At 43.4% G+C, this 70,468-nt stretch overlaps 2 protein-coding genes and 1 pseudogene across 5 annotated transcripts in view; 2 read left to right on the top strand and 1 right to left on the bottom strand.

Annotated features, from left to right (window-relative positions):
• Positions 1-6,294: 6,294 nt before the first annotated feature.
• Positions 6,295-6,735, bottom strand: Gm46142 (annotated as a pseudogene).
• Positions 6,736-40,644: 33,909 nt separating this feature from the next.
• Positions 40,645-66,996, top strand: Zfp266 (zinc finger protein 266). Of its 2 annotated transcripts, none has more exons than NM_001135019.1 (9): positions 40,645-40,709; positions 40,945-41,044; positions 53,879-54,045; positions 55,182-55,336; positions 55,999-56,087; positions 56,886-57,012; positions 59,943-60,023; positions 61,111-61,190; positions 61,587-66,996. In NM_001135019.1, exons 4-9 carry the CDS (start codon positions 55,312-55,314, stop codon positions 62,997-62,999), a joined length of 1,815 nt encoding a protein of 604 aa, NP_001128491.1. In that variant the 5' UTR covers positions 40,645-40,709; positions 40,945-41,044; positions 53,879-54,045; positions 55,182-55,311; the 3' UTR covers positions 63,000-66,996. The 2 variants fall into 2 exon arrangements, with proteins under 2 accessions (NP_001128491.1, NP_001075954.1); NM_001082485.1 differs by having other exon boundaries at positions 40,645-40,720.
• Positions 66,997-69,317: 2,321 nt separating this feature from the next.
• The window catches only part of Zfp426 (zinc finger protein 426), a 24,198-nt gene continuing 23,047 nt past the window's right edge, over positions 69,318-70,468 (top strand). For 2 of the 3 annotated variants that reach the window (NM_001310742.1, NM_001110309.1), the window contains exons 1-2: positions 69,318-69,366; positions 69,613-69,678. The gene's annotated coding sequence lies outside the window, so the exon portion shown is untranslated. Of the gene's footprint in view, positions 69,679-70,468 lie in introns of all 3 variants that reach the window. The other variant, NM_146221.4, reaches the window with a different exon arrangement.

The following is a 70,468-nucleotide window of genomic DNA, read 5'->3' as shown; positions in this document are numbered from 1 at the left end:
AAACCTCATCTTGGCAAAAAACTTTACTGCATATGTACACATTGGGTGTCTACCCAAACTTATGTGTGGTGGCCAGAGGTAGCCAGCGCCACCCTGCAACAGTACATGTGGCTTCCCACATATTGGAAACCAAATTATGGTCTCTTAAAGGGCAAAAAGTGCTCTTAACCACTGAGCCATGTCTCTAGCCCCTTTCTTTCCTTTTCTTTCCTCTCTCTCTCTCTCTCTCTCTCTCTCTCTCTCTCTCTCTCCCTCTCTCTCTCCCTCCCTCCCTCCCCTCCCTCCCTCTCTCCCGTCCTTCCTTCCTTCCTTCCTTCCTTCCTTCCTTCCTTCCTTCCTTTCTTCCTTCCTTCCTTCCTTCCTTTCTTTAAGACATTTTAATTTATTTCATGTATGTGGGTATACTGTAGCTGTCTTCAGACACACCAGGAAAGGGCATCAGATCCCATTACAGATGGTTGTGAGCCACCATGTGGTTTCTGTAAATTGAACACAGGACCTCTGGAAGAGCAGTCAGTGCTCTTAATCACTGAGCCATCTCTCCAGCCCCTAAATATTTTCAAATGATAGAATTGATTTGGAGTTCTTTTCTTTTGCTTTCCTTTCTTTTCTTCTTGAGTCTTTGCTGCCCTGAATGGTCAGCCTCTAACTAACTCATAGTGATCAGTTTGCCTCTTCTTCCTGAGCGCTAAGATCACAAGTGTGAGCCACATGTCCCGGCAGATTTCTTTTTAATTAAGCCTGGCTGAACATAGCTGGGAATGATGGCACATGACCTTCATCCCAGTTCTCTAGATGCAGAGACAGGAGGGCCTCTAAGTTCAAGGCCATGGGGTCTGCAGAGTGAGTTCAAGGACAGCTGGGGTTACACGGGAACACCCTGTCTCAAAAACTAAACAAAGATAAAGAAAATCAATAGTTATAAACTTGGGAGATAACTGGCTTTGTGGTTAGTACTCACTGTGCATGTAGAGAATTCCAGTTTGGTTCCCATCACCCATGCTGGGTGGCTTAAACTAACTGTAAGTCCAGCAACAGGGGATTTGACCCCTCTGGCTCTGCAGGCACCTGCATTCACACACAGACACCCTCTTTCACATATAATTAAAAAAAAATAGGTGGCTAGAGTGATGGTTCATCAAGTAAAAGTGCTTTGCTTGCAGAGGCCCTGGATTTGGTTTGGGGTGCCCACAGCTCATAACCTTCCTTCCATAACTCCACTTCCAAGAGATCTGAGCCCTTTTCTGGTCTCCAAGGACACTGAACATGTGGAACACAGACATGCATGCAGGCAAAACCAAACCAAACCAAAACCCAAAACTAAACACAAAACAAACCCATACCCATAAAAGAACTTTTAAATTTATAATTAAATCTTTAAGCAAATTAGAAACTTAAATATTCTACCCTTGGGGCTTCCTCCACTATTGGGAATTCTTTCTTACTTTCCTCTTTTCTTTAATAAATGCATGTCAACTCTGCTAAAAAAAATCTTTTTAGGAGTTAAGTTGGGATGGTATACAGCTGTACCACCAATGCTTTCAAAGCTGAGATAGTAAGAATGTAAAGTTCAAGATCAGCCTGAACAACAGAGTGTTGCTCAAAAGACCCTCACTCACAAAGAACACAGAGACTGCCATCGCTGCAAACCACAAGATAATTCTTTATTCATTCAATGCGTTGGGGACCTCCCTCAGCACCCAGGCAAGAGGAGAGACTCCAAACGAACAAAAAACACACTTTTTATACCTTGTATGGAGCAGATTTAGGCAACAGGGCTAGCTGGCTTATTCTCATTGGTGTAGCAAATAACCCTTTCAGGCATTGGTTGGTTTGCATGGGATAACTACCTCTGGCCTAGTGACTCACTCTGCCTGCCCTTATGGTGGGTTATTATGATTGATCAGCAAAGCAGCAATACATTTTGAACTTATGGTTCAGCTATTAATGTCATGGGGAATTCTAGCAAGGTCAGGGCAGTTTGTGGTCTTTCTCAGAATTCAGTGTGGGGCTGGGTAGGAGAATTTTTCTGGGAACTGCTAATCTTGTTTTGGCAGCTGCAGGCTTAGTCTGGTCATTTTGACCAGTAAACTATATAGTTTGGAAAGTCCCTTCAGAGGGGTAAGGAGCTAGGTGGTCTTGAATTTATTTTGGTTTCTACAAGAGCAAGACCGTGTCTTGGAGCATGGGGAGGATAGACAATGAAGCTTAGTGTTAAGGTGCTGGTTTAGTATGCACAGAATCTCCAAAGTTGATTTTTTAAAAAGACAGTGCCACTTCCCTGGTTTCATTTCTGTTGATGTTAAAAACAGATTGACTAAAAACAACTCTGGGCAAGAACAGCTTTGCTTGGACTCCAATTCCAGATCATAGTCTATCCTTGAGGGAGGTGAGGGCAGGAATTCAAGGCAGGGATTTAAGGATAGGTCTGCTTGCTACAGAATTACCTTCCACCAAGGAACTCACTTGACAGCTAAAGAAATGCAGCAGAAAGCATGGAGGATACTGCTTACTGGCTGGCAGGTAATTTTTCTTTCTGTTTTGTTTTTTGAGACAGGTTTTCACTAGGTAGCCCTGGCTACCCTCCAACTCATGTTTGTAGACCAGGTTGGCCTCAAATTCAGATATCTGCCTGTCCTTGCCTCCTGAGTTCTTGGGTTACAGGTGTGAGATACTACACCTAGCTTTCAGCTACCTTTCTTATACAGTTCTGGGTGGCCTGTGTAGGGAATGGTGCCACCCATAGTGGGTTGGACTCTTCCACATCAATTAACAGGACAATTCCCTATAGATATGCCCATAAGCTAATCTGATATAGGTGATTCCTCACTTGAGATTCTTTACCTAGATAATTCTAGGTGTGTCACTTAAAGGTGTGAATCATAATTTTAGAGAGTTTACTATAAACTGATTTCATGAAACAAATAAAGCTGAATAAACACACATAACCACACCCAGAAGTGCTTTTGTATACACATCCATTCATTTTGGAGGTGTTTGGGATGGGATCCAGGGCCTCATGAGGATTAGACAATACTACTTGAATTACACCATCCAGCAGCAAGATAAGTGTAACCAGGGATGTGAAATATCAAAATACCCGTACAAAGAGCATACATCAAAATGATGGCATTCAAGAAGAAATATAACAGGAGGCTGGAGGAATTTCTCAGTGGCTAAGATCATTTGCTGCTCTTTCAGAGAACATAAGTTGTGTTCCTAGCAGCGTAACAACTAGATATAGGGGATTTGATGCTTCTGGCCTCCATGACGCCCACATTCATATGCCAATACATGATTTTGAAAATTTTAAAGGGGGTTGAAGAGATGGATCAGTAGTTAAAAGTACTTGCTGTTTTTGAAGAGAACCTAGGTTCAGTTCCCTGTAGCCTCATGGCAGCTAGGACTATCTGTAACTCCGGTTCCAGGGGCTCTGATTCTGTGGGCACCAGGCATGCATGTGATGCACAGATACTCAAACTGGCAAAGCACGTATACGTATAATGCAAAAACAAAAAAAATCTTTAAAAATAGTAAAATAAATATTTAAAAAGAAGAAGAGATAGAACATATGCTGGGTATGGGGATGCACCTCTTTAATCCCAGTATTTGGGAGGTGGAGGCAGAGAGACTTTGAGTTAGAGGCCTGCCTGGTCTACACACAGAGTTCCTGGCCAGACTGAGCTATTCAGGAAGACCTCGTCCTGAAGGAAAGACAGGGAAGTCTACGTGGACAAAAGGTGACTGGGGATGAACAGCTGAAGATACCCTGTTTTCACAGAAAGTAAACTCATGGGGCTGGAGAGATGGCTCAGTGGTTAAGAGCACTGACTGCTCTTCCAGAGGACCCGAGTTCAATTCCCAGCAACCACATGGTGGCTCACAACCATCTGTAATGGGATCAGAGCCCTCTTCTGGTGTGTCTGAAGACAGAGACAGTATACTCACAAAATTCAAATAATAAATCTTCTTTTAAAATTGAAAAAAAAAGTAAGTAAATTCATTCTTTAATACCAGCAGCAGCCTGTTTCTTTCATACTCACCTTGGAGGTCTCTTCTCTGCAGTGTTTCCGCGTCTTCTGATAGATTGGGTTGGGTTTGAGCAGTACACAGGAATGATGCACAACAGGATAGGCTCGTGGAAGCACAAGACACCTCCAGAGAAGGTTGCTCCTCATTACAGCCATGAAATCATTTAAGAAAGGCTGATGTGGTGGATTGAATGAAAATGGCCCCCGTAGGTTCATAGGGAGCTGCATTAGCAGGAGGTGTGGCCTTGTTGGAAAGTGTACCATGGGAGTGGGCTTTGAGGTTTCAGATGCTCAAGCCGGGTCCACTGTGTGTCTCTCTCTCCTTGCTGCCTAATGATACAAACGTAGAACTCTTTGGCTACTTCTCCAGTACCATGTGTGCCTGCATCCCGTGCTTCCTACAATGATGTCAATGGACTAACTCTCTCAACTGCAAGCCAGCCCCAGTGAAATGGCTTCCTTTATAGGAGTTGCTGTGGTTATGACATCTCTTCACAGCAATAGAACGTTGACTAAGCAGCTGAAAATGACCTTTCTCTGTCTCTAAAAGATCATCTTTGAATCCTGAAATCCAAATCAATGAAAATGTACACAATTATAGCTAACACTCTCACCTAGGAAACTGAGTTAAATCAAGACTGTCGTCCGTCCACCCTTCTCATCTCTTTTTCTTCCTCTTTCTCTCCAGCATCTTAGGCTGTGTATCTTAGGCTGACCTCAAAATCACTTGCACTCCTGATCCTCCTGCCTCTGAAGTGTTAGGATTACAGACATGCATCACCACACCTGGCACTTGAACCCCATTAAGAAATTTTTGCTAGATTTGTTTATTTAGTGTGTGTGTGTACACATGTGCTACAGTATGTTTGGAGGACAAAGAACAACTTGAAAGAGTTCTCTTTATCATGTGAGTCCCAGGGATTGACCCCAAGTCATTAGGCTTGGCTGCAAGTACCTTTACCGTCTGAGTCATTTTGCCAGCCCTTTTGGATCACATTTTAAGAACAACCACAGTATAGATTGTAATTCATCAGAGATGGAACTAGGCTTTTGTTATTTCTCCCTAAACTGAGAGCTGACTTCAGTGATGCTGAAATACAGTTGATACATAAAATTCCTCTTCTCCCTAAGAGACCATGAAGGATGATGGCAGTCTTACCTAGTGAGGTAAATTCTCCAGCATAACGTCTCTGTAGCAGCATCTCTAGGTTTGATCCTTATAACCCACTCCTTTTGGGAGAAGTCCACAGCCATGTTATCAAAGGTCACCAAGTCCTAAATCATACACATGCTAGCCTGAGTGTCACGTGACAATAATCATGTCTCCATAATGTTCCCTGGAGAATACTGAAACCAAAGCCTACACAGGGTTCTGATGGTTTTGCTGGCCATAGATCTTCATGACATTGGTGACACATAAGAGGATTTCACAACAACCAGACTGGGAACTCCTGTCATCTTAGTCTTCCCACACCACAGGGAAGAGGTCCTCGGATATCACACTACTCAGCAAGAGCTCCACCACGGGCTACACCCCACCTCTTTCTTTTATTTAAAATGTTCTTTTTTTTTTTAAAGATTTATTTATTTATATGAGTACACTGTAGCTGCCTTCAGACACACCAGAAGAGGTCATCAGATGGTTGTGAGCCACCATGTGGGTGCTGGGAATTGAACTCAGGACCTCTGGAAAAGCAGTCAGTGCTCTTAACTACTGAGCCATCTCTCCAGCCCCTTAAAATGTTCTTATTACATTTATTTATCCGTACGTATGTGTGCATGTGGGGACATGCGTACCGCTCTGAATATGTGGAGGTCAGAGAACAACTTGAGGGACTCAGTTATTTCCTTCTAATATACGGGTCTCAAGATCACACTCGGGCTGTCAGGTTTGTTCACAAGTGCCTTTACCTACTGAGCCTTTCCACTGCTGTCTTCTCTGTGTTTTGTATTTTGGGTTTGCTTGTTTATTTTTAAAATTTATTTATTTATTTAATGCATTTGAGAACATGGTTGCTGTCTTCAGAAACAGCAGAAGTGGGCATCAGTTCACATTACAGATAGTTGTGAGCCACCATGTGGTTTCTGTGAATTGACTCAGGACCTCTGAAAGAGCAGTCAGAGCTTTTAACCACTGAGCCATCTCTCCAGCCCACTTGTTTATTTGTTTATTTATTTATTTATTTTTCTGGTGCTGGTATTTTTATTTCTTTGTGTACATTAGGCCATGAATTCGTATGGAATGGGCTCCAACAGCTCAGGCTCTTTTCCGTTAGTCCTCACAAAGTGTGCTTCTCTGGGTGGCGCACAGCTGGCGCTTCAGCTGCACCCAGGTGCCCTTCTCTTTGGCTTCCTTTTTCTTCTGGTCGTTCTCCTTCACCCGCTTCAGGAAGCTGTCTCTGCTCTTTGAGTGCTTGATGTGCTCAATGCGCACATTGATCCTCTTGGCCAGAATTTTGCCCTTAACCTGCTTGTTGACAATGATGCCCACGGCATGCTGGGTGACATTGTAGACTCTTCTGGTTTTGCCGTGGTAGCACTTATGGGGCATTCCTTTTTGAACAGTGCCCATTCCCTTGATGTCTACAATATCACCCTTCTTGTAGATTCCCATGTATGTGGCCAAAGGAACAACGCCATGTTTCCTAAAAGGCCTAAAGAACATGTACCAGGTGCCTCTCCTCTTTCCCTTTGTGTTTGTCATTTTGGCGAGTTACTGGAAGATGGCTGCCCACTTGTTTATTTTTGATACAGGGTCTCTTCTTGTAGCCCTGGCCTTTGTCTTAGGAGCTAGAATTAAAGGTGTGTGCTAACCCACTCAGGTTTTTTTTTTTTAAATTATGAAACAGAATATTAGTAAGCCACAACCTTCTAAGTAGCTGAGATGACAAATCTACTCCACCAAACCTGGTTCATTTTCTTATTTAATTTATTTGAGTCAGGGTCTCATGTAGGAGCATCACAATCAGTAACTACTGAACCATTAGAGCAACATTCAAGGCCTGCCTCTCTAAGCTGAGAACCCGGCTGTCTGGGAAAACCCACTAAGTCCTGAACTTAGGTTCTATACACTTAGGGAGCTGGTTTGCTGGGCTGTGAGCTGGCTCAGTGGTGATAAAGGACTGGCTATTCAGTCATGATGACCTGAGTTTGAATTCTCAGAACCAATGTAAAAGTCAGAGGCAGCATGCTTTGGTAATTCCAGAGTTACTGCTGAGTTGAGAGAGGGAAATATGAGAATTCCTGCAAATTCCTAGGCCTTCTAGTTCAGCATACACAGATATGAACAATGAGACCCTGTCTCAAACAAGGTGGCCAGTGAGGAATGACGCACAGATCATCCTCTGACCTCCATATGCATGTCATACACAGACACAGACACACAGACACACACACACACACACACACACACATTCAGACTAACAAAAACGTAACCTTTATTTTTAAAACGTGTGTGCCTTGCCTGTAATTACGTCTATGCACCATGCGCATGCAGTGCCTGCAGACACCAGACCATGGTGTTAGGTCCCTGGAACTAGTGCTGGGTCCTCTGGAGGAGCAGCCAGTGCTCTTCACCACTGAGCCATCTCTCCAGCCCCATAGATTTCAAAAGAAAAACAGATGGGCCAGAGTAAGGCTCAGAGGGTAAAGGCATTTGCCTCTAGGCCTGATGGCTTGAGTTCAATCCCCTGCAAGCTGACTGCTAAACATACGTTGTGGCATGTGACACATGCACACAAAATAAATTAAAAATATAGTAAAATGTTTCTTAAAAGAGAAGTTATGCAGTTAAGTCCATGTGGAAGGAATATCTACTTGTGGAGGTGACTATGGACATTAGGTGAGAAAGTTTCTGTTTACCTAAGGACAGTGTGGCACACAGGCAGGCAGGCAATGTCCTGGAAGGTTCTGTCTTTTTTTCATCAAGGAACGCTGGCTTCCTAGAAAGAGCTCCTGGAAGTGAGAGAAGATAGAAAACCCAGAACTGCTTACAGTTTCTACATGCACATACTCAAGGGCAATTTTACCTTATTGTGAAATCCTCTGTGGCCTGAAGAGATGACTCAAGTTAACAGCACACACTGCTCCATCTTCCAGAGGACCTGAATTCAGTTCCCAGTACCCATATCTGTGGCTCACAACTGTCTGCAACTTTAGCTCCAGGGCATCCAATACCCTCTTCTGTTCTTCGAGGGCACACACTCATGTCATACCCATAATACAGACACACATATACACATAAATAAAATACATCTTTTCTTTTTGAGACAAGGTTTCACTGTGTAGCTCTGATTGGTGTGGGACTCCCTATGTGGGCCAGGCTGGCCTTAAACTCACATAGAGATCCACCTACCTCTGCTCCTGAGTGCTAAGATTACAGGTGTGAGCCACCACACTAGTTTTGCTTTGTTTGAGACAGAGTCTTGCTTTGTGGTCTTGGCTGGCTGGATAGTCACTATGGAGCCTAGGTTGGCCATGAACTCAGAGCAATCTTCCTGCCTCAGTCTCTCCAGTGCTGGGAACACAGATATGTGCATTACTCTGGGCTTCTCAATTGATCTTGCACCTTGAAAAGGAGTGCATTCTGCACAAGACCCACCATAACCCCTTGCTGTTGTCTCTGAAGTTAGAACAGATAAACCTAGGCAGACAGATACACAGTCAAGAGAAAACACTCTCAGCTAAACCACTCTTGCCAGGAGCCACCAAGGAGAAGCTAAAAACTACAAGGTGATCTTCCTGAGATGGTTCCGCCATGGATTAAAATCTATGATGAATTTGCTCCTTTAGGCAAGGCCAAGGAGAATGTCATTTTAGGAAATATTCCTGCTATTAAAATGCTTTTCCTGTTATTAAACATATATAACAATCACTAGGTGTTAGCCCACCCTCTTGAGCAGATCTCTGCATAACTACGAAGATGTTCTGTCTTGTACTGATGCTACATAGACAAATAGATGACTTATCTTAACGATGATCCAATAAGAATTCCTAAAATTATATTAGTAATTATTAAGCTCTTTTATGGTAGGACTGCTATTAAGTCCTCTCTGATAATCAAAACTGAATTGAGAGCTCCACCAGTCTTCAAGTGTCATAAATTAATTGCTTCTGAGACAGCAAGCAGACATCTTTAACTTAGAGTACATTCCAAGAGGTTGTATAATAATTAACTAAAGGTCATAAAACAATTTACTATAGGTACAAAGACAAAAGATAAAATATTGACTGGTTTTATCTATACCAAACTTCACTAATAACTTAGTCACAAAAGTTAAGTTTTTTAACTCTCTGTGATCCTGTAGAGTTGGTGACAGATGATGAATATTTAGCCAGATAATTACTCCTAATGGATATGCATGTAAACATTCTCTGTTGTAAACTTCTTATTCGATAAATGATTTGAATTTGTGTATAAACTTGGGATGAATGTCTTATCATGTGGTCATGTATTCTGAAAGATGTATAAGTGCTGAGGACAAAGAGCGGAGATGAGCTCTTTCTTAGAGAATTTTCCTAGGAAACATTTTAGAACTTAGAAATAAAGGCTAAAATCACCTTCCAACATGTCTCTTTTCCTTCCTGTGATTTCAGCTACAGGCTGAGAGTTAGAGCTACGCAGTTCCTGCTGAGATAGAACAAAGGCAGCTTTACTTAATCCCCCACTGCAGGTGTTAATCACCCAAGCCAGTGGCTTTTAGCCCTCAGAAAGAGCAAGAACGTTTTTTAGGCATTTTTTAGAAGTTATCAGAAAGCATTCAGTATACTAGAGAGCTAGAACGTCCAATCTTTAAAGCTACATCTGAGTCTGATTCTGTGATTTCCTTTGACCCATTCCAGGCTGGGAACACCCCCCCCCCCCCACACACACACACACACACACTCCCAATGTGGAAACATGTCTCAAAATAAAACCAGGAAACAAGTATGGGGCACATGCTAAAGTCATTAAACCTAGAACAATGGATAGCAACATTAGATGCTGCCAATTTTATGGGCATGGGACACTTATTGTCACACACCTGATTCTGACAGCTTAGTCAGGTGGCAAACGGATGATCTACAGTTAATAAAGTCAATACACAAGAGTTTTCTCCCTTGGGGTTGGAGAGATGGCTCGGCGATTAAGAGCGCTGACTATTCTTCCAGAGGTCCTGAGTTCAATTCCCAGTAACCACATGGTGGCTCACAGGTGGTTACCTGTAATGGAATCCAATGCCCTCTTCTGGTGTGTCTGAAGACAGCTACAGTGTACTCATACATACATAATTTTTTTTAAAAAAGGGAGTTTTCACCTCTGATATGATGGCTTATGTAGGTTCCACCCAGTGGGACCTAGAGTCACCTAGGAAAGGAGCCTCTGGACAAGCCTGTGAGTGATTTTCTTGATTGGGTTAATTAAGGTGGAAATAACAACACTAAATATAGGCAGAATCATTCCTTCTTTAAAAAGAAAAGATTTGTATTGTTCTGTGTATGTGTGCTTGCCACGTGTGTGCTGTTGCCTATGGGTGCCAGAAGAGAGCCTTGGAAGGCCTCAAGCTGGAGTCATAGGCAGCTGTGAACCACTATTTGGGGGTGGGGTCAAACCTAGGTCCTATGAGAGAGCAATGTAGTCATTTAACCACTGAGCTATCTCTTCAGTTTTGTACCATTACTTAAATTTGTTTCTGTATTGTATGTTTTGCCTGCATGTGTAGGTCTGTGCATCACTTCAATAGCTGGTGACTTCAGAGAATAGAAGACGGTGTGAATCCCTTGGAACTGGAATTATGACAGTTGTGAGCCATGTGGGTGCTGGGAATCAAACCTTGGTCCTCTAGAAGAACAACAGCCAGTGCTTTTAACCACTAAGCCATTTCTTTAGCTCCCAGTTCCTTTACATCCATAAAAAGGAGAAAGTTGCTGGATACTAGCATTTGTCCCTCTTAGTGTCCTAAATAAAACTGTTCTGTTTACTGGAGTGGGGGTATGCATGCCACTGTGTGCCTGTAGATGAAGGACCCTTGAACTGAGAACCACAACAAATGCTTTCTGCTTCCAGTTGCTTTTGTGAGGATATTTAATCACAGCAACAGGAAAAGTAGTAATTACACCAGCTTAATGGGTGTAATAAAGAAAATGTTGCCTAAATATTTGTGTGATTTGCATAGCCCTCTTTTTCCAACCTCTATGAAAGGCTCAGAAAATATCCTTTCATGAATTTGGTAAAAAACAGATTAGCTCCACCACCATATTTGGGAAGTTCTTTGGTGTGCTAGGGATGTGGTTCAGTAAGAAGGGTGTTTGTCTAGTATGCCCTGTTAGAATGTTTCATATCCAAGCTATGAGTGTAATACATACCAACATCGGGACACTTATTTTAAACAGAAGTTTAGCCACCTTCTCCAGTTTAAACAGGAATAGTCAGAACAGCAAAATCAAGTATGTAGCATTTGATTTCATGATATCATGAATGATTGCGAGATCACACTAACTGTTTCTGCTTACACAACTCCCTCTGTACTCCCAAAACACTTTATCTGTATTGATGAGATGGTTCCGAAGTTAAAGATACTTGGCACCAAACTTGGAAACTTGAGCTTAGATGCCCAGTACCCACATTAAAAAGCACAGTGTAGGTGAGATGTCTCAGTGGGTCAGGGAGCCTGCTCCCAAGCCTGATTACACAAGCTTTCCTCTGACTTCCACATGTAAACTGCGCCATACATACATACATACATACATACATACATACATACATACGACAAACAAAATAAGTAATAAACATTAAAAAGGAAAGAAAGAAAAAAGAAAGAAAGAAAGGAAAGGAAAGGAAGGAAGGAAGGAAGGAAGGAAGGAAGGAAGGAAGGAAGAAACAAAAGTCGAGGGCTGAAGAAATGGCTTAGTGGTTAAGAGCATTGACTGTTCTTCCAGAGGTCCTGAGTTCAATTCCCATCAACCACATGGTGGTTCACAACCATCTGTAATGGGATTGATGCCCTCTTCTGGTGTGTCTCATACAGTGTACTCCTATAAATAAAATAAATAAATCTTAAAAAATAAAAAGCTGGGCAAGCTGTGTGTGCTTGTAACCTTAACACTGGAAATGAGGTGGAGCAGGGACAGGTGCTCCTGAGAGTCCATTGGCTAGCCAGCTTAAATGAATAGGTGAGCTTGCAGCTCAGTAAGAGACTCTGTCAGAAGATAACATGGCAGACATCAATGGAAGATCCCCAGCATCCTACTCTGGGGGACCCCACATGGGTGTACAGAGGAACACAAGTACATATTCTTACACATCCAAATCCCTTTTCTTCTTTTATTTTTAAATAATTTAAAATACATTCCACTTTATGTATAGTGTGTGTGTGTGTGTGTGTGTGTGTGTGTGTGTGTGTGTGTATTTAAGAGTATGTGGTACCTCCGTGGACACGTGGAAGACAGAGGACAACTCTTCGACTCTAAGTCCTGGGGACTGAACTTAGGTCCTTGGGGCTTGGCAGGAGATATCTTAACCTGCTGCTCTTCCTTAGACTCTCACTATGTAACCCAGGCTGGCTTTGTACTTGGGATCCTCCTGTCTTGGCTTTCCAAGGGCTGAGATCACAACTTTGAGCAATCAGTTTTCCCACTAAAATTCCTCTCTTCTTACCTGTATCTCTTGTAGTGTAAAGGTAACCACAGGCTCTGAGCCAGAGAGTTGTTTTCTACTACCAAAGTTATTTGCATGGTTAAATGACTTGCTCCACTACTAAGAGCACCCCAAGTTGAGTTTTGTCACTAGGCTCTAAGAAGGTATTAAATTAACTGTATTATATTTCATCATAACTTAGGACATGCAGGAATGAATTTTGCAATTTTACTTTTTTCAACTATTTTTTTTAAAGACAGGTTCTCATGTAGTCCAGCAGGCATCAAACTCAATATGTAGCTGAGGCCGGCCTTCAACTCTTAATCCTCCTGCCTCTACCTCCCAAATGTCCAGATTAGAGCTGTGTGCTACTATGCCCAGTTTCTCCAAAACAGTTGAGTCATTTCCCTGACATAACCCTGATCTGAGTATAGGTGGCCTTGTTGTTTTGTGTATGTGTCTGTGTGTGCTTACATGGAGAGGCTAGAAGATGGTTTCAGTGTCTTCCTTAGTTACTCTACCTTTTAAAGACTTAGTTTTCTTGTTTTAAATTATGTGTCTGGGCACGAGTGCCTGGGGAGACCAGAGGATATTGGATTCCCTGAAGCTGGAGCTACAGGTGGTTGTGAGCCACCAACACAGGTGCTGGGAACTGAAGCCAGGCCCTCTGGAAGAGCGCTACCTGCAGCCGGGTGGTGGTGGCGCACACCTTTAATCTCAGCACTTGAGAGGCAGAGGCAGAGGCAGAGGCAGAGGCAGAGGCAGGTGGATTTCTGAATTCCGAGGCCAGCCTGGTCTACAAAGTGAGTTCCAGGACAGCCAGGGCTATACAGAGAAACCCTGTCTCGAAAACAAAACAAAACAAAACAAAACAAAACAAAACAAAACCAAACCAAACCAAACCAAACCAAACCAAACCAAACCAAACCAAACCAAAACCAAAAATGGCATCAGCAGCAGTGGGGAGCGCCCAGGGTGATACTGAGTGGAACGTGGGAGGAGTGGGGTACTCTTTCCAGTGGAGATGGGTGTCTACTGCCGTGCTTGGGAGAACCAATGGCTTACATGGAAATGTGAGGCTCTACCCTGTAAATACATGAAAGCATTTGGGCAGGGGCTGGTAAAACCAACAAAACAGAAAGTTACTTTTTGCTGTTGTTTTTTAATGAAGGTATAAGCTCAAACAGACTCCTTGTCAGAAAAAAAACAGCCACCTGGCCCAGTGAATAATTTCTGTAAAGCAGATTAGGAAATCGTATATCCTCAATCTGCCCTGTACTCCATGAGATGAAGGAAAGATGGAAAACTTACAAGACAGGTTAAGCCTTGAAGATGTGGAGCAGCACCGAGACCTAGAGGTTCATTTGTTAGACTGGAATTTTTGAGACAGTGTCATGTAGCCAAGGCTGTCCTCAAACGTGGTGTGTGACTAAGGCTGATCTTGAAACTCCTGATCCTTCTGCCTCACCTCCCAAGCGCTGGGATTCTTGTCATGTACCGCCATAACAATTACCCAGCACTAGGGATGGAACCCGGAGCTTTGTGCATGGGGCAAGCACTCTAATCAACTGAGCCCCTGTTCTAGCCCCTCGGCCGGAACTTTAAGTTGCTTGAAGAGTTTGTTGTATCAGCAAAACTATGTTGAATTTATGAGGACGTGAAAGTCTCATCGACATCTTTTGCATAAACCTAGAATTATATGCATTTGGAAAGTGAACATGCACTGGTATTCTCAGTCCAAAGGCAAAAAAAAAAAAAAAAAAAAAAAAAATGCCTAGCTAGGAGAGATGGCTCAGCAGGCAAAAGGGACTTGCCATCAAGCCTGGTTATCTGACTTCAATCCCTAGAACCTCCACGGGGAAAGGAGAAACTAACTTATCCTTTGACCTCCATACAAGTGCTTTAGTACATGCATGTCTACACACACACACACTAAATAAATGTAGAAACAAAAATATCTGACAGGACCTGGTCACACAACCACTATACTCTGGCCTCAGCAGAAATAAAAGATATGTTTTTTTGTTGGGGTACTAGGGTTCTAACATGGGGTCCTGTACATACTAAGCATGCATTCTACATGTAAGCTATGTCCCCAGCCTGACGTGACCTTGACAATTGTTTTAGCCTCTGTGAGTCAAGAGAACCTCAGCATTCCTTCTGAATGAGACAATTTTTAGACAAGGACCAACAGTTTGTGTTGTAACATTGCAAGGTGTCCAGGATCTTACTCTACAGCCTGGGCTAGCTTAGAATTTACTATGTATCATGGGCTCGTCTTAAATTTGAAACAACCCTCCACAGCCTCAGGGCTAAGATTAAGGCCTGAGCCACCACATCTAGCTTGGTTTTGTTTATGCAGTGCTAAGGATGCAGCCTGAGGCCTCACACATGCTAGGCTAGCACTCAACTGGGTCCAGCCTGGACCCTAGGTTTTATAGGAACACCCTAGCTATTTTGGTGGGGTTTTCATAAGCAACGTGTTATGAACCAAGTGGTCCCCCACACAGCCTGCCTTCGGCAACTTTGTGCGAGCCATGTCATCACCAGCAGCCAAATGGAATACATGTCCTCCTTTAAAGGTCCCTGACATCACTGCCTGCTTTGTTTCTCACTCTGTTTTTGTCTCCCTCTTTTTCTTCCTCACTTAATTAGAGGCAACCTTTGTACACCACCCTCCATTAGTGAGATCTGTTGTGTGGTGTGATCTCTGCAACATTCCTTGGCCCCAATCCACCAAGGTATTCTTCCTTCCACAGCAAAGCCCTAACACAAAGTATAATTAGCAGATGAGTATGGAGGATCACTGGCTCAGGGTCTGTGAGATACTCTATGCCCTAGACATTCTGGTGTGTAGCCAGCAATTATAGTTTTAAGGCTCATGGTAAAAGGCTGAGAGGCATGAGAGCTGGGGATTTGGCCCAGTTAGTAGAGTACTTGGCTAGCATGCAGTAGGCCCTGGCTTCCATCCCATTGCATAAAACCAGACTGGTGATACATGCCTATAATCCCGGCATTCAGGAGGTCAAGGCAGGAAGATCATGAGTACAAGGTCATCCTTGGCTACACAGTTTGAAATCAGGTTGGAATACATGTGTCACTGTTTCAAAAGAGGGTGCTGTTTCTTCCATCAAGAGTATATAAATAGATATGAACCCCAAACTCCAGGAAGCATGGGACTACTGAAGCCATTACCATGATGGAGTCTCTGGAGGTGGTAATGGGAGGACATGTTGTGTATGATTCCCATGTGTGGAGATGAGAGAATCATTTGAAGCCGTTGATTCCATCCTCCCATCATGTCCTAGGAGTTTAACTCAGGCTGAGCTGTCCCAGCAGCCCCGCACACGTAGGACTTTAGTGTTCAACACTTTAAAAGAGGATGCCATCGATGTATTATACTTGTCAAGATTCTGTCTGTAAGAAGACCAAGTTGAGGTAGTCACAGTGGTGTGGAAAAGGTATACTGTGGGCAACCTGCTGCTGAGAGGAAGTGGAGAGAGTCTACACTGAACATGCAAATCTTTAACAGAAGAATAATGGTGCCATGGTAATTATTGTGTGGGGTTTCACTTCACGAGAATATATACCTAGAAGTAGATTTGCTGGGTCATATGGTAAGTATACATTATGAACAGGGTTTTTTTGTGTGTGTGTGTAACAGTCCTGGCTGTCTTGAAACTATGTAGACCAGGGTGGCTTCAAACTCAGGATCTGCCTGCCTTGTGCCACCATCGCTGGGCGACTGTACCCCTTCTCATGCTGTGAGCCGGTCTTTCTTACCTTAAGTTGGTTCTTTCACTTTGTCAGAGCAAGGAGAAAATAACGAATATACCCAATATTTTGTAATCAGTGTGAATAACAAATCCTTAAGTGCTTCCCTCTCTTGCTGTTATGTTCAAACAACAAACTGGCCATTATCCATTTAAAATTACTTCTCTCCATTGATTCTTACCCCAAGGTGGCAGTATTATGCTGGTTTGATGGTCATTGTTTCCCTACTACTGAATGTGGACTGACTGCCCTCAGAATCACAATGCAGCAGGTATGGTGACGTTCGCCTTTAATATCAGCACTGGTTAAGGCTGAGAGAGGAGGATCATGAGCCTGGGCTACCAAGGATTCGGTTTAAAAAAAAAAAAAAAAAAAGAAAAAGAAGGGTTGCCCGACTCTCTGAAATTATCTTTCTACCCAGCGCTTGCCTAAAATCGGATCGCCAGACACCTGCAGCCACTTAAGAAGGGCCTCAACTAAACGTATGCTGTCAGGTTAATTTTTTTTCTTCTGGAAAAAAAAATCAGAAAGTTCTCTAGGGGATTTTGAAGAGGGGACGAGACAAACGAAGACAGACCAGAGCCAGGCATGGAGGCTACGCCTAGTAATCCCAGAACATCAGGGTTACTGCGCCAGGAGGATAGAAGTTCGAGACCACCCTTGCCTACATTGTGAGCTGTTGTCTCAAAATGTTTACAAAAGAAAAATACCGCAAAAGCCACCCCGGGGACGCTGTGTCCCGACAGGATACTTCCTGCCGACCCAGGAGCGCTGGCTTCTCCGGCTCCTCCTCCAGGCAAACCCTCCAAGCCACTAAAACCGCTCCAGCCACGAAAGACCAACTCAGGGCCTTCACCAATTTGTTCTTTGACAAAAGGGGATGGCGGCGGAAGAGAAGACTGCATTATGGTGTCACTTCCGGGGCAGCCTCAGGCGGGGCGCGAGAGCTCAGGCCCAGCGGCCGCCGGTACAAAGCGCTTCGCGACGAGGCTGCCAAGCACGCACCCGCCTAGAGCGCCGACTTTATTGTCTGGCTGGAACAGCGGGGGCGGGGCATCCTTCCTGGGGGCGGGGCATCCCTCCTGGGGGAGGGGCCTCTATCTCAGGGTTGGGACCTCGTACTCTGGGGCTGGGCTACCTATTCTTGGGGTCGAGCCGCTACCCAGGCTGCGGGACCAAGGTTCTCAGCTCAAGAGTGGGGTCGCTACTACTCGCACAGAGGCCGGGTCTGGGAACCCAACAGCCGGGGTTGAGTACCAGAATCCTACTCTGGAGCGGGTCTTCGACCCAGAGGGGAGCCCACACGTCCAAGTTCGGTCTGGAGGTGGGGCCCGGGTCGAGTGCGTGGTGTGCACAGCGGGATAGACCTGAAGAACAGGGTTTCACGTAGGGACTTGCCCCACCTGATGCTCAGAAAAGCCTGCGAGTCTGCCGTCTAGCTTTTCACTAAAGCAGTCCAACCTACGCAGACTGGTCAGGAGTCACGTAATGAGAATTGTGCTAAATGCACAGGGGCGCAGAAACTGAGATCAGACTGGCAAGCAGAACAGGACTGGCCTCTGCTGTAATCCTAGTATCCAGGGTGTGGCTCTTTTGTTGAGCCTCTGTGTACCACGTTTGAAGTCCTGGATTCTAACCACAGCACAGCAAGTGAGAACAAACAAAACAATAATACAACAACACAACTTTAAAAGCTCTGGGACTTCCTGTGATGGAGGAGGGGTGCCACTAAGAAATCTATTCCTTGCTTGCTGTATCCTTTTCCTTTTCTTCCTCCTCTTCCTCTCCTCCTGTTCCTACTCCTCCCCCTCTCCTTTTTTAAAGTTGGCGATGTGGATCAAACCCAGGGCCACCTTGGACCTGAGCGCCTGAGATCGATCCTTAGAAACTATGTAAAACCAAAAGCCCGGTGCACATTTGTAACCCCAATGCTGGGATAGAGAGGAAAGATCAGTCCCGGGGACTTACTGGCCAGCCACCCTAGCCAACTTGCTGAATTCCAGGGCAGGGAGAATTGTAAACACACCTCAACCGGTTGCAGTGTATGGTTTGTTTGTTTTGTTTTGTTTTTTGTTTTAACTCCTCTGGGGCTGGGCTCTGTTTGTTGCACAGTGGGAGTCTGAAATTGTAGTCCAGGCCCCCAGCTTTTTGGTTTTCTTGAGTGTAGGCATTTGGAGTCGGGAGCGTTGCAGGTATGGCTTGGGCAGAATCCCTTTCAAATTTATTTTTGAGACAGGATCTCTTTCTTAAATTTCTATTACAAATTCATTTAACGTATGCGGTGTGTGTGTATGTGTGTGTGTAAGGACATCTTGCAGGAATCAATTTGACCATATAGGCTCCAGGAACAGAACTCAGGTCCAACGGCTGGCAGCAGAGACATCTTGTGGGTGTTTTGTTTTTTTGAACTAATTTTGAAAAACAAAATTTTCAGTAATTTGAGCATGTGTATAGTCTAAAGAATAAAATTCAAGATCATCAATGAGGAATGGGAGCTGAGTATGGGAGATACATGCCTGTAATGTTAGCGCTCTGGAGGCAGAGGTGGCAGATTCAGGAGTTCAAGGCCATCCTCTACTACATAGCAGTTTGAGACCAAACTGGGCTTCATGAGACCCTGTGTCAGAGAGAGAGGGAGAGAGAGGTTCTTGTGGAAAAAGTCCAAATTTTCTTCCGCAGAAAAATAGGAAAAATTAAATTATGCTATCCTTGCTGAATGAAATAGCTTTGAAAGCAGTAGCGTGCAGATTGTGTACAAAGTTAGTTTAAAAATCCTGTCGGTTGAGCTGAGGTGTGGTCCAGGCTCAGAGCAAACTAAAGTCACTTGTTGGCTCGGGCACTTTCTCCCTTCCTTCTTCTCACTCCCCTCATCATCCCACCTCCTCTTTCCCTCCCTTTTTAACTCACCCTCCCAATCATTTTCTTTCCTGCGCTATATGGATCCAACCTTTGACCGCCTGCATCCTGGGGACGTGCCCTGGGATTAGTATGCCCCCCACCCCACCCATCACTAACGTCCTTGCTTGAGGTTCAAACAGTGAAGGATGCCCTCCTAGTACCCCTCAGTGTGTTAGAAAAACAGATGTATTTTTCCAGCTGTAAAGATGCCTTAGTGAGTAAGAGCATTTCCTGCTCTTGCAAACAACCCAGGTTTGATTCACAGCACCCACATAGTGGCTCAAAGCCATCCGTAACCCCAGTTCCAGAAGATGGCCTTCAGTGGCAGTAGGCATGCAGGTGGTGCCCAGACGTACATGCAGGAAAAACATAACACATAAAATTACAAAATTTAAAAGAGGTCACACTGTGCCCAGCTCAGGGGTAGCTCCTGGAGGTTTGGTTCTTTTCTTGAACTCCTTCATATGAGCAATCCACCCTCTTCTCCTGTAACTAACGAAGTCCAAGGCTCTGCAGTTGGGAAAGGAGGGACTCCAGCAGGTTGGCTCACTCAGGGCTTTTGGGAAACAAACCAGTGAGGGTCTTCACTAGCGGATACTGGGTTGGGAGCAAGGAAAAGGGAAGAATATGGCCTGGGGAGTGTGAGCAGCTGGCTTGCTGTGGCCGGCCAGTGCATAGCAAGTTTGGCATGGGTGGGTTTTGTTTGTTTAGTTTTGTTTAGTTTAGTTTAGTTTTGTTTTGTTTTGTTTTGTTTCTACATGTTCTACAAGTCCTGAATTTCTGAGAGTCCAGTCATAAAGGCAATGTGGGGTGAGGAGCATGGGTTAAGAACTGAGCACAGCTGAGCACTCCCATCAGCTACTCCTTTGGGAGCCAGCTTAGAGAGGGCGGAGGCAGGGCCTTCCCACTTCCAAGTTTTGACCTTCTAGAGTAGCTGAATCCTGGGAGCACATGTCAATCCCACTGATACCAAACCCTTAGTGACCTGACTTTGGGCAGAGTGGAGGGAAGAGAGTGAAGTAGACCAAGGAGTTTTACAAAAACCTAAAACTATTAAAACTTCCTGGACTCACAAGATTGCTCAGTGCATTGCCATGAAACCTGACAGCCTGAGTTTGATCCCCCTACATGGTGGAGGAAGAGCACCAATTCATAAAAGTTTCCCTCTGTGCTCCACACATGCTCCCTTCATAAGTAAATACATTAAATTTAAAAAATTCTAATTGGGCTGTAGAGATGGCTCAGGGTTAAAGACTCTTGCAAAGCATTCAAGTTCAATTCCCAGCACCCACGTAGAACAGCTCAAAACTGTAACTCTAGCAGCTCTAGAGGGATCCTCCAGCCCCTGATGGCTCTGTGTTCTCATGCACAAACTGGCATACAGACATATCCATAATTTAAAAATAAAATATCTTTTAACATTCTGAAGAAGTGGTTTCCAGCCTCTTGTCTCCACACGGATCCAGCCCCATCTCGACAGTATGCAGCCCAGAGAGGGAGCTGTTAGCACAATCAAAAGCCAAGATAGTTATATTTCAAGGCTGACCCCTAGACAAGGCCCCTCTAACATTGGTTTACTTCTTTGTTAGGAATATCTGAGCTCTTGGGGGAGTGAATGGCAGTTTCACTGTAAGGGAAAGAGTCAGGAGAACTCTTGGCTGGAGCCAGAGGTCTGGGGTAGAGTCCCAGAGGGCCTCATTCCTGGAGTCATGATCTGTTTTGTGGGGTTTTGTTCGTTTTTGAGACAGAGTCTCACTATGTAACTCTGGCTGACCTGGAACTTGCAAAGATCTGCTTGCCTTTCTCTCCCCAAGTGCTGGTATACAAGATGTCTGCTACTCCAATTAAAAAATTTAAATTTTATTATTTTATGTGTATGAATGTTCTGTCTGCATGTATGTATGCATACCATGTGTGTGCCTGGTCCTGTGGAGATCAGAAAGGGGCATCAGATCCTCTGAGACTGGAATTAGAGATAATTATGAGCCACCATGTGGGCACTGGGAATTAAACTCAGGACCTCTGCAAGACCCACAAGTGCTCTTGACTGCTGAGCCAACTCTCCAGTGCCCTGGAGACCATCTTTAGGTCTCAGTGGAGGACACTGTCAGGCTACCTGGACTCTGGCTCAGATCCAGGACAGCTCAGGAGCACTAGGACTCAGAACCTGCTCCCGGGGCAGACTTTCTGGCCTTATTTCCAGGATTCAGATCAGTGGATTCCTCCATAGTCGCATGATGTCAAGGAAGCTATACGTCCCATCTATATTCAGTGAGATGGGCTTAGGCAAAGTCATAGCATGTGGCAGGAGTCATGTGTACTACACAGGTATATGTAATAAGATGGATGAATTACATAGCCATACTATATAACAAGTCAGGTGTAAAAAAATGCATATTTGCTGTGATTATTTTGAGGTGCAATCTCACTGTTGTCCAGTGACTGCCTGCCTCAACGTCCTGAGTAGTGGTAACCACAGATGACTGCCACTATGCCTCAATTACACTGTCTCTTTTGTGGGCTTTTGTTTTGATTTGGCTTGGTTTGGTTTGGTTTTAGTTTTTTGAGACAGGATTTCTCTGTGTAGTACTGTCTGTCCTGGAACTCACTCTGTAGACCAGGCTGGCCTTGAACTCAGAGATCCTTGAACTCAGAATTCCAAGTGCTGGGATTAAAGGCCTGTGCCGGGCTGGAGAGATGGCTCAGCAGTTAAGAGCATCGACTGCTCTTCCGAAGGTCCTGAGTTCAAATCCCAGCAACCACATGGTGGTTGACAACCATCCATAATGAGATCTGATGTCCTCTTCTGGTGTGTCTGAAGGCAGCTAAAATGTACTTACATATAATAAATAAATCTTTACAAAAAAAAAAAGGCCTGTGCCACCACTGCCCAGCTTGTATTGAGTTTTAAAACTAGGGTAAGGGCTGTTGAGAAGACTCAGCAAGAAAGGTGCTTGCCTCTAAGGCTGATGGCCCGAGTTTGAGCACCAGGACCCCATACAGTAGAAGGAGAGAAGTGACTCCTTTAAGTTGTCCTCTGACCTCCACATACAAGCTGTGGCATGCATTCACATCTGGACACATGCATACACATACACAAACTAATAACAAGGTTTTTCCATGTATTTCTGGGGCCCATTTTCAGTTCATAGGCTGGTTAAGGCACATATTACAGTAGTAGATCCATCAAATACTGGCTCGGCTATAACACACAAGGAACAAAAGCCCTGAGGGGGCACCAGCCCTAGCAAGATCAGGCCTGCCTGCAGAAGGCAGCCATACCAAGAGGCAGAGAGGGAAGGCTAGGAGGCAAGTGTCAAAACCTCCCCCCTACGGCAATATGCCTGCTTCTCTTCTCCCAGTGCCTTTGCGTTGGCTGTAAGAGGGTACAGGGACTTCACAGACCAACTCAGCTGGGACTTTGGTGGTCATCAGCTTGGCTCTTTCTCTAGCAAGCTGGATGTCATCTCTTCATTGCCCATGATGATCTCTGACGGTCTGATGTGCTGCAGCTGCAGGTAGCATTAGCAGCTCAGGATCAAGGAGCAAGCGTGGCAGTGGTACTGAAGATGACTGTGACCTGCTTACTGTGGTCCATAATTGACATGGTCAGTGCCTGGAGGGGCTTCCTTGGTGGATAGCTCAAGGAGGTTGGAACTTGGACTGCACAGGACTGTATAGATGTTCAGATTATGATTTATTTTGTCTGTTTAATAAATTGGGTAAAAATGGTACCAGGGCCTGGAGAGATGGCTCAGCAGTTAAGAGAGTTTCTGCTCTTCCAGAATACCTGAGTTCATTGTCTCAGCACCCACATCAGATGGCTCACGACTGCCTGTAACTCCAGCTCCAGGGGCTCTGATGCCTCTTGCCTCTAAGGACATTGAACTGAGTGCATATATGCCTCGCACACATACACATCATTTTTAAAAATTCTAAAAAAATAAAACTGTCCTCTCTGAGTATGGGTTAGGTGACTTTTTAAAAAAAAAAGAACGGTTTCAGTTTGTGGATTGATTTTCCCTGTCTGTTTTAGGGAAAGCTTTCACAGAATGCATAGGTCAGCTATTTGGGAGAGTCTACAAAGCAAACAGAAAGGCTGAGGAAGGGAAAGGCTAGAGCTTAAAACAACACCCAGAAAAAAAAATTAAAAGTGAGAACTGCTGGGACAATGACTCAGGGGCTGAAGAGCTTGCAGCACAGGGGGACAACCTGCGCTGGGTCTCCGGAATCCATGCAAAACAGGGTACAGAGAGGGGTCTGTTGTCTCAGGCGTTCATGAAATGGGAGGTGGGGACGTAAGACACCAGAGGCTGGCAGCCTGGAAGTTTGGGTTGGAAAACAAGACCCTGTCTCAAAGTGGAAGGTGAGAGTCAATGCCTGAAGTTGTCCTCTGACCTCCGTGGTCCATGCAAAGCTGCACTCATCCATAGGAACGCACATGTGCACACACACACACACACACACACACACACACACACATGCTGAAAGGAAAAGTAGTGGCTCAAGATCCCCAAGGCCAAATTCTCAACACAATGATGATATATTTGTCCCGAAGGGACAGAGGATACGGATAAGGGACAAAGACAGAACATAGAGGAAGAGAGAGAATGGGGAAGGGAATAAAGGGGAATGGAGGCAAGGGATAGGGGGAAGGAGTATTCATCCTGGCAGGGAAAGGACTGCCTCTGGATCAAGAGGAGACAGATGTGGCCCATAGAAAAATGGCCGTTCATAAAGGTAAAGGGGGAAATCCATACCAGGATGAGATATCTAATTTTAATTGGGCATGTTAATTGGGGCAGCCAAAGGTGGCTTTTGGTTTCAGACTTCAATACTTTCATAGCTGGACCTTGGTGGTCAGCTTCAGGAGGAGGGAATGCCAAATAAGGGAATAGACCTTGGAGGCTAGCTTTGGAATGTAATCTAATGGTTTTTAGCAAAGCAGAAGGAACTGGGGAGAAGGGTAAAGCCTGGAGCCATATTTAACACACTCAAGCTGGCCAGAGTTGCTTCACATGTTCACAAGGATTTTGAAAAAGGAACAAAAACAAAAATAAACACAAAGAGAAAACAATATGAAAAAACCTTTTACCTATAATCTTAGATTTCAGGTTGCCAAGGCACAAGGATGGAAAGAAGTTCCAGGCCAGCCTGAGCTACAGGATGGAACCCTGTTCCAAAAAGCAAAAAATAGGAATAAAAAAAAATGGCCCAGCAGGTAGGGGCACAGGCTGCTCTTCAAGAAGACCCAAGTGTGAGTTCCAGCCCCGGCATGGTGGCTTACAACTATTTATAATTCCAGTTCCAGGGGATTCAATGGCTTTTTCTGGCCTCTTTGGTTACCAGACAAGTAAGTGTCACACAGACACAAATGCAGGCCAAACACCCATACACATAAAATAATAAAAATAATAAATAAAAACGGGAGGGTATGGTGGCACACAACATTAATCCTAGCACTCAGGAGGCAGAGGCAGTCAGATCATTCAGAATTCAAAGCCAACCTGGTTTACATAGAGAGTTCCAGAGTAACATAGTGACATCCTGTCTCAAAACAAAAACAAAAACAACCCCCCCAAAACCCAAACAAACAAACAAACATCAAAACCAGAAACAAACAAAACAAAACAAAACAAAAAGACAGCTGGACAAAAGCAAATGTAAAACCCACAAAAACAAAAACAAATAAAAGTCGGTCAGGCATGGTGGTGCACGCTTATAATCTCAGTATTCAGGAGGCAGATGGAGAAGGAGCCAGCGTAGATTGCATAGAAATAATTACATTATTTAGAGCTACTAGAGGTGTGGGGAACCCCTGATTACCTGGCTAATGCAATTGTATGAGATAGGTGTCACTGGTATTAAACTGGTTGCAAGAGACTTAAAGTTGTTATTGTTACCGCAGAAACTGCAATGTGCAATGTGTTCCAAGAATGGAGCTTAAGGGCTTACATTATGGATGCACAGGGCAGGCCAACTGACAGTAGCAACCTGTTGGAACTGGCTACAAGGGGCACACAAGGACAAATACTTGAGTGATGGTTTGTGACACATAGCTAATCTCCCATGCTACTCCTTAAAGGATTGTGTGCCAACAATGGGAGAATCCTGGAAGCATCCTGTGTTTGTTAGAATGGCTGATGACCTTATCATCATACCTTTAGGAACACAAATCAGAAGTAGGATAATTAAATATCTAAATATTAAAATATTGATTGATTGATTGATTGATTGATTGTGGTGGGTGCAACTCATGCTGGAGAGTATATGCAGAAATAAAAGGGCAGCTTTGGGGAGTTGGCTCTCTTCTACCATGTGCATCTTGGGGATCAAACTCAGATCATCTGTTTGGCAGCAAGTGTCTTTGCCTCCTGTTCTGTCTCACTGGCCCTGAAATACGATAATTAAAACCACATCTTCTACTTATAACCCAATTATCAGGACTCTGCTAACAAGTGATGTACATAATGTCTTGACTGTATTTTTAAGACTGTTTCACACAGTGGGAAGTTGAGTGTCTGGGCTGTGGGAAAGTGACCTTCCCATGTGCATCACAGGAGGAGAGCTTACATCTCTCAGACGCAAATGTTCACTGCCCTTCTTCAGTCAGAAGTGCCATGTGATAAAATAGATGGAGTGACCAGCAAGAGCTGTGACAGATATTTAAAGATAAAGTGTCACAGATAAGAGAGCCCCCAGCTGGTGCTTCTTGGGTAGCTCCCCACTACTATAGCAGCTCCTTCGGCTTTATTTGTTGACTTGCTCTCAAAACTGGAAAGCCCAACTTCAGAAGCTAGGGTGACCTGTAAAAACTTTAGACCCTTCATTAAAGTAATAGTTGATTGGGGAAAAAAATGGGCCAGCTACCATATTCCTAACTTTGGTGGATACTGGAGATGAGGCTTGTTTAATTTATGCTATTCCAAAACAGCTCAAAGAGAAATCAGTTACAACTACTAGATTAGGGGAGGGGATTTATGATGAATAAGCAACAGTTCCATTCAAAAAGTTGCCAGCTACCAATTCCTACCCAAGAGTAGATTTTGAACATTGATATGTTAAAAGGATCAAAACTTTTTCTTGCAAGCCTCAACAGGCACCTGGGCTGGTGAGCTATTAAAGCAATTCAAATGAAGCAGTATCACCAGGGAGACAGGAAGAAATATCCCAGACTACAGAGGATTTGGAAGTACACATTTTGTTGCCTGCTACTACTTAGTGGAGAAATCCATATGGCCTGTTAGAAAAGTAAATGTTTGTGGAAGAGGACCAAAGACTGCTGGAGTTAAGTAAGGAACTCCCCCTCCCACTGCTGCTGTCCAGGTGATGTCACCTCTTTAGAGAAGTACAGAGCCATCCAGGCATTTGACTCTGTCGTCGATCTGGCTAATGCTTTCTTCACTATACACCTGTCCTGATCAATGCAAGCAGTTTGCTTTTACCTGGCAAGGGTAAAGAATATACATTTCCATGTCCACCCCAAGGATGTATTCAGAGTCCTACCATATGCCATCACCTCATGGCGGAGCATTCAGAGAGCATAAAGGTGCCTGTCTCCATTCAAATGATGCATGGCATCAATAACATCATGCTGTGCAGGGTGGAGGAAGATGCAGAGTCCGAAGCTTTAATGTTAGTGACTGCAGGATTGAAATAATTTGGGTGGGAAATTAACCCTGTGAAAATTCAAGGAATGGAAACTACTGTTTAATTTGGAGAAAGTATTTTGTAGTCAAGGCAGACAGGACATATTATCTACATTCAGACAGAAGATATTAGTAGTTCCGATTCTACAGGATAAAAAGCCAACCCACCAGTCTAATTGGTCTTAGGCACCGCCATCCTTCATCTAGGACAGTTTGACCCTCCTATAAAAAGTAGCTAGAAACAAATTTCAGTTTGCATGGGACCTAAGCAGGAGCAAGCATTTGAACATGCAAAACAGACAGTCCATGACCTTAGAGCTCTGGCTGGCCACAACAGGCCCCACTGAATTACAAGTAACAGCTGATGGGATGTATGCCAACTGGAGTTTGTGGCAGGAATGAGGAGAACAGAGGGTGCTTCAGGCTTTTGGAATAGCAATCTGTCCTCTGCTAGAGAAGCATAAACCCCTTTAGAGAAGAAACACTTACTGGCTCTTTCTGGGCTTTGATTAAATTGAACCAATCACTGGCTATCGTGAAACACTGATGAGATTCCGCAGTCCAATTACAGTGTGGACACATCTCAAGCCTACCACCCATAAAGCAGGGCTTGCACAGGAGCCCAGTGTCACTAAGTGGACGAGACATGCGCAAGACAGAGCAGGATTCCTAGTGGAGTCTTGGCTACATGACGAAATCAGGATCGTGCTCCCAGCAGAATCTGACTGTTCCTTCGTTTTGGATGCTACAACAGAGTCTCCAACTAATTTAGGGAAGTCTTTTTGATCACTTGTCTCCACCACTTCTGGTATGAGCAGCCAATAATGCAGAGTTACATGCTGTCTCTAAAGCTATTCAAACTGACTCAGGATAATACCATGTGTACATAAAACTGGTCTGCAGCAAATTAAATGGCCATTTGGATGGCCTGATAGTAAAACCATGAAGGACCACAAATGGCAAAGAAGTATGGGGAAAGCTTGTGTGGGAGGGTATTTGCAGTGGCCGGTCAGTGACACTGCACTTTACTGCGATGCTCACAGCATGTTTGCTGGCCTCCATAGAACAGCTCTTCAGAGCAAGAATCCAGACTCTTTAGCTCAGGTTTCACTGAGTGTGGAAGCTCCCTCTGAGAAGCACTAAGGAGCTTCTCTCAAATGTAGACATGTTGGAAAGTATACTGCTCACGGTGGACACAGGACACCCTAAAGCAGAATATCCTCAAAACTGTCCTCTGCCAGCAGATGCAGAAGTGGGATACCTGCATAATTGGAAAGATCATATTCATCAGAGAAAATCACCAGACAGATCTGGCAGAGCAATAATGTGGGAGCATTGGCTTGATGTTAAAATTGTCAGTCTATCTGTGTGGCAGAAGATTCCAATATCTGGATAGTTGATTGTATGCCTATGTGTCCATGCTACCCAAATGAATACTGTATGGAATCTTTAACAAAGTTACGACACTCCCATACAAACCTAGAGTGACAATGAAAGCCACTTCAAATTTACATTTAATATAGCAATGCACTAAGATCCATAGTATAAAATGAATTTTTCACATTTGCTATCATCTGTAAGCTGTGGGCTTGGTAGAAAAAAATGTGATGCTATATTAGTCAGGATTCTGTAGAGGAATAGAACTTGTAGAATCTCTCTCTCTCACCTATCTATTATATATGTGGCTTATTATATATAATTTTATTATTTATTAGATTTATTAGAATGGCTTACAGGTTGTGGTCCAGATAGTCCAGCAATCTATGGCTGTCTACTAATGAAAGATCGAGGAATCCAGGAGCTATTCAGTTCATGAGGCTGTATGTCTCAGCTGGTCTTCAATATTCTGAATTTCTGAAGAAGTAGGTTCTAATTCCAGTGGATGAATGGACTTGCTAGAGAGTGAGGGCAAGGAGGCAAAAAGAGTTTCCTTCTTTCCTGTTCTTTATAGAGGCTGTCACCAGAACGTGTGGCCAAGATTAAAGGTGGACTTTCCTATCTCAAAAGATCTGGATAGCTGGGCAGTGGTTATAGATACCTTTATTCCTAGGCCAAGGCAGAGGCAGAGAGGCAGAGAGGCAGAGAGGCAGAGAGGCAGAGAGGCAGAGAGGCAGAGAGGCAGAGAGGCAGAGAGGCAGAGAGGCAGAGAGGCAGAGAGGCAGAGAGGCAGAGAGGCAGAGAGGCAGAGAGGCAGAGAGGCAGAGAGGCAGAGAGGCAGAGAGGCAGAGAGGCAGAGAGGCAGAGAGGCAGAGAGGCAGAGAGGCAGAGAGGCAGAGAGGCAGAGAGGCAGAGAGGCAGAGAGGCAGAGAGGCAGAGGCGAGGCAGAGGGGCAGATCTCTGGGAATTCAAAGCCAGGCTGGTCTACAGAGTGAGTTCCAGAACAGCCCGGGCTATACAAAGAAACCCTTGGGGCTGGAGAGTTGGCTCAGTGGTTAAGAGCACTGACGACTGCTCTTCCAGAGGTCCTGAGTTCAATTCCCAGTAACCACATGGTGGCTCACAACCATCTGTAATGGGATTTGATGCCCTCTTCTGATGTGTCTGAAGACAGATACAGTGTACTCATATACATAAAATAAATCTGAGCGAGAGAGAGAGAGAGAGAGAGAGAGACTATATCTTCATACCTCAAAGATTAAAAGTGGGTCTTTCCACTTTTAATTAAGAAAAAAATATCACTCACAGGTATGCCTAGCCATTTGGGTTTTAGTTAATTCCAAATATAGTCAAGTTAGTAATCAAGAATAGCCATGACAAATGCCAGATCATCTATATTAGTTAGTTTCTATTTATACATTTTATATATATTTATAAGTCAATATATATTTATATTAAATTTATAAATGTATTTATTTATTTAATAAAATAGGGGAAGGGTTATTCCATAAATGGAAAGATCATTTACTAGAAACTGTACAGATCCTAATAGGTCAGTAGGACAAAGTGACACACCACTAACATGGACGATAACTCAAGCTCTCCAAACTGTGGCTGGAGACAAGGATGAAGTGACAGTGCTGATGTGCTGAGAAACTGAGGCTGCTGCTCTGATGCCGGTTATGGGCAAGTCCTGATTGGTGGGGCTGGATTGTGCCTCCCCATGGAGTCCATGCCGCTTGTTACACCTACGGCAGTGTGTGCTAATCCCTCCTAGACTGTGTGGGCTCATCTTTGAGATTAAGGCGACTTTACACACTGTTAGAGCAAAGATCTGCCTGTGTAAAGGTGGGACAAAACAGCTCAGTTAGTGTTCTTTCCATCCAATGAACTTAAAGTAAAACAAGGGACCCTCTGACACTGCCGGTAGCACAAGGAGCAAGAGGCTATGCATCAATCAATACTTTATGAAGGCTGAGGTTCACACGACCCCCTGAAAGCACTCCCCATGCTCTGTGACACAAATTTAGGATGCTATAGTAGTGATCATCTACCCAGAAGATGATCAGCTATCTTATATACTCATTAATCACATGCATTTGGTGAATCCTGGATTTTATCTATCTATCTATCTATCTATCTATCTATCTATCTATCTATCTATCTATCTATCTGTCTATCTATCTTGAGACAGGTTTTCTCTGTGTAGCTCTAGCTCTCCTAGAACTTGATCTATAGACCAGGCTGGCCTCAAACTCACAGAGATCTGCCTACCTCTCTGCCTCCCAAGTGCTGGGATTAAAGGTATGTGCCACCATGCCTGGTTGAATCCTGGATTTTATATCTGTTTGCCTAATGCCTTAGCATGTTGCTGAACGCTGCTTGATTGAAACCAATTCAACATTCTTCTCCTGCGAGCTATGCTGATTGTTTGTTGCTGGCTTGACTGCACCACTCCTGTCAGGCTGATGGTTTATGAGAGGATGACAACTGAGGCATCTTTTCAGGCCAACAAGAACATCTCTTAATTCAAGAACATTACAGATCAAACCCAGATAAAGAACTTTCATTTCACCGTGTGATTCCCTAGAGCAACTCGTCTGGATGAAAGGGACTGTACCTTCATCAAATATAAAAAGAAACCTTTGAGATTGCCCAGTGGGTGAAGGCACTTGCCACCAAACATGAGGTCTGAGTTTGAACCCAAGAACCCATGAATTCATGTGGTAAAAAGAGAAAATCCACTTTGACAAGTTGTTCCAATCTCTTCCACAAGGATGTTATGTCATGGGCACACCTGTGTTCTCCTTCATGGAATGAATGAATGAATGAATGAATGAATGTAGTCTTTAAAACAACTGAAAGGACTAGAGAGCTGGCTCGGCAAGTAAGAGTACCTTCTTCACTTGCAGAGGCCCTGGGCTTGGTTCTTAACACTCACATAATGACTTATGACCATCTGTAATATGTGTGTGTGTGGGGCGTCTGATACTTTCTTCTGGCCTCTGTGGATTCCTGCACACATATGGTGTACTTATGCACACACCAGGCACAGACATAAACACATAAAATAAAAACAAGTTAGTAAGTTGGGCATAGTGACACACACCTTTAGTGTCAACACTTAGGAGGCAGAGAGGGAGGAAGATCTTTGTGGTCTAGCAAGTGAGTTCCAGGACAGCTGGGCTACACAGAGAATCCTTATCTTGAAAAACCAACCAATAACAACACAACCAAACTTCAGGTTGAATTTAGCTCAAAATTTAATCAATTCACTTTTGGTGTTCATGATAGTTATAGTCCTCTGAAACTGATACAAAGGCCAGTGAAATGGCTCAGCTGGTAAAAGAGGGCTTGCCACAAACTTTTAGAAGATCCTGGGTTCGAGCCCCAGAGGAACCAATGTAGATGGTAAAAGGATTCTTGCCACAAAATCTCAGAATATGAGTTCAGTCCCTCGGACCTAAATAAAGAAGGAGAGACCTGATTCCTGAAAGTCGTTCTCTGACCTTCACACCCAGGCCTCAGTAGGTCTACACACCTCTTCCCTCTACCCACCTCCAAATAAATGTATAATTTAGAAATTAAAGGAAAAAAAAAAAACAAAACAAACAACCTGGGCTGGAGCCTGGGTGGGGGAAAGACACCAAATGGTGGTGCAGCTGGAGGGCCTGGAGGACCCAGGGGTCCCAGGATTAGGAGGCCAGTCGCTTCCTAGGAGGATTCTGTTTCAGAGTCTTTAGCAGTCTTAGGCTGACCATGGCAGCCCAGATACCAGGATATGGAAGGCGGGAACTGCTTTTTGCCTGCTTGCACTCACTCTTGCTAGTTCTGTTACCAAGGCATTTTGTAACCAGTGTTAGAGTCAATTTCTTTGGGATTCTAACAGATTGAAGATTAGCAGCTCCCCAGGCATCTTTCAGGACTCCAGTGCTGAATCGAGACAGCTGAAATATCCAGCCTTGTGGACAGATTAACCACAGGATTCTTGGCCGTTCTAGCACAACACATTGTTGGACTACCCAAACTGGATCCTGTAAGCCAACATAATAAAAATCTCCTTTTAATATATTGTAGGGGAGTTGAATGAGAAAGTCACTTATGAATGAGAAAGTCCCATATTTGAATACTTACTTGGTCCCTGTTGGTGATGCTGTTTGGGGACATTTAGGAGGTGTGCCCTGATAGAGGGAGGAAGTGTGTCACTGGAGGCAGGATTTAAAAGTTGAAAGATTTTAGCCATTTTGAGTTAGTTTTGTGCTTGTGGTTCAGCATGTGAATTCTCAGGTTCTGTTCCTGCCACCATGCCTGCTACCTGCTGCAATGGTGTCCCTGCCACCATGCCTGCTACCTGCTGCAATGGTGTCCCTGCCACCATGCCTGCTACCTGCTGCAATGGTGTCCCTGCCACCATGCCTGCTACCTGCTGCAATGGTGTCCCTGCCACCATGCCTGCTACCTGCTGCAATGGTGTCCCTGCCACCATGCCTGCTACCTGCTGCAATGGTGTTCCTGCCACCATGCCTGCTACCTGCTGCAATGGTGTTCCTGCCACCATGTCTGCTACCTGCTGCAATGGTGTTCCTGCCACCATGTCTGCTACCTGCTGCAATGGTGTTCCTGCCACCATGTCTGCTACCTGCTGCAATGGTGTTCCTGCCACCATGCCTGCTACCTGCTGCAATGGTGTTCCTGCCACCATGTCTGCTACCTGCTGCAATGGTGTTCCTGCCACCATGCCTGCTACCTGCCTCAACGGTGTTCCTGCCACCATGTCTGCTACCTGCTGCAATGGTGTCCCTGCCATTATTGATTCTACCTCTCTGCAGCTATAAAGCCCAAACATATTGTTTCATATCTTGATTATGGTGTTTTATTACAGCAACAACAAAAAAAATCTGTCTGTCATCTATCTGCCTATTCTCTCTCTCTCTCTCTCTCTCTCTCTCTCTCTCTCTCTCTCTCTCTCTCCCTCCCTCCTATCTATCCATCCATCTCTATACCTTTATATGTTCTATTCTTAAGGGAGAGCCTTAATATACCCTGCCTCCTTTTTTTGTGTGGGGACTGAAGAACAAATGTAGACTTCTGTATGATAGGTAAGTGATCCACACTTTTAGCTCTTTATGTTAAAAAAGATTTATTTCTGTGTATATGGCAGGTATATGCACAGAGCATGGGTGCTTATGAGTACCAAGAGAGTGCAGAATTCCCTGGAACTGGAGTTATAGCTGGTTGTGGTTTCATCAGATGTGGTTTCTGGGAATCAAACTTGTATCCTGTGGAAGAACAGCAAGTGCTTTTTACACAGCCATTGCTCCAGCCCTGCCCCTTACTTAATAAACAAAACCAAACCATACAAACAAACAAACAATCAACAACCAACATTTTGAGGGGATGGTCTCACTATGTATTGCTGGCTAGCCTGGAATTTTCTATATAGATTAGGCTGACCTCAGACTCACAGATATTCTACTATCTCTGCCTTCTGGGTGTTAGAACTAAAGACATGCACCATCATGTCCGGCTTTAAAAACCTTTAATTTCCCTTTTAGTTATCTAAGTGGATATGTGGATACTGAGTTACAGTGCTACTCTGGTAGAGGTCAGAAGGCAACTTTGTAGGGTCACATCTTACCTTCCACCTTTACTTGGGTGGAATTGAATGATTTCTGTAGATCTCACAGAGATCTGCTTGCCTTTGTCTCTGCTGGGATTAAAGGTGTGTGCTGCCACCAACCTGCCCCCCCACCCCCATCATTTTCATAAAGTTAGGGGCCTTATTTAGCCTTCTTAGGGAGTGTGAGGCCACATAAGACCTTGTCTCAAACAAGTAGAAAAAAACTACTGTTAACAATTATAGTTTGAAAGAAAAATGTTGGACTGGAGAGATGGCTCAGTGATTAAGAGCACTGGCTGCTCTTCCAGAGGTCCTGCCTTCAGTTCCCAGCATCCACAGTTTGGGTAACAACCATCTGTAATGGGATCCAATGCCCTCTTCTGGGGTGTCCTTTGAAGCTGTAGTTATAACAATTGTGAGCCATCGTGTGGGTGTATTGGAAATTGAACCCGGGTCCTCTGGAAGAGCAGTCAGTGCTCTTAAACAGCTGAGTCATTTCTCTGATTACACACACACACACACACACACACACACACACACACACACACACATATGTATTTATATATTATTACATTTATTTATTTTGAGTTGTACATGTGTGGGCATGAATGTGCCATGGTATGTATCTAAGTATGTTAGAAGAAAACTTATGGGAGTTGGTTTTCTCATTCTACCCTTTGGATTCTAGGAATTAAACTCAGGTTATTGGCCTTCAAGACAAGTGCCCTTACCCACTGAGCTACCGGGATTGCCCCACAGACCTTTATAGTAAGCATTGCCTTTAGTTTTTTTATTTTTCCATAAATAATAAGTTTAAAATGTAGGAGGCTCAGGCAATTTGAAAGCTAAATAACAAATGAGCTGATCAGCAGCTGTCAGACCATCCCACCTTTGGAGTGTTTAGCCAAGGCTTGCACTGAACTCTTGATCTTCTTGCCTCTACTTCCCAGGTTCTGGGATTCAAGGCATGTGCCATTATGTCCAACTTGCCTCATCACTGTATCTACATGTTATTGATTTATTGTCTATATGGGCTGGGACACATGTGAAAGTCTGACGACAAGCTGGAGAGTGGCTCTCGCCTTTCAGAACCATTTGGTCCTGGGGATCGATCTCAGAGTCTTCAGGCTTGGTGGCAGGCACCTTTACTCACTGGGCCATCTTGATAGCCCTTGCTCTCCATTTCTGTATTTGTGGAGCTCAAGGGCACCAGTCAGCTGATAAGGAAAAGCTGCAAAACACTTAGTTGCCTGTTTGTCTCAATATTACCAGCTTGTCTGGTTTGATACTGTCGCTGGTTTGTAATACAAAGGTATTGGGCTTTGAGATGGCTCAGTGGGCAAGGTGCTTGCCACCAAACCTAAAGATCTGAGTTCAATCCTTGGGATCCACATGATGGAAGAAAAGCACCAACTCCCCTCAAGTTGTTCTCTGACTTCCTCAAATGCACCGAGGCATGAAATGCATGTACACAAATAAATGTGATTAAAAAAAATTAAAACCAAAAGTGTATATCAACTCAGGAGGGGTTCAAACTGGTACAGCTCTAGCCTGCAGTTTCATTTTTGCATATGACCAACTCAAGAACTCCCTACTAAGAATGTGATCCCCTTTACAATAAAATCTACACCTTGCATGACTGCTTTTATGAAGGAACAAAATGAACATTGAGCATATTTTTCTTTTCTTTCTAGACCTACTGTTGGCTTCCTTGGGAGATTCCTGTCTCTGCAGGAAATCTGGTGATTGGAGGAACTGAAGCTCAGTGGTGAAACACTTGCCTTCTACTTAACCTTCAACACTGGAAGAGTGAATAAAAAATAAGGAAAGGGCTGGTGAGATGGCTCAGTGGGTAAGAGCACCCGACTGCTCTTCCGAAGGTCCAAAGTTCAAATCCCAGCAACCACATGGTGGCTCACAACCATCCGCAACAAGATCTGACTCCCTCTTCTGGAGTGTCTGAAGACAGCTACAGTGTACTTACATATATTAATAAAATAAATCTTAAAAAAAAATAAGGAAAACCTAAACCTGTGAAGGTGGCACTAGTGTGCCACTTAGCATATGTACAATCACAGAATAACTTTGTGGAGCCTGTTCTCTGTTCTGCCTTTCTGGGGATGAAACTCAGGTAACAAGGCCAGCCCAGGAAGCATCCTCACTGACAGAGCCACCTCAGTAGGCTTCCGTCCCTCTTCCCTTTCTCCTCTGTCCCTGCCCCATCTGCTCTCTTTTCCCATCAAGACACGAGAAGACTGTCACGGTGTCACACACCTGTAATTCCAGTAGTTGAGAAGTGAAGCCAGAGAATCAGGAGTTCAAGGCCATCCTTAGTTACACAGTAAGTTGGAGGTCAGCCTGGGTGACACGAGTTTCAGTTTTACAAAACAAAGTGAAAATGAGGGTTGGGAAATAGCTCAGTGGTTGGACCTTCCTGTAGCATGCTGGAGGGCCCTTGAAGCATAGCATGTAAAGAACTTTTACAATTCAGCACTTAACCACAATCTATTGCAAAGAGAAGCTTCTGTGAGGGTTGAGAGATGCACAGATCTATGCTATAATGACAAGACATTAGGAGTTGGTTTAATCCTGTGTCCATGTAGAAGAGTAATACTAGTTCTCCTCCCATAGGCCTATAACCCGCCTACCCTTGGCCCTGATAATGGTAGCAGGTATGATTGGAGAGGCCCTCTCCAAAAGATGGAGGTGGCCATAAATCCAATCAGAAAGTGGCTGCTTACTCCCTTAACGTTCATTCCAGTATTGCACCAGTAGGCATATCTTGCTGGGATAGTCATGATAGCTCTCTGCTCACAGCTGGATAAGGCTGGTGATTCTTTTCCTCCTTTGGTAGCATGCATACCTTCCAGCATTGTGATAGCTGGGCAGTGGGCACGAAGGTTCAAGGTCAGTAACAGCTTGAGTTTTCCATGTTCTATGACTTAAGTATGTGGTATCTTCAGCAAATGGGTTCTTACTGTGAAGTTCTGGAAGGTATCAAGCGAAATGGCAGTAGGTTTCATGTTACCCTAGTCAGAAGGGTTAAGGTCAAAAGAATCACAACAAATGCTGATGTGGATATGGGGCAAGGGGAACACTTACGGCTGGTGGGAGTCTAAACTGGTGTAGCTACTATGGAAACTAGTGTGGAGATTCCTCCAAGAGCTAGAAATAGAGACACCACATGGTCCAGCTCTACTGCTCTTGGGCATTTATAGGGCTGTACACCTACTACAGAGATGCTTGCTTGAACACTGAGGCTCTGGTCACAACAGCCAAGAAATGGAAACAGCCTACATGTCCACCGACTGGTAAGCAGATCATGAAAAGAGGGTACATGTACACAGTGGATTACTATTCATCTGTTAAGAAAACAAACTTCTCAGGTAAATGGACGGAGTTGACAATAATCATTCAGAGTGAGGTAACACAAACTAAGGAAGACAAATACCACATTTTCTTTCATTTGTAGATGGTAGGTTAGAATCTTTAGACATGCATATTTTATCTGTAATACCCATAGAGATCAAGCAAGTAAAGGACTGTAGAGGTGGGAGATAGAAGGAAGGAGGATACGATGCAGTGATATACAGGGGGAACAGAGAATAACGGAACAGAAAGGGTTAAATAGGGCGGACATGTGAGGGCAAGGTAGAGAAGGGGATCCAAAATAAGAGGACACTAAGGTAACCTTTTAAAAGAACTATATGAAAGTCTACTGCAGAAGCTTCTAAAATATACACATATAAACAAAATTTTAATGGAATCTCCCTATGATGGGGTGAAAACATCCCTGCTAGACATAGGCTAACAGATAAAAAGTCCAGTGCCAGGCACGGACTAGGCCACTCTTTCCAATCTTATACATTACTTATAAGTAACCATCAGTCTTGTGCAGCTGTGAACGGTGAGAGCTACAATAAACGGTCTGCCTGCCACGGGCCCACGACTGGTCGAGATGCAGAGGAGAAAAGGCTGCGGAGTGCTTAGCCTTAAATGGGACACCTGGGTGACACCCCTCCTTCCAAGGCCCAAGGATCATCTCAGAAGAGGAGGCAGAAAGACTGTAAGACCAGAGGCATAGTGGCAACTTCTCTTTTGAGTTACTGGAATCAATAGGGTCTCTTAGACCCCCACACTGTTTATACATTATTTTATGATCTATTTGTTCATTATTTCATGTGGATTAGGCTGCATGTATGGCTACATAAGAGTGTCAGCTTCCTTGGAGCTGGAGGTACAGACAGTTGTGAGCTGGGTCCTCTGGAAGAACAGCAAGGGCTCCTAACCTCGAAGCCGTCTCTCTAGCCTGTGTTTACATATCCTTTCCTTTTTAAAAGTTTTCTTTTTTTTTTTTTTAGATTTATTTATTTTATGTATTTGACTACACTGTAGCTGTCTTCAGATGCACCAGAAGAGGGCATAGGGTGTGAGTCACCCTGTGGTTGCTGGGATTTGAACTCAGGACTTCTGAAAGAGCAGTCAGTGCTCTTAACTGCTGAGCCATCTCTCCAGCCTGTTTATATAGTCTTAATGTATCGTTACCATATGACCCAGCAAGTCCACTACTAGGTAAATACTCAAGTGAAATGAAAACCCACGCAAAACAAAAAATAAATATGAATTACCATAGTGCTATTATTCTTTTGTTACAGCTTTTTGTTGTTGCTGTTTGGTTTAGTTTGGTTTTTCAAAACAGGGTCTCTCTGTGTAGCCCTGGATATCCTGGAACTTGTTCTGTAGACGAGGCTGGCCTTGAACTCACCCAAAAGATTTTTATTTATGTGTATGTGTGTATTTGTGTGGGTGGCTGCAGATTTCAGAAGAGGATCTGAGGATCCACTGGAGCTGCAGTTATTAATGGTTGTTAACTAAGGAGCTGCCTGACATGGATGCTGGGATGCAGGGATGCAAACTCATCCCCTAAGAAGGAGCTGCAAGAACTCTTAACTGCTGAACCATCTCTCTAGCCCCTTGCATGCTTTTTTTGGCTGTCCTAGAACTCACTTTGTAGACCAGGCTAACCTCGAACTCAGAAATCCGCCTGCCTCTGCCTCCCAAGTGCTGGGATTAAAGGCGTGTGCCACCACGCCTGGCCCCTTGCCTGTTTTTTAGTCAGCAGAGCAACAAGGTTTCATTAGGCATTTCTATTCATACCTTGTTTTGGTTGACTGTCATTTCCTTCCACAGTTCCCACCTCCCCAAAATGTACCCTTCTCTTCCTCCCAATTTAATGCCTTTATTTCTATTTATTATTATTATTGATGTATGGGTGCTTTTCCTGCATGTATGTCTGGGCATTGCATGCTTGTCTCATGTCCATGGAGAACAAAAGAGGTATCAGGTATACTGGAAAAGGAGTTACAGACACTTGTAGGCTGCCATATGCGTACTGGGAACTGAACCAGGGTCCTTTGGAAGAGCAACAAAGGTTCTTAACCACTGAGCAATCTCTCCAGACCAACTTCTCCATTTCTTTAAAACATCTTTTGATCTCCCATTCATGGTCCCCTTTCTAGGTTCATGTCTTATATTCACAGTCACAGCCATATGAGACACACACACACACACACACACACACACACACACACACACACACAAAGCTAGTATCCATATAGGATCCATGTGAAACTATGAAGTAGTTTATAACTCTTTCTGGCCTTGAACTCACAGAGATCCACTTGTGTTTGCCTCCTGAGGGCTGTTAAAGGTGCATATCACTATGCCTGACCTAGTTTTACTCTGAATTATTCCAAAAATAGAAAACACCCAAGCTGTTAAACTGTCTCTAAAAATTAAGTCGTTTGGGCCAAAAAGCTGGCTCAGTGGGTGAAAGAGAAGCTGACTTCCATTGCTGAAACCCATGGTGATAACGGACGCCTGAAAGTTGTCCCCTGACCTCCATACATTGCCATGTACATGCCTGCTTACTCTGTTAAACCATGCACACACATACACACACCCCATTATCACGAAAAATCAGGAAAAGATGTTAGGAACTAAGCATTTTGGATACAGGGTTTCATGTATCCCAGACAGACTGGCCTTGAATTTACTATGTAGCCAAGGATGGCCTTGAACTTTGTCTTCTTCTCCCAAGCACCACTAGTACCATCTACGGTACTGGCGATGGATCCCAGGGCTTCGTGATGCTAGTCCGGGCTCTACTAACAGCCCTGGGTGGTGAAAACGTGATGGAATCAAGGACTGAGGTGTTAGCAGAGTCCAGAGACACACAAAGACAGGTCGACATAAAGGTGTCTGGAGACAGCACTAACTGAATGGACCAAACGGATCATTTTTCCTGGGTTGGCAGATTGTGCAACATGGCTAAGGGCATCGCGAGCGTGAGGGAGAGGCGGGAGAGAAAAGCTTTTGTCAGCAGCATCTCCACCGGGGCGTCCCCACACCCATCCTCGCCCCACCGGTCCGCCATCAACCGAGGCGCACCCCGGCCTGGTCCCGCCTCTCGCCCCGCCCCCGCACTGCTCCCCCTTCAAGGTCTCGCTTCTGATCTCGACCTCTCGGCTCTTTTCCTGTCTCAACGCCCCTTATGAACCCACCCGAAAAAGGGTGCAACTGTCGGGACGCTGGAACAAACAAGTTTTTCTCTCCAGCTTGGAGAGCTCCAACGTGGCTGAGAACTCCGAGCCGGAAATGGAAGTGACGTCACGGCCAGCCCCCCCTTTTCTCCGAGCTCTGAGTCCTTCTCGGCGTTTGTCCGAGGGCTCTCCACGCAGCGCTCGGTGAGGATTCGGTGAGGAGCTGCGGGGGCGGCGCGGGGAGGGCGAGGACTCGGTAGGCCTGTGCGGGGAGGCGGGCCGAGCTCTGCTCGCGGGGTCCCGCGGCTTCCCGGGCTCTGCAGCCTTCCCGGGTGCCGCGGCCCGAGTGCGCATCCCGACTCAGCCCTGAGCTGTTTGCACCCACCTTTCTTCTAAAGCCGGTGTAAAGTAACCTTCGTGGAATTATTTTCCTCCCCAGAAAGAATAGACTTTTCGCCATTGGTATCACATTGAGACGCTGCATTTTCCATTCTTGGACCGGGCGATTCTGTTTGGGGGAGCCGAGCTTTGGCTGAAAGGTGGGTGAGGGCAGCCTTTTCCTCTTGTTTTTCTTTTTGTGTGTGTATGGAAAGGAATGCTTTATCCGATTATTTCGCTTTCGTGGGACCTATGTTTACCTGAGACACATTGCATTCTGATTTTTTTAAAAAGGCAACTTCGTTGTAGACTTTCGCAGAGTGCATTTATCTGTATATAAATATAAACGTACAAAGACCCGGGTCTTTGTGTTGAAGAAAAGTAAGGATAACAAGTTACTCTTGATTTGATGCTGGGGCCGCAACTCAGAGCCTCATGATGCTAAGCACTCTCCTGCTGAGCTACACCCTAGCCCAAATAGTTAGCTATTGTCTGAATGTTGTAGGCCTGTGCCTCCTTGCAGACTTTAAAAAATGGAGGCTTTGTTAGGTTAGTACTGATTAAACTGGTTGGTTTTTCAAGGAAAATTAAAATACAGTTTATGTTGAACTATTTGAGAATAGGTTGGGAATTTCAGGCATGATTTTTTTACATAACGGGGTAATACATTTTCTAAAAAAAAAAAAAAAGAAGATACTGACCCAGTAAGACCGTAAATACTGATCTTTCAGCCAAGATAATAAAAAATTAATATTATCTAATATCTTCTTTGTGTGAAATCAGAATTCTTCATTGTTATAAGTTTTTGGGTGTTTTTGCATCTAAGATCTTTTCAAAGTTTCTTTGTTTTTCTAATAGTGGGAATTGAATCTAGGGCTTTGTGCATGTTTAGTAAGCTCTCTTACTGAGCTATAAACCAAGACCTCTTTAAGGCATTTTTGCTGTTATTTAATCTATTTTAAGTTGTTATCTGTTTATGTGTGGGGTGTGGGTTTCTGCCTTGAGTGCAGTGCCCCTGGATGTCACAAAGGGCCTTGGCTCCCTACAGCTGCGTTACAGGAGGTTGTGAGCCACCTGGTGCGGTGCCGGTGTGGTGCTGGGAACCAGATCTCTGGTTCTGGAAGAGCCGTATGTACTTTTAACTAAGTCTTCAACCCCCATTTTAAGGTTCTTATATTGAAATTTTCAGATACCTTTTTAGGATCTTTGAACCTAGGGTAGGTCATGTTGTTTGTTATAGTAACTTTTTAAGGAGGTATGCATTTTCGCATTTCGATGGTTTGTTTCTGTTGGCATTTTTCTCCATTTAAATTTTTTTCTCCATTTTTGATTTTTTTTCACTGTAGACTAACTGATGCTTGGATTTCTGAGTGAAGTGGTATATAGCTCTTGCCTAGAATGTGTGAGGCCCTGGGTTTCAGCTTCAGCACACCAGTGAAGGGAGGTAGTGACAAAAATCTAGCTTAAGCCTGTTCTTACAGTCCTGAATAACTGTATTACCAATTGATGAGAGCTTTGGAAGTTCATACAGTCTACTGAGTTTTTGAGTTAATACACCTTTGTTATATGAGAGTACACAAAGGTAAGGTGTGTGTGTGTGTGTGTGAGAGAGAGAGAGAGAGAGAGAGAGAGAGAGAGAGACAGAGACAGAGACAGAGACAGAGACTGAGACAGAGTCTAGGTGGCGAACCTGGGGCCTTGGACATGGTAAATAAGTGCTCTGTCACTGAGCTATATCCACAGCCTTTTAACGGGTTAAACTCCATTTGATTTTGTCCACATGAGTGCATGTATATCCTGGGGTAAGTGTCAGGTGTCCATCTTTCCTTTCATCGTGTGGGTCCCAGAAATTGAACTCGGGGAACCTTAGGTTTTTAGGCTTGGTGGCAAATGCCATTACACACTCAGCCATTTCTGAGGAGCTGGGGCTGGGGTGGCTACTGCTTCCTCCTCCTCCTCCTCTTCCTCCTTTTCTTTTTCTTCTTTCTCTTCTTCCTCTTCCTCCTCTTCTTCTTCCTCCTCCTCCTCCTCCCCAGCACAGATGTTCCATACACCTTTTTATTTGACAATGTTGATTGTACAAAACACAAAAAGTATATGTATGACTATAACTCATATAATGTATTTTGATCATATTCACTCCCAAGAGAAGTGAGTTCTATCTAAGTTGAGACCAAATGACAGGGTTTAGGACTAACCACGGAGAAGGAGAAGGGCGTAGGAGGTAAGGGGAGCGTGGTAAGCAGTGACTAATTATATTTGTACAGTGCAAGACGAGAGCTTCAAGAGTTAATCCAGGGTTGACAGGAATTTCACTTATTTTCTTGGTGGTACACAAGCTCTTATTCTAGCAGATGGGTAGTGGAGACTGGCAGGAGTATCATTGCAAGTTTGAGGTAACTCAGGGCTATATAGTAAGGCACAATCTAAATAAACAAGGGGGTCAGTGGTTAAAAACACTGGCTGCTCTTACAGGGTAGGAAATTCACCTGTGTTAGTTATTAGTCTTAGGAAATGTTTGTGTTCCTAAATAGTCAAAACCTCTTGGAGTGCTTTTAGACTGCTTTGGGTCCCCCCATCCAAACTAGGGCTCAGTTTCCCTGGGGGAATGTTCTAGTTCTACTTACAGGAGGAACCAGTCCTGTGTGACTACTTACAGCTACGGAACAAGTTGGAGCCACTCCAGGGGTAAACAACTAGAAGACTCACCTGCCAGTGTGGTGTATCTGAAAATAGCAGGGATACTTTGGCTTGACAATGTCCATGTTATCTTCTATATTTGCCTTTTAGGGGATATAAATTAAAAATTGATGGTATCAGATGAATCAAAAGAAAAAGAAAGGAAGGAAGGAAGGAAGGGAGAAAGAAAGAGGACGGAAAGCCAGGCATAACTATAATCCCAGTACTTTGAAGGTGGGGGCAAGAGGATCTTGATCTAGGCCAACCTGAGCTACATAATGAGTTCTGGGTAAGCTGAGGCTACATGAGACCTTGTCTCAGAATATCCAATCAGGCCTCCCCACCCCCAAGGAGTTGTTACTATTCAGTTGGTAAAGTTATACATATACTGCTGGTGTCAGAGTTTAATAATTTGAGCTGTTGGTAGTATCTGGTAGATTTTCAAATGTGTATGTCTTAATATAGTTATAGTTTAAAATCAAAAACAAATTAAATGTATATAAAAGTATATTAAATGTATATTAAAAGTACTTACAACTATTATTTAAAATTGTATTCAGTTAGAAACAACTGTGGGAGCTGGAGATAATGGTTTAGTTGGCAGAGTACTAGAATGTAGGAAGTCCTGGGTTCTATCTCTAGTTGTGCAAAACTGGACTATGAGATGTACTCTTGTAATCCTGGGACTCAGTAGGTGGAGACAGGAGACTCATCTTACCAAATTGATAGTGCGTACCACACACAGATGAATTTCTTTGACATGTGTTTCCTACCCCTCGGGTTCTGTGAATGCTAAACCAGTGACCCATATTTCTGTCTTCTACATAGAATGCCTGTCCCAGTCAAATCTGGACTCTGACTTCATTAGAAAGCACTTGTTTTTAAAAATTAATAGAGTCCAGGCAGTGATGGTGCACGCCTTTGATTCCAGCAGATGGGATGCAGAAGCAGGCAGATCTCTGTGAGTTCAAGGCCAACCTGGCCTTCAGGTTGAGTTTTAGGACAGGCAGGGTTACTCAGAAACCCTGTTTCGGGGGTGGGGTGGAGTGTGGAAATTAATAAAAAAAAAAAAAAAACAAACGAAGGAACATGTGCATCCTTATTAACTAGTGCCTAATAAGTTTTAACACATTTAAAATGTCACGTGACTGAGTATGTTGATGGAATTCTAGCACCTGAAAGGTGAGGGTGGTAGAACTTAAGTTCAAGACCAACCTGAGCTCTGTAGCAAGTAGCAAAGGTGGAAGGGAAAGGAGCTCGTGTGTTGTATAGTATGTGTTGTAGAGCTTGAGGCATACTGCAACAGTCTACAGTGCGGTTGCTCAGCTCTTTTACATGTATTTGACATCTGTAGTAGTAATTAAACAGGTCTCTAGTCTACCTAAGAACATACAGAGGAAGCTGTAACTTTTCCCCAAGCGAGGAGAAACGGTTCCCAGGAGACATGGTATCACCATCACAAGCCGTATCCGCTAAGCCTCCCATTTACACACATTCTGGGTGAATAGCATTGTTACCCAAAGATTAAATTAGAGCTAGGGTGGTAGCTATGGCCTGTAATCTTAGCTACTCGGAAGTCAGGGTTATAAAGTGAATGCAAGGTCAGTGCGATCAATGTAGTGAGTCCTTGTTTCAAAATAAGTAAAAGAAAGGGTTGGCTCTCTCAGTGGTAGCATATGTGAAGCCTTAGGTTTCATTCCCAATACCAGGGAGGGTGCTGGGAGCTGAATTTGAAGCTGAATCTCATAGAGGTAGGGTTTTGAGTGCAAGGTCAACATGGGTTACATAAGGAGACTTTCAAAAGGAGAACTAAACAAATTTAATCTCCAGTATTAAAAAAAAGTAGAAAGATTAAATGCTTAGACACAGTTATTACAATCCAGTGGGAAATGACTGCAGTTCTTCTCATATGGCGTAGGCTGGCCCCAGACTGCAACCCAGGCTGGCCCCAGACAAGTTCCCTATCCTCTTGCCATGGTTTCCCAGTTGTTAGGAGTACAGATGTATGCTGCCTCCCCTGGCTTTTTACCTCTTTTTCCTCCTCCTTGGATATTGTTCCATTTTCCCCTCAGCAAGAACACTGTTCTGGGCTATATATCTGACCAAACACCTTTCATCCTCAGAGTGACTTCCATCCTCTCTCCTTTTAATAGATTTTTAAGTGTGTATTTGTCTCTGTCTGTCTCCAAAGGCCAGAAGAGTTGGATCTTCCTGTGGATGGAGTTCTAGGCGGTTGTGAGCTGTCAACATTGGTGCTGGGAATTGAATTTTGGTCCTGTGCAAGTTCACGCCCTTACCCGTGCAGCAATCTCTGCAGCCCCTTTTCTTTGTTTTGTTTTTAGTTGCCACTTTCTCTTAACTTTATGCATCATGAAAATCTGTGAGACTCCAAACTTCCCTTTTGCTCAGAATGTATCCTTGTTCCCACATTCTTTTTGGTACTTGGGGATAATTGCTGTAGCCAGTAGGTTAGTGCCATTTTGCCTTTTGATTAGGTATTTGATTTTAGACAACTCTCAAATGACCAGGTGACAGTCTCATTTCTAGGATCTCCTGATGAATGCTGTCTCTGGAGTCAAAAATCTAGGTTCCTGGAATTGAAGGCAATTTCACATGTACTCATCTATGTTCCCACTCAAGTTCTATGGGGGAGACCATGCCATGTAGAGTTGTGATTCTGCCTTCCATAGCTCTGCATTAGAAGAAAGTGTTACATTGTCTGACATGTATTATGTGGGTAGTTGTTACATCTTTTTTTTGAGAGGGAGTTTTGCTGTGTAGCTCAGAATAGCCTAAAATTCTGTCTTCTTCCTGCCTGCTGGCCTACATGCCTACATCACCCAATCCATTTGCAGAGTGGTAGGGGTACAGTTTTGCTGCTGTTGTTGTGGGAGAACAGTCTCATTATGTAGCTGAGGCTGTATTGGAACTCACTGTGTAGTTCAGGCTAGCTTTGAACTCGTACTCTTCCAGCCTTAGCCTCCTAAATGCTGGTATTACAGTTGTGTGCTACTTTACCTGACTCAGTGGCTGTATCAGTGTGGTACATGTATAGACTTACCATTATTTTTTAACAATATAGTATGACAACCACATAACATGTATATTGTTGTATTAGGATTTTTTTTGTTTTTTAGTTAGGGTCTCATGTTGCCCAACCTTGCCTTTAACTTACAATTTTAGGGATTAAACCCCACCCTATCCCCACCTCCAGAGACAGGGTTTCTTTGTGTAGCCCTGGCTGCCCTGGAACTCACTCTGTAGACCACGCTACCCTGCCTCTGCCTTCTGAGTTCTAGGGTTACAGGCATGTGACACTGCTGCCCAGCTCAAAGATAGTCTTGAACTCCTGATCTTTTGTCTGTATGTCGTAGGTGCTGGGATTTCATGCTCCAGTACCTGGCTTATGCTGTGCCAGGGATGGAACCCAGGGCTTCATACATGCTAGGCATATACTCTGCCAGCTGAACAACATTTTCAAACCTGTGTTAGATATTTTGAGTAACCTGGTGACTTCATACCAAGAAGTATGTAAGTAACACACACATATAGTATGGTTTTTACACAAGGATTTATACAGCTGTATATTTTAGGGTCTCTAGGGCACCTGAGATCCCAGGGAACATCTGTATACTAGAGCACAGCATCTTGGGCTGGGGAGATGGTTCAGTGGTCAAAGCCCTTTCTTGGTTCTGGAGAATGGAATCGGGATCCCTGGAATCCACATAAATATTGGGTGGGTGTGGCAGCTACTCTGTAATTTTAGCACTTAGGAGGCAGAGATAAAGGACCTGTTGAGTAAGCTGGCTAGCTAGACTAGTTGAATCTTCAAGCTCTCAATAAGATGGAGAGCAATTAGGGACTCTTGATAAATCAAATTCAGGCCTCCTCATGAACGAACATTCTTGTATCTAATGTGTGCTTATTATGGCAGCTACTGCTTGTTAGCCTGACTACACCTGGAATTGACTAAAACCCAAGATTCTGGCTATACTTGTGAGGAAATTTTTTTTTTTCCTTAATTAAATCACTTGAAGTAGAAATGTCTAGCTTGCTCCCTGGGATCCTTGAGTAGAATATACAGAAGGTGATAAGGACATTTTAAAGCTGTCTGGCCCCTTCAGGTCCCTCTGGCAGTTGATCTTGGCAAAGGAAATTTCTGGTTGTTACCCATGGAATAATTCCAGCCCCCAGGGTGTGTCAGCATTTATCAAAAGTTCCAGGAGCTGGGTTACCATGGGTACTACTTCAGGGAGGGGAAGGGCTATTTGAGTAGAGGGAGGAATTCCAAGATGCACTGCAAACAGCTCAAGTACATCCCCTTTACCTTGTGTAAGGGGTGAAGCCAGGCCTTGGAGCTGCCAGGTGAGCACTCGGTACTACTGAGTGCATCCTGCCAGTGAACCTACGGGATTCGGCAGGTCACAGATACCTGATACCTTGTAACCTTTCAGACAAGGCAGTCCAGTGTGTGTGTATGAGAGAGACAGAGACAGCCAGATAGAGAGATAGACAGGAGAGGAGGGGGCAGATAGAGACAGGCTCTGTTGCCTAAGCTGACTTGGAATTCCCTTCCAAGTGTTGGAGTTAAAAGTGTGTGCTCCATACCCATAGTAACTTCATACAGATGTTCTTGTCACCAGTCTTGTCTTTGTATACCCTTGATTGTCCAGACAAATGGTGGGCAGTTCCTTATGAGTCACTGTACATGTGTCCTGGCAAGGCAAACAGCAAACATTCATTCATCTTCTGCTTTTTAAAAACATCTGTGTGTATGACATATGTGTTTATATGAAGTGTGAGTGTGTGCGTATGACTGTGGAGTCAGGGTAACCTCAGGTGAGAGAGGGAGAGGAGTTTGTGTGTGTGAGAGTGATGCCTCTGAGTTTTCTCTTTCCACTATAGGTTTAGGAATTAACTCAGGCTGTCAGTCTTAACCCACTGAGTCATATTGCTAGCCTAGTAATCCCTTCTTTTAATTTGCTGCTAGGTAGCCTATACCTGGGAACAGTGATAGAAGGGTTTATTCAGAATACAAAAATTAATTTTTTATGAGGCAAGGTCTTGTGTATCCCAGGCTCGCCTAGAACTCACTCGCTAGCCAAGGATGACGCTGTTCCTCGCCTTCCACGTGCTGGGTTTACAGTCTCCTCAGCAGCCTGGCTACCGTGCTGGGGATGTAACCAGGGTTCCATGAGTGCTAGGCAAGCATGCTGGCAGCTGAGCTACATCCTCAGACTGTTTCTTTTTATAGGATTTATTTTTTCTTATTCTGTGTGTATGCATGTGTTTTGTGTATATATCGGTCAAAGGACCTCCTCTCATTTCCCTTTGGCCACAGTATGTACACATGCATTTACATATAGTCGCATACACAATCTCATGCCCACACCACCCTCCACTGGCTGTCTTTCTTTTTGTTGGTCGTGGTACATGGGTTCGGTGGGTTATTGTGTAACTTGGTGTGTCGAGACCTGCATGCTGGACATGGGTTTTGCACTTTTGTGAGTCGAGTTATAGCAGCAGGTGCTTTTGAAAGTTCATTAGAGAAATGAGCTTCCTGCTTCCAGCCATCTCCCCAGAGTGAGGGTTATCAAGTAGGTCGAAGGTTGTCTCCTGAAGAGCCAATGGGTGTAGTGTTTCCCTGGCCGGAAGCTCGGGATGTGCTGGAAGCCTAAGAGTGTGGTTTTCATTTGACAAGAGAACCCTCCATCTCACCTTCCACTCTCTTCACTAAATGCATTGCGGAGGTCTTTTTAATTAAATTAAAAAAAAAAAATTGTGTGTGTGTGTTTTACTTACCTCTATGTCTGTGCACCATGTGTATGCAGTGATCTTAGAGTCCACAGAGAGTGCCAGATTTCTGGATGTGGAATTACAGATGGTTGTGAGACACCATGGGGGTGCTGGTAATCTTGGAGCCTCCAGAAGAATAGCAAATACTGTTAACCTCTAAGCTGTCTCTGGCCCTTGCGCAGAATAGTTTATTGTATTTTTATGGTGCTAAAAATGCTATAGTCCTTTGCCTCAGGAGTATTAGGTAACTGTTCTGCCAGTGAGCTTCATCTCTAAGCCTATTCTGTTCTTGTTTGACAAAGTCTCACCATTTCCCTCCTGCTGGCCTCGAAGTCTGTCTTTGTTCCTCAGTCTTCATGCACAACTTGTATTTGCAATTTTTCTTTTTTGAAAGATGCAGTCTCCCATAGCCCAGACTGGTTTTGAACTCAGCATGTTGCAGAGGATGGTCTTGAATGTCTAATCCTCCTTCCTCTTCATCCTCTGAGAGCTGGGATTAGAGACCTGATTCGTGAGGAGCTGGAAGTATAATCCAGGGTTTTGTGCATTCTTTGCAAGCAGTACTAACTGTAGTATAAACCCAGCCACTTGCATTTTAAATTTAAAAAAAAACCCTTTATTTATTTTATGTGCTCAGGTATTTTGACTCGATGTCTGTATACCATATGCACTATGCCAGTGGAAGCCAGAAGAGGGCATTTGATCCCCTAATCCTGGTGTTGCGAGTCAGTAGTTAGCCACTTTGTGGAAGAGCTGCAAATGCTCTTAACTACTGTTAATATCAACATCTTTTTTCCTAAATGCTGCAGTATCACTCAGCCAAGTCAGCCATGTGCAGTAGTGTGATAAGGATGGTCTGTGCCTCACGTTTTCTTCATTGTCACCATTGATTGTGACCCATTGGTCTCAGTTAAATCCCAGATTTCCAGGAAAGACTCCTGTATTTGTCAGTGACAGAAACTTGAGAGGAAGATGCAAGGCTGCTCTTTGTGAAAGATGAGTTTCGGCCCATTTGTCACAAGTTTCAGTCTGTGATCTGTCTCTGTGCCCGTGGCTTTAGGCCTTAGGTGATGCTGAGCATCAGGATGCAGAAGCATGTGGTGAACGAGGTTGTGTTCCTCTTTGCAGCCAGAACAGAAAAACCCTTGTGAAGGGGCCAGGGACAAGGCAAACCTTCAAAGGCAGTCTTACTTCCTCCAACTGGGTCCTAGCTACCATGTCTCTCATTAAGGTTGCCTGGAAAACATTCCACTGCTTTCCAAATCCAAAGTCCCCAAATCTACATTCCTGCAAACAAAGCATGGTCAGGCCTATCACAGCACTACCCCACTCCCAGTACCAACTTCTGTCTTAGGGTTTTACTGCTGTGAACAGACACCATGACCAAGGCAACCCTTATAAGGATAACATTTAATTGGGGCTATCTTACAGGTTCAGAGATTCAGTCCATTGTCATCAAGGTGGGAACATGGTAGCATCCAGGCAGGCATGGTACAGGAGGAGCTGAGAGCTCTACATCTTCTGAAGGCAGCTAGGACAAGGGTATTAAAGTCCACACCAACAGTGACACACCTTCTCCAACAAGGTCACACCTCCTAATAGTGCCATTCCCTGGGTCAAGCATATACAAAGCATCACAGCAACTGACCTGCCAGTCTATTCTAAAAGAAATCCCCAAGTTCAGTAAGAGATACTGTCTCAAAAAATAAGAGCCATAGAGAAAGATAGCAAACATGACTTTCTGGATTTCCTGAATGTCTGCACAGGTGAGTACACACACATACACAAGTAAATAAAAGTACGTTTACTTATTTTGCATATGTGTAATTAGGTATGCTCATATACATTGAGGCCAGAGGACAGTTTAGAGATCTGGGAGTGAAACTCAGATTAGACTTGACGGTAACCACAAAACACTCCCTTGGAAAGCTGAGACTGGAGAATTGTAAATTTGAGAACAGCTTGGGCTATGAAGTAAGACAGTGTCTCAAGTTCTATCTCCTCGTGGGCTGAAAAGGAAATAATTAACTGCTGTTGCTAGCAGCAAAAGCAACATTTGTTTGGCCTTTCAAGGCAGGTGCCATAGTAGGCACTGTATTGAAGTCACTCACAGATAATGTGAGTCCTGTGATTTTACTGGATATCTTCCCCACTGTAAGGAACACTGCTACTTCCTGTATTTGAGAGGCCCCAGCATGGATTAGCAAGGGACCAGAAGGACAGGATTCTAGGCATAATTGTAGTGGGCACTATCTGTCTTTAGAGTCTAAATGTGATTTTTAGGACATTAACCCAGCATTTGGGATTCATCAGCTATAGAGAAAGCTGCATAGGGGTTTTGTGTAGGTGAGTTCAGTTGGTGGATAATGAGCTGTCATTGAATGCCACCTTGTTAGGCTGGTGTTCTACTGGATTTATGAAACCGTAGCATTATTTGTGGGGAGAGTGCATATGCCACAATGTCATGTGGATGTCAGAGGCCAGTGTTCAGGAGTCACTTCCCTCATTTTACCACCTGGGACCTGGACATAGATAGGACTCAAGTCATCAGGCTTAGCAGCAAGAACCTTTGCCTGCCCAGCCATCTCAGTGGCCCGTATTTATGTGTGATGTAGGGGAGGAGGGCGTGGGTAAGCCGGGTACTGGGGATTGAACATAGGGTGTGACACGCTTGTTAGGCAAGTGCTTAACTCTGAGCTACGTCCTTAGCCCTTTTTAACTTTTTGAGACAGGAGCCTACTAATTTGCCCAGGCTGGCCTTGAAGTCATTCTGTAGCCTAAGCTGGCTTTGAATTTATCTTTCTGCTTCAGCCTCCCTAGTAGCTGGGATTACAGGTCTGGTGTTTTTAAAAGATAACATTGTTATTTAGCTGCTTTGAAGTCTCTTTGCTTCTGTTTTGAAAGTGTTGAGATTACAAAGCCTCCTTCATTATTACCTGGCTTTCATGTTTTTTTTTCTTCTTTTTCTTTAATTTTTTTTTTAAAGAGTGAGCCAGTCTTTAAACTATTTATTACAAGATAGCAATGAAAGGGAAAAAAAGAGGAGATTTGTTGAAGAAATGAAAACAAACTTGAAAATAAGAAAGTCAGCTTCTCTGGCTGGGCATACAGCTTTGGTGGCTGATCTCATGCCTGTTGTGCTCAGAGCCCTAGGTTCTGTCCCCAGTATCACACAAACATGGACTTTGATGGCACATGACTCAGAAGGTAGAGACAGGATTGTGAGTTCAAGGCCAACCAACTCTTCCTGTTTGGAGAGGTGGGGTGGATAAGGAGAAGAAAAAGACAAAAATTGACATTTTTTTTCTTTTTTGAACCCCTAATAGTAAAAAGGTAATCCATACTAATGAGCCCGGCAGATGATTCTGATCTGTCCGTGATCCTGTGCCACTATGAACTAGAAAGGGCATTTATGTATAAGTCTAGTGTTGCCAATCAAGACCCCACACCCTAGAATTTGTAATGTGCTCTGAGTGTGTGTGTGTGTGTGTGTGTGTGTGTGTGTGTGTGTGTGTGTGTGTGTAGAGGCCAGAGGTAAATGTTGGGTGTCTTCTGCAATCACTCTTTATATTATTATTACTTTTTAGGTTTTAGTTTTATTGTTATTGTTGGTGTCTTTGTCTGCCCATGTGTGGGTATACTGGGAGGCCAGGAGAGGCCATTAGAGACCCTGGAGCTGGACCTATTGGGTGCTATGAGTTGCTGGATGTGGATGCTGGGAATTGAACTCAGGTCCCTCTGCAAGAGCAGCAAGTGCTTTGAATTGCTCAGCCATCTCTCTATTCCTCATACATCCTTGTTTTTGAGACAGGATCTCTTGCTGAACTCAGAACTCTAATTAGATGAGAATGGCCAGTGAGCCTTCCCAACACTGCCAAGATTTCTGTGTAGGTTCTCGTGCTTGTATGACAAGCACTTTACTGACTGAATGCTCTCTGAATGGGTTTCTTTCTTTGTTTCTTTGTTTCTTCCTTCCTTCCTTCCTTCCTTCCTTCCTTCCTTCCTTCCTTCCTTCCTTCTTTCCTTCTTTCTTTTCCTTCCTTCCTTTCTAAAGAAAATTTAAAATTGTTTATTATTATTATTTTATTATTATGTTTTTTATATGAATGGGTTTTTGCCTGCATGTGTATGCACCACTTTTATGTCAGGTGTCCTCAGGGTGTCAGATCCCCTGGAACTAGAGTTACAGATAATATAAGTTGCTGGATGTGGGTGCTGGGAATTGAACCCAGGTCCTCCGGAAGAGCAGTCAGTGCCCTTAAGACACATAGCCATCTCTCTGCCTTCAGTTCCTTTTTAAAATACCTGTCAATTGTTCTAATCTCTGGGCCAAAGATGATATAGCCAGTGTCAGTTCTCTTTTTGTGTTGCCATCTTGTCCCAACCCAGTTTTCAGTTTGTGCTTCCTGTGTGTGCATATGCAGGACTCTCTCCTCACTGCTTGATTTTTTTCTTGTAGTACTTATGAAGTAATATATCAGTTCTTTTTTTGTTGTTGTTATGATTATATTTCCCCATAGGACTTCTAGATCTGTACAGAACAGGATATTTTCTGTGTCCTTCCCTGCTCTGCTCATGCCTACCACAGGAATAGGACTTCCTAATAATTTGCTGAAAGAATTAAAGAATAAGCCAGACCTGAAATAAACCAGTACCTCCAGTACCTCCAATAAATGAAATAGAAGAGGTAAGATGATTTGTAATAATGTTTTTATTTTAACCCATATATTGAAAATACCATTCTAGTACATAATAAAACATTGGGATGCTTACTTTTTTCCAGACATGTTTGATTTATGTTTATAATAAATGAGATGAGTAGTTTTTAAAGATTGAGAACCTGGGGTGTAGGTTAGTGGTAGAGTGTATGTTTAGCTTGAGGTCCTGGATACAGTTCAAGTCACACACACAGGGCAGGGAATTTAGCCCCATGGTATATATAGTTCTTGGCTCATACACAGAGCCCTGAATTCTATCCTCAGCGCCACATAAACCAGGCATCGGGGAACACATCTGTAATCCTAGTAGTTGTGAGAAGAAGGATCAGAGGTTCAAAGTCATCCTAGCCACATGGTGAGTTCAAGGCCAACCCTTGTATCACAGTATGACATTCTGTCCTTAAAATAAGAAAGAGGGAAAAGAAATAGATTAGCAAGTTCAAGCTTGTTTTCTGTTTTGTTTTTAAAGAAAGGTTGTCTTTCTGTAGTTGAGCTCTAACTCACAGTCTTCCCGCCTTGGCCTCTTCAATGCTAGTATTATCAGTGTGCACTCTCAGGCCCTGGGCCAGATGTACTTCAGAGCTGTCAGACAATAGTCATGTTGACTTTAAAAATATTTCAACTTCAGTTTTTTAAAAATTAAGTCATAATATGTACATGTCAGTAGTCATTTACATGTGGAACTTGTGACTCCTGAATAGTTCTGTGACGGGTCCCTATATTCTCGTCATGTTAGGGAGCAGTAGCAATCATAGAAAATCAAGCTTTTTGGACAAACTGAGCTTCATCAGTTCTCAGTTCATTTCCAAACTGGGTAATTAATACTAGACGGATTACTAATGCTGCCTGAATGTGGGTGTTTCAGTGTGGGTAACTCTATCTTCTGGTTAGGATGCTTATGATAGCAGGTGAGCGTATATATGTAAAGGTCCTAGCACAACTTCTGACAAAAGTAGTAAAGGTTAATTGGTATGCGTATGGCTACTGTTAGTGAGTAGACGTTTGTTGGTGGGTTTCACATATATTATCTGCAGAGAGTGAGCACTACTGTGTGATGTTTGATGACTGATGTTCGATGTTGTTGATTAATGATTGATGTGAACAGGACTCCATATAACCCTGTATTAAGAGGAATGGAGATTGCCTCTGTCCACTTAGATTCATAAGCTGTCCCGAAGTGATCTTGGCATCAGGGAAGGGAGTGTTCAGGCACATTTCACCATCAGCATCACGGGATGGCAGCCATTGATTTGTCCCATGGTAAGTCCTTGTTGAAGCTCTATTTCAGACTGTTTTAGGTCTCTCCTGCACAGTAAAGTCCAGCGGGCAGGACTTTAGTAGTTTTGTATGTTCATTTACAATGAGCTGAAGTGGGCTGTATAGGAGTGGTTTGTGATTTAGGGTCCCAGGATGTATGCTTGCGAAGAGATGTGTAATTGTCATGAGTTCTGTCACCAGGGGCAATATAGAGTCATATGTTTCTTTCTACATTTTATTTTATTTTATTTATTATTATTGTGTGTATTTGTATGAATGCGGGTAAATGCAGAGTACTTTTTGGGGGGTCAGTTCTCTCTTTCCATGTGAGATCCTGGGATCAAACTCTGGGCATCAAGTGTGAGCATTAACAGGTGAGCCATCTCACTAGCCCCAGAATCAATGTTTTTTATACCGTAAGTTCCTTTATCTATAAAGTGAGAACGCTCTCTTTCTCAGTTGGCAGCACAGTTCCTAGCTTGCCCTCTGGCTCCAGGGGAGGCGTAAGTGCTGTGGCATTTCTTGGTAGGAATATGTATTTATGTGGTTTGATGAGTGTATAGATGGCAGGGGAATGTCACACTGTTGTGGAGTGACTTCATGGCATGTGAATGTGGGGATTACAAGCAGCTCTGGGATTTTATGCTGTCTTTCTTTCCTATCAGGCCTTCTTTCTAGAGAGCCTATCTACGTCTACGAAGCAAACATAGAGGTAGACGGGACGGTGACTGACAACCAGGCAAATTGTTACCAGGTAAAGAGAGAGGATATCATTCTACCAGATACAACTTCCCATCTGTGATCTAGAAGCATTTCCTTCTAGAGTCTGGAGTTGACACAGACTCAGTCTCTAGGGCTTTCTTAAAGGAAGTACATTCTCACTAGGGGGTGAAGGTTATCTTGTTGAATTTTCCTGGGGAACAGAGCCTTGCAAATCCTTCTAGCATTTTTGTTATTGCTTATTAACGTGTTTGCCTGGCTGGGGATTGAGCCAAGGCCTTTTTATCCATGCTAGGCACATGCTTTACTACTGAGCTCTATCCCCAACTTCACTAATTAATGTTTGCTTAGATAGAGTCTGGCTATGTAGCCTAACCTTGAACTCGCTAGCCCTGGCTGGTCTCAGCCTCCCTATCCAGTGTTGGGGATTACAGACATGGGCCCCCGCTAACTAATCTTGAGCTTCACTTACAACTGCATGTCTTTTGTTTTGTTGAGTCTTCTGACAGTAAGTCAGGTGAGAGCACCCTTTTCTCAGAAGCGCTGTTTATCCCATATGTACAGTTTGTTTAGGACTGTGCTGCAGTGAGACAGTAGGACCAGAAGAGCTGCTAGCCTGGCTGTGCTGGTAGAAATCATGCTTATAAAGTCATGGAACAGTAGAAGGTCGGCAGAGAGTGGGTGTAGAGAAAAGAGTTCCTGGGCCACGGAAGCCTGCAGCTTGAGGACGATCTGAGAACCATGTCTAGGGATTAGGTCCTCCTTCCTAACTTTCCATTGAGTACTACAAGACTGTTACTTGGCTCAAACCAACGTGTGTGTAATGGTTTAGGATTCAGTGACCTTCGATGATGTGGCTGTGGAGTTCACCCCGGATGAGTGGACTTTACTGGACCTGACTCAGAAGAATCTATACCGAGAGGTCATGCTGGAGAACTACGAGAACTTGACTTCAGTAGGTAAGGCTGCCAGCATTCCTCCTTACCTTTTATGGAACAGATACATGGTGCATGCTTCTTAATGTGTAAGAGACTGACCATGTTAATTATGAACTTAGTGGAATGACAGGTCAATTTTTAAATAAAACTTGTGTGTGGGGCTGGGGTCAAAGGGCTTACACCTTTAATCCCAGCACTTGAGAGGCAGAAGCAGAGGCAGGTGGACCTCTTGAGTTCACAGCCAGCCTGTCTATATATCTAGGGCTGTATAATAAAGTCAAACTAAAAAATAGCTTTTCTAATTCATGTGTATGTGTGTGTTTTTATACACGCGTTCACGTGCAGAAACTATAGAAGGCACTAGGTGTTTTCTTCTATCACTACCTATTCCTTTGAGGCAGGCTTTCTCCCTGAGCTTAGAGCTCTTGTGTCTTTCAGACAGTAAGCCCCATCAGTCCTCGGCATCTACCGTAGCATTGTAGAACAGGCACATTCGAGGCCATGCTCGCCTTGTTCTGAGGGTTGCTGAGCTCAGGTCCCTGTGATACTGTGATACTGTAGCAAATGCTCTTAGCCAGCAAGCCATCTTCCCAGCTCCAACAAATCAAATTCCTGGCATAATACGTAATGATCTACAGTGGCAAATCTTTTTTATTTTTTCCTTTTCTCTTTCCTCTCTCCCTTTCTTTAAAAAAATTCTTTTTGTTTTTTGAGATTATAATACAACTCCATTTCGCCCTTCCCTTTCCTCTCTCTGTATCTCTCCCTATATCTCCTTCCTCTCATGGACCCTCACTTTCTTTCAAGTTCATGGTCTCATTCCATTCATTGTGTGTTTATGTTCCTAAATATATAAATATAATCTCCATAGTTCACGTAGTTTTCCTTGTATGTATGTTTTTAAGGCTGACCAGTTGGTATTGGATGACCAGTTGGCATGCTCTTCCCCTGTGGAGGTTCCCCCCCCCCCCCCCAGCATACCTTATTTGTCTATAGTTCTCTGTGTAGGGGGAGGCCTCTTGAACTTCTCCTTGCCCACATTAGCATGTCTATTAGTGTCCTCCTTGCCCACATTAGCATGTCTATTAGTGTCCTCCTTGCCCAGCTCCTATTTAAGCTGAGACTTTTATGTAGTTTCTGACATTACAAAGAGATAAAACCTCACAACAAACTCCTTGATCCTCTGACTTTAAAAATCTTTCCACCTGCTTTTCTAAACTGTGAGTTGCACTGTACATGTGCCCATCAGGACCAGGCTCTACAGCTTTGCCGTTTGATCCACTGTGGCTCTCTGTGGTAATTTCTGTCTGTTACAAAGATGAGGGATGAGGACTACACTTATTTGTGGGTGTAAAGATGCATATTTAGAATGTAGATGGATTACACTGGTTTAGTACGGTGTGGATTGTAGGTTCTCCAAGATCTATGGCTTTTGGCACTAGGCATAACTTCCCTTTTGTCAAGTGGCTCTTAAGGCCAGTTAGAGAGCTGTTGGTTATGTGTGTCAGTTCTGTATCCTTACGGTTATTATGCCATGCTGGCTGTTGTGGTTCAGGGACGTCATAGCTCGGCTGGATTCTTGTTTGCTTCCCTGGTACCTGCAAACTTCATGATTTGTTTGTTTGTTTTTTTTTTCTTCACAGCTGAATAGTATTACATAAGTCTTGTGTACCCCACTTTCACTCTGTATTTGTTGATTGGAGCACTTTTAGGGTTGTTTCCAGTCCCCGGCTGTTGTGAACAGAGCAGCAGTGAGCAAGGCTGAGCAGGGGTCTGTGGAGTCAGATTTCAGGTCCTTTAGGCATGTGCCAAGGAGCAGTGGTGCAGCTCAGTCATACGGGGGATTCATTTTAGCTTTCTGAGAGTTCTCTACATTGATTTCCACAGTAGCTGCACCACTTTGCAGTTCTATCAACAGTGATTGAGGGCTCCCTTATCCCTCGTCCCCTTCAGTATTTGTTACTGGTTAATTTGTATCTGTATCATTTTGCATGAGGTAAGATGAAATCTCAAGGTTGTTTGATTGACAATTTCCTCCTCCATGCTAAGGATGCTGAGCATTTAAGGAGATGTTTTCCTGTGCATTTTGTCCTCATTTCCCTTGTCCCTAGTCATTCCAGACCCTCCCCAGTGATGGACATTAAAAACATTTCTCAGCCAGGATTTTCTTTAGAGAACTCTGAATCTTTTGTTTGTTTCTTTTCATTTTTTTCTCCTTGTTTTTTTGTTTGTTTTTTGTTTTTGTTTTGTTTAAATACACTCTATTTACATAGCTCAGGCAAGCCTTGAGCTAAAACTCAAAAATTGCTGCCTGCCTCTGCTTCCCAAGTGTTGGAATTAGATGTGTGTGCCGCCACGTCCTTTCCCCTTTTCTCTCCTGTTTCATTTTTCCTTCCTCTTTGCACTTCTTCTTTGCCCTTTCCCCCTTCACTGTGACCCTATATTTGGAATCAGAATCTTTCGTGTGTAGTCCAGGATGGCCTTAAACTTGGAAGTCTCTGTCCTCATCCTCCCAAGTTACAGGATTTCAAGTTACTTACACCCCTGTGTCCAACATAGTAGATTTGTTTTTGTCAAGAGTGCATGCGTGTTGTACTGGGCTGTGCATCCATTGTTGGGTTTGAAACCCTAGCATGGTGCACATGCTAGGAAAATGTTTTACCCTGGAGGTGTAGCCCTTCAGGAAGTATACATTAACTTCCATTTGGTTTTCAGAGAGTAGAGCAAACCAGTCCTTTCAGGATACAGAAATGTTGTTTTTTCTATGGTACTAGAGATTGTACTGAGAACCTTACATGTTAAGCCACACCCTTCCCTCCCCCATATTTGAATTTTAACTTACTTTGAATGAATTACCTTGCTTTCACTTGAACTGTGATTTCCTTGGCCATAGGAAAGTTTGTCATCTCCTGCTGAGCCTTTTTCACTCATACGTGTTTCTGTATATGCAGGATGTCAGTTATTCATTCCTAGTCTGACCCCCTGGTTAAAACAAGAAGAGTCCGAGGTGGCGGAAAGTGCTGTTCCTCAACGTGAGTATTCATAGAGAAATCTGTTTGGACAAGCTTGGTATTGTTTTGCAACTATAATCACATTTTCTTACAATGTACCGGCCAATTGAATCCATTTTTCTCTGTGAGATAATCTGCCATTTCACATAATCTGTTGCTTCTGTGTATTCAGGCATACCTATGATCTTAACAGCTTATGCCTTCCCTTTCATAAATTTAATATTTCAATATTGATTGTTTTTCCAGAGCTTTATGGCTTTGCTGTTGCTGTAACTGTCACAGGGTCAGTTTGTAGTTCATTGACTGTGCTTTTCTTTTTTATTACGGCGTTTTTGTTCTTGTTTTGGAGGTGCTGGGGATTGAACCAGCAGGGCTTGGCCTGTGGGGTAACCATTCTACTTACTGAGCAGTCTTACTGCTAAATTTTTAACGAAACAAAATTCTTAAATCTCTGTGTGCAGCTGTACTGCTGTGCAGTACACATCGCAGCATGTGTGGAGGTCAGAACTCCTGAGTCGTTCTCTTCCCACCGTGTCACTCCAAAGGCTTGAACTCAGGTTGCCAAGTTTGGTGACAAGGTGGCCTCCACCTTGTAGTTTAAGACCAGATCTCTCATGGAGATCTGGGGTTTACTGATGAGGCTAGGCTGGTTGAGCTGTGAGCCTCAAGGAATCTGTCTGCCCCTGCCTCTCCAGTACTGGGATTATGAGTATGTGCCACCATGGCGGGCATTTTCAAATGGGCTATAGGGTTCAAGCTCAAGTCCTTGTGATTTGTCACCTAGCCATCTCCCCTGCCTCTTTTTTCTTGTTTTTCTGTTATTATAATTGAAACAGAGTCTTAGAATTATAGCCTAGACAACTCTCGAATGTTAAGATTCTTACGTTAAGATCACAGTTGTGCACCATTATGTCTGCCTGTCTTTATTTTCTTATCATTTTGGTTTTCAGCCTTAGCCATCAATGGCTAAGCTAACTTTCCAGCCCTCACTTTTATTTTCTTAATGTGCTTAACTTGAAAAGAAGGACAGATGACCCTTATTCCTTAACTCCTGTACATGCCATTCATTTTCTAAACTTCTTGTGTTTCTCTTTCTATTTAACTTAAGAATTGGAACTACAACCTACAATTGACGATTCAGAGCTTGAGAATTATTTTAGGATGCAAAGTTCCAGTGCAACAGAAATGGTAAGATCAGCAAGGACTTTCTATTTCATACTCAAGAAGGGGGTCCTTTGTAGTACACCATACAAAAGAGAGATACTTGGGATGAATAGCATGCTCCTGAGAGGAATTGATGTTTCTGAAGAACTGTCTGGAATATAATGAATTGGGAGATTCCCCCAAATAGATCATAAAGATTTTTGTCTCATTGTTTCCACAAATATGTATTTCCATATATGCAATTTGATGTGGGAGTTTTAAGCAATTATAGAGAACCACTTTTTTTAGTGTATATAATTAGTCATCAAGATTTTGACAAAGGAATATGTCATTCAGTTTGGAAAAACTAAAGGTCAGGAAATAATTGCATGGAAAAGAAACCGTAAATTTCATTGTGAACATAAAACTTTTTGTTCTCAGGTGGGTGACTCATCTCTTCACGAGCAGTCAGGAAACCACAATGAAGAGGACCTATGTGACTCTAAGCCATGTGGGAATGTGTTGGGTGAACAATTATGCCTTAACACAGAGGTGAGCATGCAAAGTCAAGGATACAGTTCTGAGTGTAACTGGTATGGGAAAGACATTCTTTCTTTGCTCAAGGAAACCTCTACTGGACAGACCGTTTCTGAGCTTAATCAGTGTGGAAAACTCTTCAGTCTGACTCCAAACATCATGTACCCGAGCACTAGCACAAATGAGAAGCCCTTTGAATGCACAGACTGTGAGACAGCCTTTTTTAATCAGTCTTACTTTCAGCCAGATATGAGGCCTCACAATGGAGGAGAACCCTTTGACTGGAGTAAATACGGGAATGGTTTTATTCATCCTACAGGCCTTGCTATGCATCTTCCAATTCTCAATGCAAGAAACCCCTACAAATTTGAGGAATGTGGAAAGGACTTTCAGTATTTTGCATGCCTTAATAATCCCATGGGAATGTGCACTGGAGAAAAATTCTGTGACTGCAAGGAATGTTGGAAAGCCTTCACGGTTTCCTCACACCTAACTCAATATGTATCAATTCATACTGAAGAAAAATCCAAAGTATGTAAGATATGTGGGAAGTCCTTTGCTAACTATTCTCGACTTTCTGCACATGTAAAAACTCATAATGAAGAAAAGCCCTTTGTATGTAAGGAGTGTGGAAAGGCCTTTAAAAATATGTCATACCTTAATGATCACGTTAGAATTCACACTGGAATAAAATCATACAAATGTATGGAATGTGGGAAAGCCTTCCTTCGATGGTCAGGCCTTACTGAACACATAAGAGTTCACACTGGGGAAAAGCCTTACGAATGTAAGGAATGTGGAAAAACCTTTTCTAGATCTACTCAGCTTACTGAACACATAAGAACACACACTGGAATCAAACCTTATGAATGTAAGGAATGTGGGAAAGCCTTTACTCAGTACTCGGGCCTTGCCACCCATGTACGAATTCATAGTGGAGAAAAGCCCTTTGCTTGTAAGGAGTGTGGGAAGGCCTTTACCAGGACCTCTGGCCTGATTCATCATGTGAGAACTCACACAGGAGAGAAGCCTTTTGAATGTGTTCATTGTGGGAAAACCTTCATTACTTCCTCCCATCGCACTAAACATCTGAAAATTCACAGTGGCGAAAAGCCCTTTGTGTGTAACATATGTGGGAAAGCATTTATATATTCTACATCCCTTAACATTCACATGCGAACCCACACTGGAGAGAAGCCCTATATATGTAAGCAGTGTGGGAAAGCCTTCGCTGTTTACTCACGACTGAGGAAACACAGCAGAGTTCACACTGAGGAGAAGCCCTATCAATGTGAGGGTATGGCCGTTGCTATTTAGCCTATCTGTTGCCACCTTTAAATATTGACAGTGACACCAAAGATCATCAGATTAGTCTTAACTGCTTTGTGTGGGTTATAGAGGCTCACACTGGCCTTAGACACCATCCGAATTTTATGAAATAGGATATTTAGGTGCCCCCCCAACTTTTCTTCTTTTGGGTAGTGCTGAGGATTGACCTAGAACATCATGCAAGCTAGGCAAGCACTCAGTTACTGAGCTACCGTTTCCAGTTACCCTGGAACCTTTTCATGAATATCTGAGTCAGAGCATCTGTGGGTCATAAGTGAGGCCAGGACACTAAGTGGCTTCATTCTGATGCTTGACTCTTTGTAATCATAACATTTCTAAATGCTATGAAAACAGATTTGATCCTTTTTTTTGGTTAATGGCTGCCAGTGTGGCTTGTTAATGTGAAAATTCATCACAGGCCAAGATAATATAGGACACAGGTGGATTGTGGAAAGACACTCCTAGGCAACTACTCGGACCCCATTGGTTCTGATGAGCATACCAAGAAGTAGTTCCTACCTGTTCTTAATAGCTAGTCTACTTACAGATGTTAATCCTGTGGTCCTTTATAAAATTCAGATCGTCCATTCTGCCCCATCTTTTGAATCCATTTTGGATTGCAGTGACAGTAACTTTGTCCATATTCCTCAGGTTGGTTGAGATTGATGATCTGAGGATAGAACTGGGGGCCTCGTGGATGCTAGGCAAGTACTCTGTCACTAAGCTACATTCCTAGCTGGCCTAGTCTCTTAGCACAGATTTCTCAGTTATTGTAGTGTGGATAGGCTGAGAGTTTTTTTAAAGGTACAGTTCTCTTTGTTTAACAATTTCTTCTTAGCTTCAGTGTTCTCCCCTTTTCATATTTTACTAAAGGCACTCAGGAGGAACCAAGTTGCTCCTTTTGAACACTTTAATTACAGATAAGTTTCTGAGTCTATCACTCTCAAGTTCTAACTTCCACACAAAATGTTTCTATACAGATCTGCTCGGTTCAATATCACTACACACCACTGATTGCTTTTTCTTCATGTTCTAATAACATGTTCTTCCTTCTTAACTAAGGGAGTCCTCACCAGAATAGCTGGCCTCTACCTGTCACTCAGTTTCAAGGCTACTTGCATGTGTTTAAGTGTGTGGTTTTTTTTTGTTTTTTTTTTTTGTTTTTTTTTTTTTTACTGCATTGCCACAGTACCACAAAACACTAGAGCTGGCAAAATGGCTCAGAAGGTAAAGGTGCTTGTGAGCAGGAACTGAGTTTGATCCCAGGGACCCACACAGTCAAAGGAGAGCACGGACTGCTACACATTAGCCTCTACTTCTACATGCATACCACACTTGCACACACATGTATACACCATAAATATAACACAAAACAGCATAAACCAAGGTGCTTTAAAATTTCCCTTTAAAAGAAACAAAATTTTAGGTTAGCATAAGTATTGGGTTTTATTATGGCATTTTCATTTCTATAGATCGCTGTACTTCTCATTAGCTTACCACTTTTGGATAAAGGTTTAGGGCTGTGAGTTTTGCTCAGTGGTAATAGTCCTTACCTAGCATATGAATAGCTAGTTTTCATTTCCTGCAGTGGACAGACCATATATAGCAATTTATTTTCTCACACATGCAAGAATAACAGCATGGGAGCTAGTGAAATGGTTCAGAGGGCAAAGCTCTTTCCCTGCAAACACGAGAACCAGAGTTTGCTTTCTCAGAACCCATCTAAGTGCAGGTGGCTGTGGGGGCAGGCCGCCTGTAACCCCAAGGCTTGGGAAGTAAGAGGGGAGTCCTCAGGCTATCTGAGTAGTTAGGTTACTTGAATCTACGAGCTTCGGGCTCAGCAAGAGACCCTGCTTCAGTGAATAAAATGGAAAGTGCTTAGGGAAGCCTAATATTACTTTCTGGTTTCCACATGCCACCTGCAAATGTGGAAACACCAACATGCACATGCACACACATGAACACAAAATAACAGCATGCTTGGCTTCTGGAGTAGACTCTTCCTGGCATGCAGTCGCTTTCATATGACAAAGTCTGAAAATGAGGATTTTTTTTTTCCCTCTACTCATACAAATCGCAGCATTGTGGAATGACGTTTCCACTCATTGTCCTGGACTATCAAATGAAATTCTAAAGACCCTATCTGAACAGTCATGCTGAGCTTTAGATTTAACATGAATTTGAGAGGGTCATAGATTCTTTTGGTTTCCTAGACAGGTAATGATATTTGTAGATAATGATGTTATTTTTTTTTTTCTATTTTAGTTGTTTCCTTACATAAATTAGTATGATGTCCAGCACACTAGTGAAAGTAGTAAAAGCATATTTTTCTTTAGAATTATAATGAGGTATGCTCTCCATTATACTGATTTGCTTATTAGGATAGAGGGTTTTTTTAATATCTGGATTTTGCATAATGGTTTTATAGTATTTCTTTCTTTGTGAGGCAAAATTCCTCTTGGATTCATTAATTGCTTTCCCTGTATCCTCTGAGATGACTATCCTCATTGGCTGGTAGCACTCAAGTATCTAGGATTTCATTGTTCCATAATAATAAATACTGGAATGACTAAAAGGACTCCAAAATAAAGCAGTCATTTATTAATGATTATATATTATTTGTTTTCTGATGTTAACTTTAAATTCTTAGATACATTCAACTTGGACATTAAGGTTCATTTTTGTTTTGTGTGATTGCTGAGGATCAAACAAGCCCAGCTGAGGCAAGCACTCTGCCACTGAGCTATAATCTTGAGCCCAGTGGATCGATTCTACTACTTCATGTTGTTTATGCTTGCTCACATAAAGACTACCATAGATATTCTTGAGTAGCATTGGCATAGAACTTTTCCTTATATGTGAAGAAATGGAGTAGGGATAAGAAGAGTGCCTGTTTAGCAATGCACAAGGCTGTGGTTTCAGTCCTCAGCGCCACCAAAACAGCCAGATGTAAAACGAACTGACTGGTTTTAGCTGTAGATTAGAACAGTGTCATACACTGCAGTGAATGTATTCCTCTCCTGTCCTAATTCTAAACCTGTTCAGGTATCCTGATTTAGAATAATTGACACTGTTTTAGGTACCCGTTTTCTATTACCTTAAACTATTCAGTATCTTTTATGTTTATAGGACACCTAAGATTTACAGTATCATTTAAATTTTTTGAGTATATTTTTCTAGGCATGCTTTCATTTTCACATATGAAATTTATTTTTTCTTGTATTCCTGATGTTTCATGGTTGCATAATTAACTAACTTTGGGTCTGCCTTGTATTTCAATCTGCAATAATTTCTCCTTGTATTTAAATTGAGTTAATCCTCAGTCAGTATTCTTTTGGAGAGTATTTGTCTCAAACTACAGCATGTTGCCTCACACTGTAATCTTAGGGGTTGGGAAGCCAAGGCAGGAGGATCACAGATTTAAGGGGAGCCTGAGCCTGGGCTATTTTGTGAGACACTGTCTTAAGAAGACAAAAATAAAAAAATAAGACAAGACAAATGTGCCCAGGGAGGAGTTGGGGCCTGGTAAATAATCTGGGAGGGAAAAAAATTTTGTCTTGAAATACTTAACTTTCCAATATAGTTTTTATTTCATTGACTCTGGCAGGTATGTACATGGTTATATATTTTAATTTTCTTTTTGTATCCTTGGTTAAAAAAAATTTGGGGGGGAGGTGCTAGGATTCAAAGTGGGGGCTTTACACATGCTATAACCCAGGTGTAGATGTGTCTTTTATATATACTTTAGTTAGAGTTTTAAAACTCTGATTACTTGAAAATTCCTGATTAACAATTCTTTTAGACCATTATGTATAATGCAACTAGTAACAAAATTGGAATTTTAGCAACTTTTTTCTTCTGTATTTGTTGCATGTACCTTTTCTGTAATGTTTTCACTGAAAATTTTACCCAGTGCTTGAAATTTATGTACTCCATTTACTATTTAGTTGCTATTCTAAAACATTAAATCCAGTTTTAAAATAAAGTGTGTTAATGTTGTTTCTTTCTGAGTGGACTAGACAGTTTGCATACAGGTTGCCATCATTAATCTCCTGAGCATCACAAAGTCAGAGACCCAGAAGCAAGTGCACTACTACACTGACATTGAAGAAATTCAAAGTAGCAGAATTAATGTCATAGAGGATTTGCTAAGGAGACATTAAATCATACAAAGTAGGATTTAGCTGAAGGAGTGCTGTTCCTCAATACCCCAAAGTAGTGTGCTACTCAGGCCTATTAGAGATAAATCCATGGTGCTAGGATGTAAATGTCTGTTCACTAGGATTGAACAACCATTAGTCCAGTCCCCAAAGAACATATCTCTAACATGCAGCTCAAGGGCACAGATCACTTTCACAATGGATGTTGAGTCCTGGTGTGCCATAATGTTCTCAGTTTTTTTGTTTAAGATTTATTTATTATATGTAAGTACACTGTAGCTGTCTTCAGACACCCCAGAAGAGGGCGTCAGATCTCATTACGGATTGTTGTGAGCAACCGTGTGGTTGCTGGAATTTGAACTCAAGACCTTCGGAAGAGCAGTGTACTGGCTAGTTTTGTGTCAACTTGACACAGGCTGGAGTTATCACAGAGAAAGGAGCTTCAGTTGGGGAAATGCCTCCATGAGATCCACTTGTAAGGCATTTTCTCAATTAGTGATCAAGGGGGAAAGGCCCCTTGTGGGTGGTGCCATCTCTGGGCTGATAGTCTTGGGTTCTATAAGAAAGCAAGCTGAGCAAGCCAGTGGAAGCAAGCCAGTAAGAAACATCCCTCCATGGCCTCTGCATCAGCTCCTGCTTCCTGACCTGCTTGAGTTCCAGTCCAGTGTGGAATTGTAAGCTGAAACCCTTCCCTCCCCAACTTGCTTCTTGGTCATGATGTTTGTGCAGGAATAGAAACCCTGACACTAAGACAAGCAGTTAGTGCTCTTAACCGCTGAACCATCTCTCCAGCCCACACCCCAGTTCCTTTCTTTAAAAAAAATTTTTTTTTTTTTTTGCCAGCTGGGCAACATGACCCTGGGTCAGATCTATTTGAAAAGAACAACACTGGTGTACTTAAATAATCTTGGCAATATTTTTGTGTAAATAACCCATCTGACCAAGTGGCTAGACTTGTAGTCTCCTGTCTCTTAAATTGTTCAAAGTCTAATCAGGGGCTGGGACCTAGAGGTTTTAAGGATGAGTGTGTGTAAAATGCCTAACTCTAAGGTATATATAATTACATTTGAGGTCAACTCATATTTGGCCATGTGCTTTAGTAAAGAGCTTTTCCTTGAGCTCTAAGTGTGCAGTAAGAAAGTCTGCCTTTTCACTGAGAAGTCATACTGGCATATTGTTTCTGAAGCAACGCAAGCCCCTGGTTGAGCAAGTTCATGGCAGAGAGGGTAAATGGGTCTCTTGACAAACTGATCTTGCATCCTGTAATAGATCAGGGCCATAAATGCTTTTACTTTCGTCAGAAAGTGATTATAGCTTCATTTCTCTTTGACTCGCATTGACCAACAGATGTCAGCAGAATTCAGCCTAGTAACATTACAGTTTTCAGCCTCTCAACTGTTGCGTGGTTAAACTGGCTCTTCATTCATGTTATTAGGGACCATCAGTAACCAGGAGTGTCGAATCTGAGTGACTGGGCATTTTTCCTGTGACTTGAGATGACAAAAACCCGGATTTGAGCTTACTGTTTGCTTAGGGCATTCAATAGAACCGGGGACTTGGGAAAACAGTTGCTGGGAAAGATGCAGATACGCGGTTAAGACGAGTTCAAGACCCACCCAGTAACTACTTCAGGATTCTCAGTCAGAAACCCAGTTATTTCCATTGGGCTCCTGAGGCTGGTGGAATGGGCTTAGGTAGGGTAAATCTGTTGAAGCACCCTTTATGGTCGCAGCCTACGAAATACAATTTCAACATCTTGAGAGGTCTAGATGATTACGGAAGCGAGACTGCCTTCTGTTTCCTACTGGACTAGGGTGCACTAGAAAGCAAGGGTTCTAAGAATGCAGCGATGGCAGGCAAAAAAATTTCCTGAGCGGACGCTGGGTACCCACAAGAAACCCTGTGGTTAAAGGACTTACTGGTCCTGGCACCACCGTTGCCCGGCTCACAGCCTGGATTCTAATTCTGTCTTGTCCTGGAGACCAGCGTCGGCCTCCAGCTCCCGCGGTGAAGCCCTTACAGCCCCTCCGCCCTGACACTGCGGAGAAACTAGAAATCTGACAGGAATTCAACCGAGGTAGACTCCCGGGCCTGGCTCTGCAGCAGACCGAGCGCGAGCGGAAGTGACGTCATGCCCGCGCCCGTCTCTTCCGGCTCTTATCTGCACTGAAGAGTTGCGGAGTTGCCTGGCATTCGTGAGTTCTGCGGTACAAGGACTACCTGGAGGCGGAGGGGGAGATAGAGAACGAGAGTGCAGAGCTCTGCTCCGCTTGCCACGGCGCCTCCGGGCGCGGCCAAGCCTGAGTCCTCTCTGGCTGTCAGTCGCCAGGCTGGGGAAGTGCCCAGAGGGCGGGCCTGGCGATGGCTGCGGCTACGATGCTGCTCTTCAAAAGCCGCCCAAGCAAATTCTGTGCGAAAGGCTCTTTTATTTTTCTCCTCAGAAATGAAATTTTGCCGGAGTAGTTGGAGTGATCAGCGCCATACACCTTGCGATTTCAGCGCCTCTGGTGAGCACTCAGTGAAAGGTCGCTTTTGGAAAAAGCCGTATTCCCTTTTAAAAAAATATTAGAGACGAATGTCGGGGTGAGAACTTAATTCATATTGTTAGATTGTACTTTATTTAGTGAGTGCGTGTTTTATTTTGACCATTAGTTTCAGATACAGAGACAAATTTCTTAGTTACTTCGAATGTACGTCTTTCTTGAGAGAATATAAACATTGGTAGACCTCCAGCCCATTCATAAAAACCTAGCGGGCAAGCCTTTACTCACGGCACACAGGTGGCAAAAGGATTTCTGTGAGTTCTTGGCTAGTCTGGTGTACAAAATGAGTTCCAGGCCAACCAGTGCTACGTGGTGAAATACTGTATTTATTAAAAAACAAACAAGCAAAAACCTAACAAACAATAATAGTGAGCTTTTTTCCACCTCCAAAGTTCCTAGGCCTGTGTTTGTTTCCTCATCCCTTTATCTCTCTGTGCTAGTGGTCCATTCAGGGCCTTGTGCGTGATACACATACTTTTCTCTTCGTTCTTAGATCTGTTCATCACTAAACTGCTTGGAGCTCACAGAAGAAATGTGGAAAGCTAGATTATTAAAAATCATAGAATTAACTATTAAGAAGATTGATAAATTAGTGTTCTCTCCCCAACAATCCCCCCCCCCCCATTTCTCTTTTTAAAAAAAACTTAGACGTACTAGCATATTTGATGGTCCAGTATCTGTTATGCTGCAGTCACCTCTTGCAGCAGTCCGTGTCTACTCTTTCCCCAGCAAGATATATTGTATGGTGACTTGT

This window comes from Mus musculus, chromosome 9 (assembly GCF_000001635.26).
Source record: "Mus musculus strain C57BL/6J chromosome 9, GRCm38.p6 C57BL/6J".
Lineage (NCBI taxonomy): Eukaryota > Metazoa > Chordata > Mammalia > Rodentia > Muridae > Mus > Mus musculus.
Note: the sequence above shows the minus strand (reverse complement) of the source record. Positions and strands in the feature narration are given on the sequence as shown.

What these genes read in the sequence shown, in the direction of transcription:
- Zfp266 (NM_001135019.1), top strand. Translation starts at nt 55,312, where the DNA reads ATGGCAGCCATTGATTTGTCCCATG. An exon ending in AGCCATTGATTTGTCCCATG is followed by an intron (nt 55,337 to 55,998) that starts GTAAGTCCTTGT and finishes CTTTCCTATCAG; the next exon opens with GCCTTCTTTCTAGAGAGCCT. An exon ending in ACCAGGCAAATTGTTACCAG is followed by an intron (nt 56,088 to 56,885) that starts GTAAAGAGAGAG and finishes GTAATGGTTTAG; the next exon opens with GATTCAGTGACCTTCGATGA.